At 40.7% G+C, this 65,334-nt stretch overlaps 1 protein-coding gene across 1 annotated transcript; it reads right to left on the bottom strand.

The window, feature by feature from the left end:
- Window positions 1-4,627: 4,627 nt before the first annotated feature.
- BCAR1 (BCAR1 scaffold protein, Cas family member) lies at window positions 4,628-49,016 on the bottom strand. Its single transcript, XM_053448575.1, has 7 exons — window positions 48,377-49,016; window positions 29,544-30,287; window positions 13,607-13,765; window positions 13,071-13,193; window positions 10,319-11,545; window positions 6,246-6,335; window positions 4,628-5,950 (listed from the first exon to the last, which is right to left on the bottom strand). Exons 1-7 carry the CDS (start codon window positions 48,386-48,388, stop codon window positions 5,441-5,443), a joined length of 2,865 nt encoding a protein of 954 aa, XP_053304550.1. The 5' UTR covers window positions 48,389-49,016; the 3' UTR covers window positions 4,628-5,440.
- Window positions 49,017-65,334: the final 16,318 nt, after the last annotated feature.

Below are 65,334 nucleotides of genomic sequence, written 5' to 3'. Positions count from 1 at the left end.
ACCAATAAATCTGGTTGCTGGGACTGTTGCAAGCGTACTGGGGCTGTTGACAGCTATAAAAAGAGTATATTTCGAGTTTCCTTGTCTGCCCTTTTGAGGATTTCCGAAAAATGCCTCCATGTGCATATTATTTACCAACACCCCCCAAATGAATTCAGTTGGGGTCTGAGGACATTCTGTTAATGCTTTATTTCTAGTAATGTACAAAGGAGCAGGAAGTGTACACCGGGTTTGGCAAAATAAAAAGAAAAGTATCAATAATACCGGAAATTCACTTATTTACAAACACAACATTTTTTTTTAATCACATTCGGAACGCCCGTCCACTCCTGGCCCATAAGACCCACTGCCTACAAAGCAGGACAGTGAGCAGGTAAGCGGGACAGTGGCACAGTGCCCAAAAAAGGGACTGTTCCTTGTAAATGAAGACACTCGATGCTTGGTAAGGATGTGAAGCATGGCCAGAGTAACCGTAACAGACCACACCGAGAAGCCTCTAGCAGTAAATCCAAGGAATCATCCTTTGTGACATTTTTACAACAGGTTAAAAACATTAAAGAAGATTCTACTGCTGAGATTCCGTCAATTAAATTTATACGGAATCCAATCATTTATTTTACACATTTAATACTCTACTTAATAACTGATGAAAGTGCAGCATAAAAAGAAACCTAAAAATTTCTATACGAGAAGATATTGCCTTATTATTTTGTGCCGATGATGTAAATATTTTATTAGCTTGTAATTCACATTTCATTTTATTACAGATACTGTCGTTTTAGTGAATTTGATCAGCTCTATTATTCTTTCCAGCAGTGAAGAAGTCACAATGCAGCCATATTTGGTATCTTTGTGGAAGTCCCAGAGTATAGAAGGTGGAGAACCGACATCATTATACACTTATTTCAGCAAAAATTGCTTTTTTGGGTTAGAGGAAGGCTAAGAAAAGGGTTTAGGCAGTTAACATGTGAAAATGTAATAATTTAACGTTAGCTTTGGTAATGCTGATTGTCTTTGGAATCAGGAGATTTTCTCTTGAGACAATACTGTATATGTCTTATTGATCTCCAGGATCAAAGGATATGGATACTTAAACGGCTGATGCATTTTCTTTAACCACTTAATTGTATATCAATATTTACAGTAGTAATTACTCCATCTTACTCTCAGGACACGTGCCTAGTGGGAATAGAGACTTACAAGTTGCAGAAATCCACTACATCATGGATCTCTTACCTTGCTGCTGATACTACCTTCCATAATCTCTAATACTACTATTGCAATGTATTTTTAGCTCTGATTAAAGGTGTTGTTCCACTTCTGTAGCATGTTCAGCAGATTAGGAGGTAGATCACCAGATACCTTCTAATTCGTGGAGCTTGCTCATGTATTAGCAGCCATCCAGAAGAAGTCTATTTTAAGTCTTTTTATGGCTTCGGGGAGAAAAAAAACAACCAAAATTAATTAAGTGGGTAACTAACTCAATTAACATCAGACACCGTAGGTATTAAATATTCGCTTGCTTTGTCTCAGGCTGTTTAGCAAATATTTATTGTACGGATTAATTGGCCTCCTCGCATCTCTGTTAATTAAAATAAACAAAGCGCTATTTTGTTTTTTTCCCCAAAGAGCCATCTAATGTACTCGGCAATAAATGATGCCGTAAAGAGGCCTGTGTAACACTGTCACTCTGTCAACGAAGAACATGGCGTCCAACAGTGACAGTGTTTTAGAGGTGGGGTCAAACATGGATGCCATTTAGTGGATGTGGTTAGAGGTGTGGTCAAATATGGATGCCATGTTAATGGGTGTGGTTGGAGGTGTGGTCAAATATGGATGCCATTTAGTGGGTGTGGTTAGATGTGTGGTCAAATATGGATGTGATTTTAGTGGGTGTGGTTAGAGGTGTGGCTTTGGGGTAGGAGCAAGACTTTTTTATGTGACTTTATGAACTATGGATAAGAATAAATGTAATTTAGGCATTTAGAAAAATACTGTCATTTACCTACACAAATTACTCTATCTCTGCTGCTTAAATATGTATTATTGTGACATTTAGGAGTCCCAATCATGAGTAGGTTTGCATTTTATCTAAGCCAATTTTAGTATCTTGGCATATCCTGAGCATATCCAAGGCATACCAGCTTCTCTGCCAGGTTGTCACGTTAACTTGTAGCAATTTTATTTGGGGGGTCCACAAAAGCCCAGCGTTTCACGCATATAAGGAACAGGGTCTCTTCACCGCTTCTTTGGCTCCACCAAGGAGAACATCACAACCAGCTGGACCGAAGCAGCATTTTCTTTTTTATTACTGCTCACAGATTAGCTCTACTCGAATACACATATTTGACATCCCAAAAATAACATTATAATAATATTATTTCTTTTTTAAACATACCTTAAACAGTGGAGTCATTTTTCAGACCAAGGTCATATGAGCTTTCAGCTTTGTGATCACACCCTGGACCCCAAAAACACACGTTATGATTTTTTAACCCACGTAGCATGTGGCCGAGGATAGGCAGCTGGTGGTCGCACATTACATTACTAGTACGGCAGATCTGGTGTGCATGAAAGGTGTTGGTAGTGGCATTTGCCCGGTGTGCCAGGCCTGTAAACGCCACATCACCTCCTTAAAGCTGGAAAGTATCACACAGCTCCGTGATCCCGGGATCAGTATTTCATGGTCTATTAACAAATCACAAAGACATTTACTTTCTAATCAATTTAACTTTTATTTATTGCTAGTTGGAGCATAAGCCATGGAATTTGCACCTTCTGGAAAGACAAAATATATATATATTTATATATCATTTTTTTGTGATGGGATAGATAATAAATATTGAGATGCCAATGATCATCTGTCCACGGTTTAGAATAAAAAAAAATAACAACAAAATGCGGAGACGCAAAGGACTAAAGTTGCAGGTCATTCTTCTACGTCAGATATGTATAGAGCACGATGAGACATTGTCAGCTATCCAATACTACAGAGTAATAAGCAAGTCATTAAAAGAACGCTTGTTGTGTCCCTAAATCAGTTGTGTATCATTCACATAATTTCATGAATCATAGAAAATATAATTCTCAGCCTTCATCAAGTTGAGACTCAGATTACAAGGTGAAATTTAGCAACCGAGCATCATCAGAGTATCTGCAAATGCATGGACGTAAAGCGAAATCCTAAGGGCAGTATGTATTTGTGTGTAAAACACGTGCGATGTAGACCCAAAACAGAAACCGATATGATATGTTTTTTGTACATTCCTAAACCAGAGGGCATGCCTCTAATCCTTATTATTTAGCATGGGATCAGAGGAGATCCTGGCCTTAGAGAGCACAGACCTTCACAGTCTTCTTATTGTCTTCTTATACTCCGAGTCAATTCTAAGTAATGCTTTTCAGATCATATGAGGTTTTGATCGAATAATGTAGACTTGAATAAAATTCCATAAATAATTTGGAGATTATTATGATGGAAAATCATGTTAGCCCAAGAGAAATGGTATCTTTAGTTGAAGTTGATTCCTTTATTGGGCCAACATTGATTCCAAGTGAAGAAGACAAAGCGATGGCAGCGAAAGCTTATATCACTTTACATCTTTGCTCCATGTTGATCCAGTAAAAGGGATCAATTTCAACTAAAGACTTGATTTTGGCAGGAGTAAGATTAAAAGGGCAAAATCTTTATCACAGGCAATTATTTTTCACACATTGTTAACCGGTTTATCTTGTCCAGCTTCAGAGAAAATAGGAGTTCCTTGCCGTGTCGGCTAAAAATAGAAAAAAATAATAATAAAAAAACAAAAACAGCCCCGTAGTGTCTTAAATGTTTGTTCTATTAATATTTATCTCTGATGAGAAAATCAGAAAGCTCCAATTACAAAAAAATCAGAAAACCTATGTGGGTATACAATGAAAGATGCCTGGATCTTAAAGTGGGTCTCGTGGCTGATTTTCATTTGTTTCATTGGTAAATGTATACATTTTCATATGCAATAAAAGGACGACATCAGTATAATCCAACTAATTAAATTCGTTCCCGGAACATCTGTACATGGGATCAGCTCTTATTTACAGACTTTTGAAAAGTTCAAAATGGCCGCCACCAATTTGTCAAACAGTAAAGGCAGTAAATAATTTTTAAACATGAGAAAATCATATAAGGTCATAACAAATATAAACAATTAATGTCCTACACGAGGGAAAATGTACTTCCCTGTACGACAACGGCATCTCATTTATTTGGTTTTGTTTTGTATTTAAGTCGGCCTTTTTTTTTACTTAAAATGTTCATTAAAGTTCTGTTGGACACAGTTATATCTATGCACACAGCACCAGTAGAATAAAAATAAAATTAAGTATTTTACTGAAATGATGTTATATAAAGTTATATCATGACGATATTTATTGAGATGCCATATTGGAGCTTTGCTTAGCGCTACCATTAGAAATAATATTAAATTCAACGTTCAAGGTTGAAGAGTAGGAATTGTAATTTGGCAAGAATGATGACCCCCTTCATAAAAATATGGATTAAGGCGCTTGCTCCCCAAACAGTCTTGAATGGTTATTTTTATAATGATTTATCGTTTCATATAGAGCCATCGTATTCCGCAGCGCTGTACACATTTTCAAAAATAAGTTTATATATTTCTGTTTGAGCACATCTAGTTCATCGAAAATAATTAAGGCATAGTTTGTGAGGGGAAGTCTGGAGTTAAGTAGCCTCGTTAGGACATTTCAGTAGACTATCACAGAACAGCCTGCCTTGCCATGTATTTGCTTTGTGTACCGGCTTGCGCTGTTTTGTGTTTTACAAGAGAATGAAATACACTTTTTTTTTAAAGGAGTAAAAATTATACCACACTTTTCATAATCCAACCTTTAAATGTTCAGTAGGACAAAGATATCTTAGACAATGAACTCAAATGCCGTAGAAGTCTTCCACGTCTATACAAAATACTCAATATTGTTTTTTAAATACTCTCTCCGCTAACGCTACAGTTTTTATTTCAATGGAAAAGCCTTTATGGGATTTCGGTTTTCAACAATCACAAATAATGAAAGGCCAAAGGTAAAATAATAATAAAAAAAAATACACGTTTATCAATTTGGGTATATAGAGTGGACGTCTTCTAATCCCAGCTTCTCTCCAACAAAATATGTACAATTACAGCCTAAAGTCCGTGGGAGCTCGGTATTTTACCGCAAATGAAATGCAGAGAGTAGTGTATTTTTCTGATAAAATTCATTCACAGTTCGCAGACAGTTTATAGCTATTTTTTTTTGTGAATTGGTAGCTTTTTTCAGCAAATGTCTTTTATAATGAAAACCTAAAGAAGGTCCGCAGCTAGCTCATTGAGCTTGCGTCTAACTCCTCTCTCCCACTCTCAGTGTCAGACCTGACATGTCTCTGTACAGATGAGCAATAATGTCCTCACATGGCCGCAAGCTGTCCGAGTACCATTCGGAACTGTTGGGTACTGTTACTGAGGTCCTTGACCCTATCCACCATGTCCTTGGCGGCTGAGGGAGACGGGTATTGAAGTGCTGCTGTCTTGGTGGTGAGGACTATCTCCTTGAGCTTATCACACAATAAATTGCTATAGTGGGTGATCTTGTTACGAACGTCCTGAGCTTTGGCTTGGCGTGACAACGTGTCCCCTATGAAAACGAGCTTGTGGGCACTGAGGATGACAAACTTGCTGTGAGCAACAAAGATTTTGGGCGGCTGGTTGCTGCTGATTGAGCTATAGAAGGCATCGATGGCATTAGTAAGGGTAGTCACGTTAGCCTCACATTGCTCCTGGTAGAAAAGGAGAAGCTGGCGATCAGAATTGCTCAGAGAGCTACGAACTTGACTGTAGTGTTGAGGAGGTGTCCAGTTTGACAGGTCACTCTCAATAGGTCGAGCAACTTCCTCCTCGAGCCGTTCAAACTGCTTTAGCTGATTAAAGAGCAAAAAAACAAAGGTTTAAGTAAAAAAATTTAATTAATTATAGGAAGATCAATGCCTGAATATATACAGAAGAGTATGTTCTACCGTAGAAGAGATACAATATGTTGCCTCACGGATAAGTAGGTTCGACATATGTTAAAGAAATAATGTAATTCAAAGGAAGACACTAGAACCAGTGAGATCTACCGGAGTTCTATATGGAGAGCTAATTAGTAGACATTAATATGTTTCATTAGTGCTCCAGCAGATTCCATAGTTAGGTGCATCATGATAATATGTTTACCTGTTGCTGTTCTAAGTGACCTTTTCCTTGCCGTATAATATTTCCCTTTTCAAGAAGCTCCTTTTGGGTTTTTTCGAACTCTTCCTTTCCCTGCATAGAAAAAAAAATGAAGATTTCTACAATAACAGTTTTAATCAAAGGTCTACATCGTATCGTGCTTCTTACTCAGAATACAAGTGCTGCTGTGTAAGAAATGAAAACGCATGCTATTTATTGGACGGGGTTCTTTAACAAGCTCAAACATGCCATTGGTATGAGATTCTTCCAAAGATAAATCTGATCTCCTTAATGTTAAAATGGAATATGAGACTATATCGTAAAAAAAAGTTTGCGGACCCATTCCTGGAAATTTCCAACAGGAATTGTACGCTGAGTTTATACACGCACAGGATAGTCGTGGACCTTGAATATGGCCAATGTCCAAAGAAAGTGTGAGATGTAACCACAAGCAGTAAACCGACAGGAGACCAACAGGTAGCGGCTGACGATTCCCACAATGAGGTGCCTTTTATATGTATGGAGATACCCAAACTGCACTGGAAAACCAATGCCCTGGGTATTTGCGAGAGCCTTTTCGTCTTGAAGGTCAAACTAAGTTATCTAGTGAGTCGTAACACAGCCAATGGTAGAGATGATTGTTTAAACCACCACTAGATGGTGCACACCAACCACTTCAATTTAAACAAGATTGCTGGACTGTGTCGTTGGATTGTCAAGTAATAAAGACATTGGTGCTTTACATTACAACCCTCTTTACAAAGAATGGCGTTTTACTCCTGTAGGGAGAAGAAGACCACTGAGATGGTGGAGACCTAGTGGTCCCATTATGGAAGGAGCCATAACACATATTTTCTAGTGGGCCAATGTTTCATAGTACATGCATAATAAATGCAGGTTTCCCTCAAAGCAGATAGCTTTCACAAGGACAACATCAAAAAATAACTATTTGGAATCTTGAACCAAGGTGAACTATACTCTGCAAAAAATGATGTCAATGTTACTGATACATTATATACATTAGAGGAGAACAGTTCAAAGAAAACGTGCTGTTCTTCCCATCCCTTTTCTGCCCTATGGGCTTCTGACATGTATGTGTACTTTGGTAATGGGAATCTCTTTCTTCCTACAGTTCATTGTACCCCATAGATGCCTTGTACAACTGGATCCAATATCAAAGGCCAGGCCTTTCTAAAACTCACAGCGTCCCCTGAGTGACGCGTTTGTTCCAGAGCACAGCAGATCTGTTCAAGAAGGCAGCCTTCCCCGATCTTTAAAGAGGGCATCGGAATTTAAAGGAAGGAGCGGGATTAACAGCCGTCTCTTTGTCCAGCCCATGAGAAAAAGATTTACTCTGCTGTGGGATTAACTAGGTCAGAGAAATGCAGGCTAAAAAATGTAACACGTGGACACAGTTTGATGTTATTACTCCATTAAAAAGGCCAAAGTTGGCCAATAGTCATAGTGGTGCTATTAACCAGAGAGTCGAAAAGCAATAGAACAAAGCCTCGCTCTTAAATATGGGCAATATGGCTTCTATGATACTCCGTCTCTGAGAGAGAATGCCATCGCTTTGCGGCCTACTATGTGTTGTCTTACTGCTGGTTGTAGTCCAGAACTACCAAACAATAAGTGTGTTTCTTTGAGTATGGTTATTGCAACATATGATGAATCCACAACACCAGAACCGAAAGGCATTATATTTATATTAAGTTATTCTAGTGAAAAATTCACGTTTCTAGGGGCGTAACGATGTTCCTCCTACGTTGAAGTAGACATGTCCCTTTAAAAGCAATATGCTGAACCCCTCCTTGGCACATAAAGAGTAATGCTGCGCTCCAACAGTATTTTTACAAAAATCTGATCTAAGATGTCAGAAAGCGCTGCAAGCGCCTCCATTAATATGTAGATGGCATTCAGCGCTGTGATGTGATAGACTTCTATTGGCACAGTGGAAATAGCATTAAACAAAATGTTAGACATGCAAATAAACAGGATACATTGTTTTTCGCAGACGCAGCGTTTCAGGGAACAGGCTGTCAACATAGGGTTTGAAAGACTTAATTTTGAGAAATAAACATCGAAAAGAATTTTAGATGAATCCAACTTGGGGATTATACGGAAATAGATGACCAAACTACTATATAGTTCTTTTGTGTTGAAATAATTTAACACATGGATTAGGATTATGTATGGATTATTACTTTGGGGGGTAACCATTTCACTTGGGGAGGAATACTCATGCACATCTTGAGAACAGGAAGGTAAGACAACGTTCCTGATTATTTAGACGTAATATGGGTTCTTAATAGGTATACATTTCTAATTTGAATCTGTAACACCCTGCGCAGGCTGGAATTGTGAAGTGTAGGATTTGAGTGAAGCAAGAGATCCACTTTAAGAAAAGACCAGGCACAGAAGTATTTGTGGTGGAAGAAAATAAGTGTAGGAATGTGAAATGTAACCTAGAGAGACATCATAATGATTATAAAATCGCTGTTCCGTCTCTAAATCCAATTGGTTTGGATTTCATTAGATAAGTAAATTAGATATCATTAGATGGAATTCAGTCAATTCGTAGAAAATGAGCGATTCATATTAATATGTTGAATACACACAAAACTATTGATCTAAGGCTCAAATTCCCCAAATGACTGTCCAGCCCTTCTGTAGGACACAGTTCTTAACTTTGAAGATAATGTTCATTTGTAAATATCTGTTGAAGACCTGAAAAGTCTTCAAGAAGCCCATGCAAACTTGGCAGCTACTGTTGTCGTAACAAATCCCAAAATGTGCCAGCGTTTCTTGTATAACACTCCTGTCGAGCCATTGTAACATCATTCACAGAAATATTTTCCTAATAGGACTATTCCATAACACACCCAAGGGTGACGCAAGTAAGTGAAAGCCATAATAAAGAATTCTTATACATCACTCTCTCTCGTCATCGTTGGCTCATCCAAGCATGACCCAGCCAATCTTCAGCCATTATTGTGCCACTGCGAGGGCCAAACATGACTCAATTTAATGAGGTGGAAATTGAGGTTTCTGCTTTTTGATGCTTCATATGAACGTTACATGAGCGCCTATCTTGCCAGTGGTCAGAGTACTGTGAGGTGGCCGTGTGGAAGCTGCAGTGGAGCTTTGTTCTGCTACAACATGGACCTCCATTGATATCACTGCTTGGTGGCCCACCCAGGGAAGATCAGAGGATCTCTAGCCCATGATCTTCACTGCCTGCAAGCGTGGGGCAATGGGGCAGCTATCCGGGACAGCCCGAAAATCAGGACTGCCCTGCAAAAACTGAGACTGTTAGGCGGTATGTAATAATTGTACGTTAACTAAATAAAATAATTAGCCTCTAAACATACAAATAATTAAAACAAGTAAACCTGCATCATTTGGCCTATGTAAGGGTGCTACAGTCATGAACTGTGTTGCAATTTATCATCTATGTATTAAGTTGTTAAGCTTGACAACTTTTATTGTTAATGTTGATGTCCCAGTGTGAGAGGATTACATAATTACCGAAAAGCCTTTCTTCTTTTGCCATTAGGATGTAATATCTATTGCTAATGATTGTCCTTTGATCTGTACATAAGAGCCACAGGGCACATTATCTCATCCCCATAGACATATTACTCATACTGTATCTGTATGAAGAGCAATAAATTGTGCTTCTAGCTGTCCACGGAGTGCGTAATCTGTCTATTGTACAAAACCTTTTGAAGTTACTTGAAAAGCACCCATTGAATTGTTCTTGGGAGGAGTAATACGTAGCCAAAAAGCCAAATCGTTAACAAGCAAATACCAAGATTTTGCTTTGCTGCTTGTGCACATTGATAGATGTTCAGGCCAGGTTGCTGAAATGTGATAGATTAATTGTTTTGTTTAAAGGTGCTGTTCCACTAATTGCTCTCTGCAGTATGCTAAGCAAATAAACAATAGCAGATATAATTTTGATTGCTTTAAAAACAATATTACTAGCTTTTGCAGAACCATGGTATCGCTTTCACAGAACATTGGCTTTTGCCGTCATGGTCCCTGCATTAAAATAGTTAACCAGTTGCGCTTACCTGCAAGTGAACGTAGTCATAATCCTCCATCCAGCCACTCTCATTGTTCTCATACTGCCCTTCCGGAGAGTCTTCTGCTACGAACTTAGGGGGTGATGGCAGAGGCCTTGATTGTATACTAACTTTTTCTGTGTGTCCTGGTTGACCGGTTGACAGATTATTGTTATTATTAGCCAATTGATTGCCATTTTCCTGTCCAGACTGGGAATCACCCAAAGAGAGATGGTGCTTGGTCCTTTTAAAGAGCAAAGAAGCATTCCCATGTAGAAATGAAGCAAGCTGTTTGGTGTCATCTGGTATCCCTTTGGAATACATGACAAAACGGTCAAGGTCATCAGATGAGCCTTGTTTATTGGTTGCCAAGATGCTCAAGGCCCAGTTGCAGCTGTCCAATGCTTGGCTATGCTTGAGAAGATGCTGGTAAACCTCTTCCATCTTCTGTAATTGCTTGTTGAGTTTGGCGTGAAGGGTACGGTCAGACGCTTGGGCAGAGTTTACTACCGCTCCTCTGGCAAACTCTAACAAGTCTTTCACTGAATTTTTCACACCCTCGACCGCCAACTGGATGTTCTGAATATTGACCTCCATCTGTTCTGGGCTTCTCCAGGTGCTGCTGATAAAGGACATAAGGTATGAGATTGAGCTACTGACTCCATGCTGCAGCTTGACCAGCAACTCCATGGCTGTCTCTAAATCCAAATTCAGTTCTTTCCCTACTGGTTTTGATGGAATGACAGCAGATTCTTTCACAGGGATGGTATCAAGCGAAGATGTGGAAATGTTACTTCTGGTGCTTCCAGTGCTTGATGCAGAAAGTCTCTTAAAGCTGGTAGCTAAATCATCAACAGGCTTTACTTCCCTGTCTACCTGAGGAGGAACATCATATATGTAGTCTGCCTCATTATCCAGGGAAGACTTTCCTCCAAGAAACTCTCTTGGAACATCATAAACGTCATGCAGGTAGTTTTGTCCAGCAGGCTTTCTCAGGCTTGGTGGGACATCATAAATTTCTTGAGAAAAGGTTGTATCACTACCTTTAACTGCAGCTGGAGGAATATCATAGATGTCTTCCGGGATGTATGGCTCATGGTCATGGGCAACATGAGTTGGAAGTTGTGGAGGAGCCTGCATCTTCTGATGTGAGAAAGAAGGTGGGAAATCGTATGTATCTTCTTTGGTAGGGCCGTCTGGGACATCTTTACTAACTGAAGGTGGGATATCATAAATCTACAAGAACAAAACAAAAATGACAAACTATGTAACTATCAGTCTGAATTGTTTGTTGGTAGATACATACTAACCATGTTATGAATTTAAGAAGCACTGGAGTAACAATTGATTTTGTTGAAATGTATGTGCAAAGTGCCCAGTACTCCTTTGCTCCAAGCAACCATCATCCTAGTTTTGCTTAAGCTCACTTATATTATTCACATCTGATTAAGTTATGGGAAAATAATAAATACCAGCACTGTCAGAGATTAAATTCATATTTTTTTGTCAACTGGCATCTCACACTATCAAAGGTAAAACCATAAATTACCCAGCAGGATCTGACAACTGAGAGTCGGCTGCCAAATACGGGACAGAATGTAGGAAATTCACTATAAAACAGATGGCAACAAATAATTCATTTAAATAATATCTGGGGCAAGCATTATAAATGTCCTTCGGTACTGTGGTCCGATTGTTGACGTCATACTTATGGTGAGCTTTCCACCCCAGGGCTGCAATTGGAAAGTATACAGACACCTAATAAAGCTTTAGGAAAAAGTTATGTGAGTAGAACGTTTAGCCAAGCATTCTGATGTAATATGGATTGCTAAATAGACTCGTCAGGACTCTGTAGCTTCTTTGGATCACAGCAGAATAATGATTATGGCCATTATTATTTAAATAACTAGAAATACGTTGATGCATATTAAATCCAAGTAAAAAAACGCCCATTATGTTCACTAAATAAGTACTTAAACGTCAGTGTTATCCAATTCTACATCTATCAAAACATTCCTTTTAAGATTCAATCATGAAAAAGCATATATTTCATAAAGTCGGCGGTGACGGATGTGTTTCATTTTCACTGGGGTCTCTGTCTTTTGTAGTCTGAAGGTAACACTGAGCTAATTTAGGAGATGGAGCCGGCATGTCCACCCACCGGATAAAATATATGTATTTTTGCTTCTGCATATAATCCCGTGATTAAACTTGCCACACTATATGTCTGTGTGGGTCAAACACCCCGAAGCGATGAATAAATCACTCATTGAATAAATCACTGCATTTACTTAATGAAATCCATAAACTGATGAGCCGACTTGCTGTTTAATATAATAATGTAATTAATGTAGTGTTACCATCCTATAAATACAACTGTAGCCTTTGTTTTATTTTATTTAAAAAAAAAAAACCTTTCTAAACTCTCATATGATTCCTATAGCTTTGAAAAAGCTTAATAATCAACCTTTCATGATTGAAACCTAGCTATGCTCCTCCGTTAAACTGAGTAATGAAGGCTGGTTAGCGAAATTGGATTTTAAAGAGGGTTATAATGTTAACCCACAATGTATAAATGTATATTTATATAAGGGCATTTCTGGAGCCCTTCACCCCATAGACAGAGTTGATGATAAAGTGCTATCTATCAATATTACATGAGTTATGGTCCCAGATGGGCATTATACCCCTATACAGGAGTGTTAACAATGTTTAATGCCCATGAAGCTGTTGACCAAACATATTTGGTCAACCATCTTACCATAGAGTGAGACTGAAGCTGCTCTTGTAGGGTTTTTTCCACACTGGGTGGGATGTCGTAAATCTCTTGGGTTGGCTCTCTGCTGACAGGGCCTTTTACTGCCATTGGTGGGATGTCATATACCTGTGGAAAACCCCAAATTACATAATTACCATTGTTTATAAGAATAACATTTCCCGTTGACACTTACCCACAAGAGAACATGCAGTCCATCCTTATGAGCTGCAGCACAACAAATAATAGATAAAGAATCCAGGCTGTGCTGGAGACAAATCTTATTTAGTCCATGACCTTGGGTTTTCTCCCTCGTAGCCCTGCTCACCAAGCCCCGGCCTACATAGGCATTATATAAACAGTATCTTATATAGTTGTGGGAACATACTACTCCATGGTTCATACAACTGATGGTCGTGAAAATGTGTACCATCTTTCTACTAAAAATGCTGTGCCACCAGTTCTTCAGCTCCTCTGTATAAATAGCTGCAAACCAGAATTAACACAATAACCCAGTAAACAAGCGACTCCTTTGCACCAACCTCTGGGCTGTAACTGTTCACCAAACATCTGGTGGGCACATCGTAGATTTCTTGAGATAATGCTGGGAGAAGATGTCTGGGGATATCGTACTCGTCCTGCTGCTCTGTCTTGGGTGATTCATACATATAGACTTGGCCCACTCTGGTTGGGAGGACAACCTGGAGAAACAACGAGAAACGGTGAGAAAAAATGTATACCTAGATATACAGAGAGGTTAATATGTATAGTTATACAGTTACTAATCACCTTTGCTATTTGTGTCATATAGTAAGAGTTGGACTTATGATGTCCTATAGCATTGAAGTACTAAAAACACTTTGTCAAAACCCCCAATTTCCATAATTTAGATATACAAGCCTCTGATTGTAATGGGAAGGGAAGTACAGTGGTTTTTCAGTGTTACCTATGACAAACTTTTAGCAAAAACATCATAACTTTAAAAGGCGCCCTATGACCACTACCCTGGGGGTTTATAAATGTAAACATTCTTGCTGTGTGAAAAGGTAAGGTCTTTCAGAATGTGTTAGAACTTTATTGCCCCGGGTCAATGTTCTAGCCCAATACATACGTCCAGTAAACGTGTTTACAGTCTACAATGTTATCTAATAAACTCCAAAGATCATTTCGACAATGTTCTCTGTGTCTTGTTTCTTACATATACAAAATCTATGGTCTAACAAACTGGAGCTCGTAACTGTTGACACATGGATTGATGGAGCTCCAGCAAGACGCCACAAGGTGGTGACAAAACTACAATACAATGTCAGGCAGTCCTTGTCCGAATGCAAAGACAGCTGCCAGCACTGGTGATGTTGACCAACATCATCTGATCCCTCAACACACCTGAATACTGGGCAGACCAGTTAGATTAACCTATATTCAGAGGTTCTGGACCCATAAACATTTGACTATAAAACTGGTGGAAATGCTAAACTGGAAGGGTCTGAAGAGAGAGAATATAGTAAATTATTGAGGAGACCAGAAGAGGCGCATGTTTAATATATTTTAACCTCCTTCAATTCACCTTCATGTTATTAACTCAATTTATTTCCTTCGGCCTTCTTTGCTTCTGTTTTTGTCCTTCTGAAACCTCGTTCCTACCAGTGTCCACATCCCTCAAATTCTAAAACCCCACCGACCGGCTCAGTATTTTCTTTTTTTCCACTGCAGTTTTGACTTATTGTATACATTATACCGGCAAGTAAATGACCTTAATAAGGCATTGAGATTGCGTTTGCTTTCCAGAGACTCTAAACAAAGCTCTTTCGACCTCTCATTAGAAGGCATCATAAAATATTTATAGAGCAAGGACAGAAAGATTAGAAATCGCACAATACAAACCAGCTTCAGTTTTACAAAGAAGTTCGCGGGTCTGATGCCACTCAACCCTCCCGGTTGCCATCGCAAAAAGACGAAGGAATGCGACGAACCACTTTGTCAGGTAAACATTTGTATTACACAACTTGTCTTTATTGGGTTAACAGGACAAAGCAAAGTGCAATAGTAAAAATCCTACAATTCCCATCAGTCTTCCTCGGGTTACCATAGCAAAGACGTCTAATTATATGGATATCCATAGAAACAAGCTATATACAATGCATTCTTCCACACCAAGGGTTATGCAGGCCAAAGTAATTTGGAGACACGTCGGCTGCTCTAGGAATTCACGGCAATAGGTTGGGAAAAATATTACGAGTAAAAGGTCACCGGCGCAGAGGAGAAATCTATATGTTTAAAGGTAAACAGAAAAAAAACAAGCTTCACAACTCATTCTTTTTATATTAGGCACATTGGGTCTTTATTTTAATTATTTTTTATATATTATATATATTTTTTGTTCTAATTACTAGCACATTCAGTTATTATGGCCGGCTGAGCGACAAACATAAGAGTTTCCCGACCAAGCAGCTTCCAAGAGGCAGCTCAGATGTCCCCGAGGCCTGAGGTGGCTTTAGGAGGCCACCTGCTTGATATAATTTTTGCTCTCCATTAGACGTTCTAGACCGACGTGTAACGAGGAGCTTAATACCTATTGTGTAATCATTTTAATGGCTGTATACCTTATATTGGTAAAGAATTGTACCGTGTCAGCCATGGAAAGAAAGAGAGGAAATCTGGTAAAGACGATACCTTTTTTAAGCTTTCAAGATCTAGGTTTCATCTTCAGTTGGCCAACAAAGCTATCGCCGGTAGCAAATGTGATCCTTTAAAACGATAATTGTAAATCGCATAGTTGGCCATATATAAATAAAAAAATATATTTATATATACATCAAATAACATGGTTCCTACAGTGTGTGTGTTTATCCGATCATTGCTTGGCTACTGGCATTCAAAACACGGCACTAACACGGCCAGGTATCGTAGCATGTAGTGCATGGCTTGCCACAGAAAAGGAAACAACAGTCTTTGTTTTCAATGATTCCGCCGGTTTATAAGTGATATCACATGGAAAGGCTCAGACCTTTATTTTCGGGCAGTCCGTGTGTCACAGCTACATGTTTACCAAAAACAGAACAGATTTCCGACACAGCCTCTGCGCCGGCAGCGCCGGAGAGGGCCGTGCCCTAATTCACAACACATGGCATTGCACGCTTGTGTCTGACGGTCGCAGCTGGTAGGAAGGAGAAGCCTGGCACCGTTTGATCTGAGCATTCAATCTGTCGGTGGGGTGAACAGGTGGGGCCCCGGTACATGGTAACGCGGGACTTCGACACGTTTCCCCTGTTGCCACCTCCAAATTGCTCTTGATGCGCTGCTAATCGAGCGCCACATATGCCATTTTTGGCATTCCTGCTCAAATAGTCATTGTAACCACAACGGTTTAGTCACTGCGCCCCGAGGAATGAGGCACTCCAAAGAGTTCTGTAACTACACCATGCGGATACACCCTTTCAGTGTCTCAAGGAATTCATTTGCAGAACTGGTAGCCCTTGGCTCGGAAGATTTCCCCAAACTGACTCACCATGCGCAGTAGCGTAAGAACTGTGCCTCCTCCCTTGTTCTTGTACACACCGCTCAGCAGGAAGAACCATATATAGCGATATGATCCATACCAGGGTATTTTTTACACATTAACCCATTAATCAACCCACAGGGCTGCCTGGGTACTAAGTCAGTGGGGTGCCGAATAATGGCAGCCCCTACGCCTTTTGCTAGTAGGGTAGGTATTGTTACCTGGGGTGCCATTTAATCCAAGACCTGCCCTACCATTCCAGATGGCCAGATGTTATTAAGAGGATGGATATGAAGGAGGGAGTTCAAGACAGTGACCCTGGTGGGGTAAATACGGGGGTCACATCACAAGCTCTGCATCGTCTGAGGAGCACGCATGGTGCCTTCTGTACACTACAGATTTGCTGCATCTAAAGATCTTTGAAGCTCCAATGATTTACTTTAAATTAAACCTTTAATTAGAAACGAGCTTGTTATAACGTACCAGAATATTCCCAACGGATGGGCCGACCGTATGTTTACATGAAAATCTAAGCTCATTTGCATACTATTTTTTTTTTTTTTAGGGAAGCCTATTTTTTGAGCCATGTTTTACCCAAAGCAGCGAAGTCTGCTCTGCTAATTACCATTATAAATAACCAAGCCCTCTGTGGGTTTTTAGAAATGCATTTGTTTGAAATGAAGCGTAATGTACCATTTGGGGATCAGATACATTCCGCGTATATCGCCTACATATAAGGCGCTTGCGTGGATAGGGAACATCTGGAGCTGTGAACAATGACTCCCATCAGGCTAAGACCGCCAGAGTATAAACTTCCTAAATTAAAACAGAATGGTATCTCTCTTTCTTATCCTAATAAGCCAGACATTGAAAAAACGTAAGACTCAAAAGTCAATTTGGAGAAACAATATTATTATTATTAACAATAATAATAATAATAATAAATAAAATGTTTTTGTATTATTAAATTACATTATAGAGTTTGCAAGGACACAGGCAGAGGTTTCGGCTTAGAATTGCGTACTTCTGCCTTCAACCTTTATATGCAAATGACTTGTTCTCCAGCGCTCCCATATATAGCTCTCCTGTATAGCTCTCCTGTATAGCTCTCCTATAGCTCTCCTTACCTTATATTTCTGTCCCAACTGTTACGTGATGTACTACTTGCTATGTACTACTTGTTATGTTACAACATATGTAATGTATATATGTTTCAGACATTCTATATATGCCTTCTTCAGAAGCTGGGGTGTATTTCTTGGCGATGGTGCGCTCCTTGTGGCGAGGCTGCACAACTTCAGTCCTCGAGGGCCACAAACAGGCCACCAGATATTCATATCCCTGCTTGAGCACAGGCATCTCAATGAAAGCCTTACTGGACTGTATGGATATACCGAATTCCAGGCCTGTTTTTTTTTTTATTTCTGCGGCCCCGTCCTGTGATGCCCCCCCCCCCTTATAGCCAGCTCTGTATTGTAGACACGGACGTTTAAATCCAGTTTTTCAGGAGGCATTTAATAGTGGACTGGGAATTGTAAAATCGTCATGTCTTAGCAGTAAATCGCGTGGGGTTTTCCAGCTTTCGCGCATGGAATGTACAATCCCCTCCACATGGAGGGTCGCCCAGTTTCGTCCAAGAGAGCTTCGCATTTTCCAGATGCCTCAAACTATTCTGAAGATCTTGGCCCTAAGTAATTATCAGAGGGGCAATGATACTTGAACTTAAAGGCTTGAATTGACCCCTGAGGATAAATTCCTGCAAGAAACCACTTCAGTCTTTTTTACAGAAATGCCAGACCCTTTTTTTGCCTACACTGCACAGTTTTCTGCGTTATTTTCCTAACATCGTACGTTGGGCTCACATCACTTCTTTCGGGGACACCATGCTGTGACTATTGACATTTTTGATCGTTACGCTCTGGGAATAAGTCTCGATCCCCCCGCTGTTACCCAGAACGCATATGGAAGTGTCGTTTGTTTAGAGGGAAATGTATTATTCTATTTCAATTTCAGCAAATTATGCTTTTTTTGTTTTTTTTCTAGCAATCTAACACCAAACAGGAAAATGTATAAATCGCTCTCCCTCCACACACACACTGAAATGTAAAGGGTTAAGCCGAGCTTGTCTGTAAAAGCTTGCGGTTTGGGATAAGCCTGCACAAGCCGAGTCCTGACGTTTAATGCTGCGCTGGCAATTGACGTTCCAAAAATACAATCTCAGGGCAACAGCCCAGAGTACCTCCAGAGAGCAGCCGCCTGGAAAATTCCTGACGCACAATCCTGTGGCCAAGGCCCAAAAGTTCAGGCTTGCCCCCTCCGTCAGCTGGCTAGAGGGGTCTCTGAGCCTCTAAGCTATCAATTTCCCAGCGTACACGGGGAGATTCCCTGTTCTGCATGTGTGAATGGAGGGGCTCATGCACAAAAAGGATCTGGGTTGTTTTTATAGAGGTAAACAATCTAAAGAGTACAGTGTGAGACCCTCTTAGAACAGTAACGGTTGAGGAAGGATGTCTCATGTATGTGGAAAGTGTGTAAACAAGGAACAAAGAACAAGAAACATGCCAGTAGACACGACCAAGGTGACACATTAAGAAGACATGGGCATAAACATTGTATTGCACCCTGGCCCAGTGAGCTTACAGCTTAGAAGAGTTATTAGAGGCTGCTTTGGAACCACATTGAGATCAAAGTTCCATCGACATTGTAATGTTAACTAAACGCAGTTCTGCGGTTGGGTGTCTCCTAATTTGTACTGCGAGATGTTTACTCGCCTCCGAAGACCTGCGCTGGACAAACAATGGAGACAATGCGAGGCTGTAGCATGCGCTGTGTGCTGGGTACACACAGAGGGGCCTCCACTGGACAAAAGGATCGGAAATAGCTGTGACGCTCACATCTGTCTATGGAAAGGTCAGTGCGGGAGCACAAGTCCACCCCAGCCCCCAAAGCCCTGCCGCGCCATGCATTATTTTATTTCTAAGCAGCCAGCGGGGTACGGTGAACATATACGGAGCGCTCAAAGGAGAGACAGATCCATGCATTCATTTTTAGAACCAAAAATATATTTCATTTCTTTTTTTTTAGTTAAAAAAAATAACCCGGGTGATTAAATGAGGAGATGACACACAAAAAAGTCAAATGGACAGGTGTAGATATTATATATCAACAGGGAATTCTCACTTGACAAGCTCGGAGTTTCATTTTTCTGGGTTCTGCCCATTGTACAGCGCTGTGAAATATGAGGACGCTATATATTTAATATATTTAGATGGCTATGGAATATCATGGAGCTATATATATATATTTAGATGGCGATGGAATATGACCATGCTATATATTTAATATATTTAGATGGCGATGGAATATGATGGCGCTATATATATATATATATAGATGGCGATGGAATGCGATGGAATATGATGGCGCTATATATATATATATATATATATTTAGATGGCGATGGAATATGATGGCGCTATATATTTATTATATTTAGATGCGATGGAATATGATGGCGCTATATATATATATTTAGATGGCGATGGAATATGACCATGCTATATATTTAATATATTTAGATGGCGATGGAATATGATGTCGCTATATATTTAATATATTTAGATGGCGATGAAATATGATGGCGCTATATATATATATTTAGATGGCGATGGAATATGACCATGCTATATATTTAATATATTTAGATGGCGATGGAATATGATGGCGCTATATATATATATTTAGATGGCGATGGAACATGACGGCGCTATATATTTAATATATTTAGATGGCGATGGAATATGATGGCGCTATATATTTAATATATTTAGATGGCGATGGAATATGACGGCGCTATATATTTAATATATTTAGATGGCGATGGAATATGATGGCGCTATATATTTAATATATTTAGATGGCGATGGAACATGACGGCGCTATATATTTAATATATTTAGATGGCGATGGAATATGATGGCGCTATATATTTAATATATTTAGATGGCGATGGAATATGGCGGCGCTATATATTTAATATATTTAGATGGCGATGGAATATGATGGCGCTATATATTTAATATATTTAGATGGCGATGGAATATGACGGCGCTATATATTTAATATATTTAGATGGCGATGGAATATGATGGCGCTATATATTTAATATATTTAGATGGCGATGGAATATGACGGCGCTATATATTTAATATATTTAGATGGCGATGGAATATGATGGCGCTATACGAATCAATAAATAATAATAGTAATAAGCATGTCTATCTGCCTAGCTGCATATCCTTCAACGACCAAACGGCGAATGGCATTTTGGGTTTATCATATTCTGCTTTATCTTCTGTGTGTTCACGCTATCACGCAGAACACTTAAAGCCACGCAGCACCTTCCATTGACAGAAAGGTTCTCCGGGGAAAAAGCATTACATCATCTGCTATTTATATCTCTCATCCCATTCACAGGAGTAAGCGTGATGGCTGCGTTGGGGGAGGGGGTCGTATGTGCGTAAAAAAGCACGGCATGACAGGGGCACTAGGGATTGATAAACACGCTTTGAGATGAAGGGGTGGAATCGTCCCTCATCGCTGTGTGATGAAGCAGGCAGCCAGCTAATTACCATAGGCCAGATGTGAAACGGTGTGTTTTTCCCCCCCGAAACGCACAGGACCCAAGCTGTCTGCCGAGGAGCACTAATGCTGCCTGCTATTAACAGAAAGCACGAGGTCATCAACCTACATCAGTTGAGACCTGATCTTGAGTTACATCGTGGCAGACTCAGACTTACATCATATTGCGCTCAATATATTATGGCGTAATAAAAAAAAAAATGGAAGGGTTGCTGTCTTATGTTCCTTAGACTTAATCATCATCACCGCGCTGCTGTATTATAGACCCAGCTTTGCTATGTTTAGCAAAAGCTTGTACTGTAACGTCCAGTGGGTTTAATATAATTCATTAAACATTCCGTACATTTTCATTTCAATAAGAAAAATGGGTTAGAATTTCGATCGGAAACATAAACTTATTTGTATCGTTTTTTTTGTTATGTACAGTGAAAACCACGATTTATTCTTTCCACTTATATCGCCTTTTGATAGGACCTAAACCAATGTATGTATCAGCGCGGCTGTCATACGGGGGTCACAACCTCTAACTGGACCCAACATATTTTAAGCCCCCTTCTATACGTAACTGTTATTCCCTTATTTATCTTCCTTTCTATTCTATAAACGATTATTATCGTTTGTTATTATCTTTTATTTCTATAGCGCCAACAGTGTGCCTCTTGCGTCACATACATTTAAAGGGTCTGATAAAACTAAAATATGAAGACTAAGACGAAGTGAGACATTAGATAAAGAGGGCCGCGCTTGCGTGCAGAACGTGAGATCTGTACACTTCCCTTTGAAGAATTGGAGTTAAATGTCAAGGTAGTGCATGCTGGGAGCCGACGCGGCTCGCGGTGATGGAGGGTATCTTACCATATCATTGTACGGGGGGCCGCGGTAAACATGGCGCTGATAAAGTTGTGTTATGCACAGGACCATCTGTCTGCCTTTTGGAAATGATTTGTGATTTTTCATATTTTTCTCCAACGCTACCTGCAACTGTCTGCCGGGTAAAACATTGTATCGATAACGTGCCAGCCTAATGAGCCATTTAGCGTGCGTTTAGGAACTATGCCAGACTGCAGCGAGTGGTATTAAACCATTATTTAACCCGTTATTCACAACCATACAGAGTGGAGGTAGCATTTTTTTGTCTACCATCTGTGTTCTAGGAAATGTTGTTTTGATGAAAGTGGCCAGAAAGAAAATATTTCCTGCTGCAGGAAACACATAATAGTAACAAAAAAGACTGGATCTGTTTGTAAAGTCGTAAGATGTTGTTGCAGGTGGTTGGGGAGAAATTATGAAGTACAGATACTGAAAAGAGTATATCTACGGCAGGTCCTGGTGTAGAAGCCTGATACTTAGACGGGGACAGGGGGCTTTCTCTAAAAAGACATGGGGCGTCTGCACACACCTACGGAGGCAAGGACCCCTCCTTGTCTTTCGGTCAAAAGAGAAAGAGAACAGAATGACGGGGTCCCTGGGCCATCTTCAGGGCAGGAACCGGGCCAATGTTCCCTCCGTGGCATGTTCTGGAGAAGCTGGTGCAGAGCACATTTTAGCCACAAAGTGGGACCGCAGCTGGGCACTGCTGAATTGCAAGGTCTGATGCCGTAACGTGGCAAGGGCCACAATGGGATTTCCCTCTCGACTAAAGCAGAAGAGCAGCCATGTCCCTGTGTGCCGCAGGTCACGACGCAGGACGCAGACGCCGTGCCACCGCAGTCTGACCGGCTCAGCTTTGAAATAGCAATTAGAAGATAACTCATGCCACTCACACATGGTTTCCCCCCGATTTATCAGTCTGATTGTATTCTGCAGAAGAACCTTCCCTGCTGTGTTATTCGGTTATTCTTAGAGATTGATTAATCAAGCAGTTTTGTTTTTTGGGTATTTTCATAAATCAGCACAGTTTAGGAACAGCATGGTGCGAGGATGTGTGTACATTACAATCCAGTTAAGTATACGGGCTGAATATCACAATGCACTAAATGTTTTTAAACAATGGCCTGGTGTACTGCAGCAGCCTTCTTATGATTTGGGCACCAATGAAAGACTGAGTACTGTCTGTCTCCAAATGCATTGTTAACCAAAACATTTTGGTTCGTTCTCATTCTCCAAAATGTAACGTCACAGTACTATTTAACATAGTTATTAACATAAGACCTGGAATAGTCCAGGGTGAGATTTCTAAACATCTGTAAATGTTTAAGTGTAATATTGACTAAATTTAGCTGAGACGGAAGGGGTAAAGCCCCATCGCAGAACCCAACCTTCCTTAATCTCGCTGTCGGAAGCAAAGGATTGTGACGCGGGCGTTAGGAACAGCCAGAAGGGAAGAAGAGCTTACGTTCTTATTTTCATACAGGGGCTGAGATTCCTGATTTCCTACTAAAACACTGGCCGGGCGACTTCAGGTACGGGTATATACAGTATGTTATATATGTATTGGCAACATATGTCTTAGCACCTAGAATTAGATCAAACTTTAATGACTCTACATGTTTCTAATCTCGGTTATAAAGACATTAGCGCCTACAAGGTCCTACTCAAGTATTTTCCCCAAGATATTTTTTTTCAGTTCTGAATTCTTAAAGGTCCATCTTCGTAAACCGACTGGGGAGGACACAGGTGTACGTCTTGTGCGTCAAGGAGACAGAGTGTATCGTAATCTTATCACACACTACTTTTTTTTGGTTTTATTTTACGAGTACAACATGTTAAACCGGCATCCTCTAATTACCGGATACGAAGCCGTTGTTCCAGCTATTTGGCTGAAGGAGAACCCATTGTGTGAGAGTAACACACATCGGTGTTTTCAAAGATAAGAACGCCATACTGATTAATAGCCAAAAGAATGTAATTTCTCTTCGGCTGGTTTAATGAAGACGCCACTGAGATCCTACGGATTCTTTTCTAGTCATCTGATGAAGAAAACACTTTCCTCCCCGCCCGATGATACCCATTTAAGATAAGCATTTCTTATTTGTCTGCATATTTTGCCGGTAGTCGGAGGCTAAAGGAATTAGAGAAATGTCCAGCACCGTGTGGGCTATCCGTAAAGCAATGAGGATTGACATGTTTTGTAAGGATACAATCTGGTTATGAAATCCAGACGTACCTAGAAGCAAAGATTAAAGGAATTGTCTGGAGCTAATTAAATAAGCCCTGGCATTAAGATGGAACTCGCATCGAATCGTGAACATTTCTCTAGCGAGAGTCAAGTGTCGGCACATACAATATCTACAGAACCAATAAAGGGATGATTTTTAGTTACATATAAATACAGAATTATACGTCAGAAACATCTGTTTGAGCTACATGGCCTACATGATGGGTAGACATTTCAATTGCATATATATATAATTCATATTATTGTACACCCAGCATTTATTATTCAGTAAGACAAAGTAATGGCAGCACCTTCCTCTGACACCCCAGAGGCTAAAATACCAGTTGGTTCTGATAAAGTATTGTATGTTTTCAAGCACTAAATATTTTTTGATGGGGCTCTTGGTCTTAAGGTGTAAGCCGGTGGGTTCCAAATCACCAAGTAGACATATATATATATATATGGTATAGGGGGGCTAAAGAGCAGGCTTTATGAAGGTTTTATGTGGTTTTTAATAACTATATATCTAATTGTGTAAGAATAATCATATATTTTATTTTTTAAATGTCATATTTTGTACAGTTTCTATATACATTATTGTTGGAGTTGTGAAAAACCATGATACCTTCATAACCTGGGGGGGGGGGGACCCAGAGCTAAGAGGAGGAAAGAGGGACAAAGAGATGTAGATCACAAAAAGGGATTAAAAATAAAATACTTGTTGGTAAAGATCAGGTTTACATAGCTATGGATTAAGGGGACTCAGAGGGAGCCTTATTAGGAAAATATTTATGTAAAGAAAATAATAGAAAACGTAAAGAAAAAAAAAAACATATACACTGTTACAAAATCCCCCGCTGTTCTTACAGTAGTGTTTTTTGGCGGTGGGTGGCACTGACCCTGATATGTAGAACGCAAACATGGAATCTATCATTAAACCTCTTGGGAAAACATTAATCTCCGTAAATCATGTTGGCACGTCTCTTCTCGTTGATTGGTATAATCTGCTTCCTTTGGGCAGAGAAAGCTCTTGCATAAGTAAACTAATTTAATTCTACAAATATATGCAATTAAATGCTTTACTCCCTCCAAGGACTACTGTAAACATAGCAGCGGCATCTTTTAAATGGAAATAAAAATCCTTACATGTTTTTTTTTTATTCCATTTCCACCTAATTTACGCTTCTTAGACACTGTCTAAAATGTGTGAGAAATGTGTTTCGGAGGATCTGTTAATTAATATGAACTTTTCTCCTTGCTTCGTTTCAAGCCGCGTGCTTTCAGCTGGTTAGTATCGTGTGTATTCTACTTTGGAGATATGATTTCATTCAAGGTCTATAGATCAGATATCGATTATAGCGAGAAGGTTTTCCCAGTGCTTTCGTAAAGGAAAGGGAATGGAGAAGACATTTGTGGTAGCTAAAGAGTGAATTTAGCTTGTTGTGATTGAAGCCAGGGACTCTACGAAAGTCTATCTGGATAACCTTGTGATAACAAATGAGCTTTCACTGGATGAGGGACATTTTGTTAATGTAATGGCTTTGGGCTCAGCTCTTTGTCAGGCAAGGTCCTCTAACCCTGGACAGATATTTGTCTTCAAGACGGAAGCTACTCTGTGTATACAAGAAGAAGAAAAGTGAAGCTGCGGATATTGGTGGTTCCTGAAATCGCACTCTACTCCGGTTCCGGGAGCCAATATTTCAGTGCTAGGGTTGTTTTGTTTCGGGATGGACTAACTGTGCAGACAAGAGACACAAGGAGATTTGAAACAGGAGCTAAGGAGGTAGAGCGGGAGACAAAAGAGAGACAGTGATGGAATGGGGGATGGGAGGAAGAGAGGAGACAAGACAATAGGACCAGGGACAGGAGATAAAAGGGATATAAACCCCAGAGAGTATAAGAGTCACAGTGATTGTTTACGTACAATGCAAGTGTGTGGCAGTACTGGGAAAGGAGGGACGGAAAGAGTCTGTAGCCAGAGAGGCAGAAGGGAGATATTTAGGAACTGAACTCAGGAGAGGGAGCAGCCAAAAACAGATACTAATGAGGAAAAGATTGAACCTAGAGTATGGAACAAGAGCCATCATGCTGGAACTAGAAAGGAGAGGGACACAGGAGGTGAAGATGGAGCAGAGGGGGGTGCAGGAGCTAGAAATGGGGAAGATAAGGACACGGGAGATGAAGATGGGGCAGAGGGGGGTGCAGGAGCTAGTAATGGGGAAGATAAGGACACGGGAGATGAAGATGGGGCAGAGGGGGGTGCAGGAGCTAGAAATGGGGAAGATAAGGACACGGGAGATGAAGATGGAGCAGAGGGGGTGCAGGAGCTAGTAATGAGGAAGATAAGGACACGGGAGATGAAGATGGAGCAGAGGGGGGTGCAGGAGCTAGTAATGGGGAAGATAAGGACACAGGAGATGGAGATGGGATATAGAAGGATTCTGGAAATGGACATGGAGAGGAGAGGGACGCAGGAACTGGAAATGGAGCAGAGAGGGATGCTGGAACTAGAGATAGATAAGAGACAGACACAGGAGATTGGGAGGAGAGGAGGCAAGAGCTGGAGCAGAGGGGGTAGAAGAACTGGAGATATTTGAGGGAGGGGTGGAAAAGAGCAGGAGATGGATACAGGAGCTGAGAAAAAAGAGACACATGTGAAATGAACATGGAAAAAATGACGCGAGACACAGGAGTCAAAACAGACATACAGAATATGGGCTTAGGGGAAAACTCCAAAAATGAGAGTTGAAGGAGAGAGATGTGAAATAGCGTTCAGACTGAGTAATTAAGACACTTCAGGACATGTGCATTTCAATGTGTGTTTATGGCAAGCTATACATTTCATGCCCGGAGCGACATCTGTTACTCCTAACAGAGGCTTTTTTGAATGTGTATGACAAATTGTCAATACCAGGGCGATCTCACTGAGATGGACGCATTTAGATTGGAATATAAATGGATTTCATGGACATCATTCACCCTGAGGTCGTACAATACAACCCCTAGCTAACACTGTGTTTATCTAGCGTCTGAACGGCTTTGGCTCTTTGTCCAGTAGAACATACTCTGCTATCACATTCAGAAAGCAGCCGGCAGGATAACTCCTAAAAAAAGCGTAGAGTGAACACAAATAGATAGTGTGGCTGCGTGTTCTATACACAGTAGAGATATGTTTCCATATCGGCATTCCACGCACATGCATATAAAAATATTTCTCCCTCTAGGGAACCGTTTACTACTCAGTAACACATTTCACAGCTATTTGAACTATTTCACGGGTGCTGGACCTGCAGAAGAATAGAGTCACCCAATCCAGAACGGCAGAGCACAGACACAGCGGGTTTAAAAGGCTTGCCAGACCCGCAGTGGCCCATCTGCATGGCATGCATATGAAATGAGCCATAATTAAAGTTAATTTGTAATTAGCAGCCTGCCAGCTGCATGCTATCTCCTAAAATCACAATCAACCCTAGACGTATTCTCCTTGTTTAACTCCTTGTTTTTTGTATCACATTAAAAACAAAACATTGGGTAAATACCCCCTTTAATCCCCTTCTACTGACCCCTTGCCCTTTCAAAGATTAGATTAATGTAAATAAATACAAAATATGGTTTACGGAGTAACCTAAAATCCAAATACATCTAACTCTATTTTAATTATTGCGCATTACTGTATCATATGAATAACCCTTTTGTAACAGACAATATATATTTCTTTTTAAATACCATTTTTATTTTACGGTTGTCAATGTTGTGGGACTAAATCTGCATTTTAAGTCTTGACAGGATTGAACATGATATTGCCATAGACTACCAGCATGTAGTATTCGCAGGTGGTCCGGTTTGAAATGGCCTGATCAAAAAAATATATATACATATATATATCTATATCTATATATATATATATATATATATATAAAAATCTCTTTTAAGAGGTACGTTTAATGGTGTCTAAACTTGTATAGGTAGTTTACAAATGAATCGGGACAAGTTCAGGTATTATTTTTAGTGTAAACCATAAACATACCCTGGAACTCCGGGTAAAGCCCTGCTTCCCGGGGTCTCCGAGTCAATTTATTCTTTCTCCGGGCACCGGTGCAGCATTTGGCCATCAGATGTAAATTACATAAAGAACTCTTACTCTCTCACCAAAAGGGGTTGAATTGTTGTATTTTCTTTGTGGACAACAGTGGTTATAATTATATAATCTGGACATAACATGAAAACCATAGGAGAGACACCAAAACACTGCCAACACCAGTTTCCATGAAACCATTCCAAAACAGCTTATTTGTGTGCGTTTCTTCCTCTGTAATTATACAGTAAATTACTACCTTACAAAATGACCATCTGTTTTCTTTCTTATTTAACATCATTCTTTTTTTTCTTCTTCTTCTTTTAAAAAACTTAAAGGGCATTTATTAAATGATTTCCAACGCCCGCTGCTCCTTATAAAACCAACTCCTCCTCATCCATAGACTTTCGGAGCCAATCGGGTTCCAGAAAAGGGATAAGTAACTTAATGAGGAGGAATAATTACATAGCGTTACAATCTCTGTTTCTATTGATATAGAAGAAATCTGCGACAGTGTAATGATCAGATTGCAAGTTAGTCAGAGGCAGAAGTTTCAATGATTAAAAGATAACGTATATCATTCACTCACACCATGTGCATCTGTCAGATCGCTACCGCTTCGTCAGCCAGATAAAGTATTTATAACTTTAATTAAAGTAGGTGCCAAAAGCCTGGAGCCAAGACTGTGCTCTGCTTCGGTTACAGAACAGGAAATCTACCTCTAGAGCTGTCCGCTAGGACATGTACATAACACAAGGGCGTCTGGAAATTATATATTTATATATATGAATATTTCCCAAATTGACATCTAAAAGAATTCTAATGGATTCCTTTTATTCCAAGGCTTACCTGGAATATCTTTGTAAATCAATTGCCTCTGTTATAGATTGTTTAGTACCGAGCCGACGACAGTGAGCGGCAAACGGTTTATGAAGCCATGCTCGGACTTTTTCGTGTATCTATTGGGGGTGGTTGTGCAACCTTATGATAAAAAAATAGATTTCTGGGGTAAAATATTGTTGTGCTTCGATGCTCAGAACTGAAATGAGGCTGTCGAGAAACTACAGCTGGTACTGTACCACCAGTCGTGAAATACCACTTTTTAGGAATGCTTAAGCGTCAAAAAAGTCTCTTTTATATGTAATTAATAAAAAAAAAATGAATTACCTTTCCTGGGATTTTCTTGGCATCACTGCTCCTTATATCCATGGATGGAGGTACTTGGTAAATGTCTTGTGGCTGGGTCATTGAAGGTGGGACCTGATAGATGTCTTGTCCTGATCCAGCGGATGGTGGAACTTGATAAACATCCTGAGGCTGAGGAAGGTTTGTGGAAGCCACTGGGACTTGATATAGATCCTGTTGGGGGTTCATGGATGGGGGGACCTGATAAATATCTTGAGAACTTGTGAACTGGTGCTGGGAAGATGGGTTCTGGTATATGGTTGATTGTTTGGATGGGGTGGTTTGACCAGGGTGTTGTGGTGCCTGGGGGGTCTGATACAGAGTCTGTTGCCCTATTGGTGTTGCGGGCACCAAATAAACACTCTCTCCACTTTGACTCTGGTATGTAGAATGCATGGTTGTATATTGGCTTGATGTGGGCATCACATTGTAGACACCTTGGTGATGATAAGGCAGAGGGGTTTGAGGTGGCTGTTGCTGCTGCGGTGACTGCTGCTGCTTTTGTTGTCCTTGATCACTGCTACCCTGCTTCTTGTCATACATTCCCACGAGTATTTTCAGCCTGTTACCCGGCACAATCCCCTGCCTCCCATGGAGAGAGCAGAGCCACCAACCATCCAGACCCTGAGTGTTCCTCTCCAGCACAGTCATGATATCCCCCTTCCGGAAGGACAACTCGTCTGGAGACTCCGCCACATTATCATACAGAGCTTTTGCCAGCACGTTCTGCAAACACAAGATGAAGATACATGTAAGTGACTCATTAGATATATATTATAGTCAAAAATGACTCACTAGTCCACTTTTTGAATCATTTTGACAATACTGATCAGATAATACTATTGGAGAACATGTTCAGATTGTGTACAAAGATGCTACAAATTGTGCTTGCAGCATAATGATATCAATAAATAGAATTACACAAGGATAATTCACATCAATGTGATGTAATTGTGAGGTTGGCATAGAAACACAAACCTAAAGTTCACCCATTGAAGCACACAGGTCAAGTGCTTTCACACGGGAATGACGTCAATCAGTAGTATGACATTTCGTGTTGTAAGTATGCTAATATTTGTCTCTCCAGGACATATAAAGCTTGAATGATAACATTTTATGAGGCGGGTGTACTGATTATATGTGTCCGTGAGACGATTCAACTCTGCATAATGCATCACACTGGTCGTATGTATCACCATGTCTAAAGGTGAAGACACCTTTGCACGGTAACATAGTTGCATGAAGGATCGAAGCTTATCAATTTTATATTACCTATATTACATATATTTAACGATAGGTCCCCATGAGATCCAAGGACCAAGGGAAAGTTCTCCTTTAAAAGGATCTATGTTAAATTCATCATTCTCTGCACTAGATTTCAAAGTTTAGGAGCCCCTTGGATTTTGGTATTTGTCATCTAGGCAAAGCTCTATGTGGCCACCTGCCGTGAAGAATGGATTTTTCCACGTACAGGGATACCTGGAAAGAAAAACGTTCCATATAATCTGCTGAAAACCTTGCAGGGTTTCATAACCGAGTTAGAAAGCCTGCTCATTAGTCAGCCCGGGGAAGGAATTTAAAATATCTTACATTCAGGATTCAAGGGTCACAGTGCTCAAGTTCAAAGGCACTATTGCTAATCTCTGTGTTTGCGTGGGAAGGGGGGGAAATATTTCCATTGCTAACCAACACATTCCACCATAGAGCAGCACACAGGGCTCCGTCTGCTGGATTATTTCATGGAAGAAAAGGCAAATAGGGCAAAGGGAAAATCAAACACTCACAGATTCAACCCTGATCTTCCAAATTAACCGGTTTTAGTTAAAATTAAAGAGAAAATAAGGCATGGAATTTATTCATTCCTTATTTATCACATTTACATAGTAGCCATGGGCTATGTAATAGCTGAGCCCTTGTCTTTTATAGAAGCGGTGTAAGGTGTAGAGACAGGTGGTGGTGTTGTCACAGCACCGTTATGCCAAGCCTTGGAGAATGCCTGCCACCCTTTAAAGATTAGAACGGTAATAACAAAGCTATCAGTTTGTCTGTCAATTTTAGTTTCGTCATACCCTCGGAACGTATGTATCGTAGGAAGAGCTGCGGAAGTTGTAGGCACTATATAAATAAATAATAATAATCATAGACAAGATATATCATGCTTAGATTGGATTTACCCAGGTTATTGCACCCATCACAACTGTGTTAGTAGACCTTTAACTTTATTTGTTCTGCCAACACACCCAGCAGTTCAGTTACAAATTAACTTCTTCCAGATAAATTTCTGTCCCTTGTTTGCCCAGCAACTTTCTACATCGATATTATCAAAACAATATGTGTTTTTATTTCTAGAGAACCCTAAGAATGTGGCCGGATACCCCAAATCCAAGGAGGTTCCAGTAAAACGTAAACAACTTCCATGAATTGCTCAAGACGCAGAAAACTCGTGGTAACCGAGACCGGTTCCCTGTAAATATTTTTACATATGTAGACTCTTAGTAGCATACAGATAATATATACTGTATCTGCGTGCTATGTCCTCTGTGAGCCGTGTTTGAAGTGTTGAAGGGTTAAAGCGGAGGATGTGAACCACTCAGTCCCATTTAGGTTTGCCTATTGTTGTGCTCTATACTCTTCCTGTGTATGTTGGGGGAGGTCAGGCTGGATCACAGCTGGATCTGTGCACAACTCCGTCTCATCAACGTCGGCGCGAGCCGCAAATATGGACTCAGCTGCTAGTCCGTGTGCCCGAAGAATGAAACAATTGACGTCCACGGACGTTGACTTCCTTATGGTGTGGAGAGTCCGGAACTAGGAGCATGAATGAGCGACTTAGTGTATAAAGCGGCACTTCCTCCAGAAATAGATTATATTTAACATGAGAGGCACAAAGCGTCTTCAGCACAATAAAGGACCAGTTGTGTCCTGGCTTGAGTGCTGGGGGCAGTTTGTGTTCTGCTTACAAGCGTGCCGCTCTCTATAAAACGAATTAGCATGCGTAGCACTTAATCTCCATCTAACGTGTCATTTTCTAACGCATTATAGATCAATGTTAACTAAATACGTAGACATTTCCATGGTATTATAGAACTATATGCTGTTTTGCAGAAGACGTGGGCATTGGGGGCATCTTTTTTTTCCTTTGTATCTTTCATTTTTGCTGTCTTACAGCCACCCTCTGCTCATAAGCTGCAAACATGGCTTCCCTAAGGTTGCTTATTGTGACTGTCCACAAACCTGTAATTCTCCCGATAAACAGAAAGCTTTACACCACCTTCTTCCATCTCATTCCACATTAACCTCTCAATAGATTGTAAGCTCACGAGCGCAGGGCCCTCTTCACTTTGTGTACCAGTTTGAGTTAATGTCTGTTAATCTCAGCCAATTTGTATATTATCAATGTTAATGCTCTTGCTGGTTTTCTTATTGTAACAGTCACATGGAATCAGCTGGAGCCCTTTAAATAAATGTAATGTATATGTGAAGATCGGATTAGCCAAGTGGCATATTAGGTACACCCCTAGTATGCTGTAGTGAGCCATACCCACGCCAGGATATGTCCTACCCACTTCTGACCATGCCTTTTTGAACATGTCACCCAATTCTGTCCCGTCTTTACCCATTTTAATGCCCTGCGCCAGCGGCAGATCAGGTGCCGCAGTGTCTGGGCCAGAAACCCAGTAAGGTATTAGCCATCTTATTCAGTAATCGGAAAGCAATGGATTGGATGGGTTATACACAACGAGCTCTGAGTATGCCAGGCTTCATTCTGCTAGCTGATCTTAACATGTAGATTTCCCTGAAGCTTTAACCTGAAAAAAAGGTATTTATCACGCATATAAAGTAGATAAAATCAGGTCTCTTTGTCTGTTGTGTTAATGCAGATTCAGCCCAAAAGCCTGCAGCAAAAAGGAGGCATATTCTCAAAACAATTATGTGAAGTGTCCCTTCTGAACACACCAACCAACCAGCATCTAATATTATTATTTAAAGGTATTTTTGGATATATATATTTTTTTTAAAGAAAGCAGTCAAGTGAAAATCAATTACCTGGAAGGATAGACTATCAAACGTTACATCATAAGCTAGAAACAATTTATAACATCTGCCTTCTTCGGTTACAGAACAATAAATGATGCCAAATGGAGGTGAATGAAAATATGTGATAAAGGCTTTATTAAATAATGTGATTTTAGAGAAAAATGAACTTCATAAGCGTTCCAGGTTGAAGGCCCATAACTTCCATGGGACAACTTCAGGAGTTTCAGGTGGAAAAGCCCCTGTGCCGCCTTCCACATCTAGAAGCAGATGTGACACCAGCACAGGATGAGACTGCCGACTCTGGCCCTTGGTGACGGCTCTGAAAAACTGGTCACCCTGGTGTATTAATAACCCTTGTTTTTGAGAAAGGGGTTTTTGTAGAGGTGGAATGCCTTAGGAAATATTCCTTGGCTTTTTTTTTGTGGTAAATATCAAATGACTGTTGTAGCTTCGATCTTCCGGGCTAGGCTTACTCCCCCCTTAAAAACCCCAATAATGACACCACACCATAGAATATGGATAGAAAAGGCCACAGCCAATTTTATTTATTAGAGTCATTGTCACGCCAAAACCTGAAACAAAACATAGGTGCGTTAACAAGGACAATGACTCAAACACCAACATGTAAATATTTACAATAAACACTCAAGCTTGCCAAGTAATCCAGGTAGCATAACCCAATACCACTTAAGGAAGGGACATACCGAGATGCCCCCACCCTGACCTGAGGTTCCCAGCACTGACAGCCAAGAACCTACCACCAGATGTTACCAACCATTCACTTACCACCACATTAACCCCCTGGATACCTGGCAAGCTGCCGCCCCACAGACTGTGACAAACGACACCAACCCACAAACCAAAGAAAAAAGGGGAGGGAGGGTGGGACACGCAACCAGGTAAGCTAACCACAAAAATGGTTCCTGAGCCCGGGAAAGCAGGCACTTATATAATCTACCCCTAACTCCACCCCCGAAATTCCCGCCAAAAAAGCCTACCCCTCCTCCGCACAACAGTCAAGGCCCACTATAGCCCATGCTGGCCCCCCCGTGGGCATCATTCTCACACTCTGTCACATTTTCATAATTCTGATTTTCGAGGCTGATAAATTAAAATGTGTTCTAAAAGAACACCCCACCTTGTCACGATCAGCGTGAAGATACAACAAGCTCAATTTGCCGATGCAGTAAAATGTCAAAAGAGAAGTCCCTTCCCCCTACTCCCCAATGAATATATGGATATATATATATGTGGCTGCATCAAATATGATATATTGCTAGAGTAATCCTGTTTAGCTTACATTCACAACGCTCAGTGATTCTTAGAATAAATTGGGTTTCCATGAACGCCAAGCCCCATTACAATGTAGTAAGTGTAGGCATAGGAGTAGGACCAAAAATACCCAAAAATGAAAATAAATAAAATAGTGACATAAGAAAAATGAAACCTTCTAGAAGGATGATTCCTGCCAATATGTGGTGTATAAAATATTTTTTTCTCTGTGTTTTTGAATGTTTTGCATATTTTGATTCAAAGTGAGAAAATGATATGGAAGACGCTTTCTGGAAATAAATACATTCTGCTCCGAATTGACCCCTTAGGGGTCATCAAGGTTACTTGGAGCTTGTCGTACCCTGACTCATCCGCAGCGATATAGGAAAGTGTTGCTTTAAGCTAATGATTTTGGCAAAGCCATGTTTATTTGTGGTCAGCTGCAGCCTAGGGCATCACACTCCTTGTCCATCATTAGCTGCTTGTGATTCAGCCTGCCTGAAGGACGTCTCTGCTCGATTGTTGTGAAACTCTGGAATTCTTTTAAAGCGTGATGATGATCAGCTATGGAATGCGGGGCAAGGATCAGGTTTATTCTTGCTTTGCTTTACTTTAACGATGAATCAGTGACAGATTGAGCCACAGAGGACAGGGTCACCACGTAAATATTCTGCCTTCTCCATGCTGTCTCCTTTAACCTTTTTGGTGAGCAGAATGATCCAGCTAGGTCACGCTGGCATCTATTATTTTGGCAAATCCTTTTATAAATGGATATTCTGATAAGCATCTATAGAATATGTCCAAAACCAGTCCTTATGATCAGAACTCAATGCCTAGTGTAGCCCGCCTGGTGTCCAGGAGTAAATTATATGACCAGTAAGCTGGTACACATGGTTGGTTGCTCTACCACTTTTGAGTCTGTTTACTGTAGTATTAATGAAAGGGAAACCTAGTTGTGAATATCTTAAGTTTTGTCGTAAGGTTGCAGCTCATGAAAGTCTCCAGTCGTGTTCTCTGCAACTATTCATAAAACAGAACAAATTATGTCATCCATATTGGATCAGGGATCAAAAAGAATGTCTTCTTCAAAGTCTCCAGGATTAAGTGTAACCTTTTTAATTCACAGAACTACAGCATATGTATTAATGTATATCCAAAGGAGAAGCAAAGATATTGGGGTCAGAACCGCAAAACCAAATGATTGCGGCTCCATCCGTGCCCCAATTCTAAGTTAAGCAATGGGCACATGTGCAGATTCTTCTAATTCACCCCCATGTGCCCTGCTTTATTACACCTATTGATAAGAACACGTTTCACAGATATCTACACACTCCATGTGCGCAGAAAGCTTATTTCCGTCCTTAAATCTTCTATTTATAGCTAAATTGTTAACAAAACCTGCCACATCCTGCTCAGAACATTGTCGGAATAAACCCTTTCCTCTGTCCTTCCACTGATAATTTTTAGTATGACGTTGGATAAAGGGATTTGTGAACCTGGAGCTGAAAATTGTGATGGTGCTTTATAAAAAAAAAAGGCCGGCGGGTACTTTATAACAAACAGAAGGTACAAACCCAACAGGCACAAACACTTGGTCGACCCCCTAATTTTATCAAAGCCTTTCTCAACACTCAGGACAAGTGTCCTCTCGTGATTCCAAACCTCTTCGCTGCTGCAGCTTGAAGGAGCTACACACTTACGAGATACAGATTTGGTTGCGCCCCATGGCTCTATCTCAAGTCAATAACAGCCTCTAAAAGCATTTGTGTCTCTGCTGTTGTGTTTAACAACTCGTGCTGTCGGTGTCACAATGTCCCAGATGGGAAGCCAGGATGTGAGAAAGATGGGTACCAAACTTAAAAGTGTCATTTGTTTCCACGCATGTCTATATAGACCCTTACTGACTCTAAGGAGGAAAAGAAGCAGTGATAGTATTGCTCACAAGAAGGTATTTCTTTACCTAAAGGTCACCTATTAGTTACGGTAGGATGAGTATGTAAAAGCTGTGTGTTGTACACCAGTAGTCACACGCCGTAGGTTAAGCTTCGCTATTTTCACTTGTTTTTTAATTGATTTCCAGGTAATCCAGTAACTGTAGGATGGTGCTCGGCCTCACTCCATGAGACAACAGCAACCTCATCAAATAATGCCCGTGTAATGCTTACCCGCCAGTTCCACAGGCTCCTGGGCTATACTTCTTAAACTAAAATGGTTATTTTTCATACTGCATACAAGGAGGCCAAATGTACCGTTAAAGTCAAGTTTATATGTAAAGTCATGCCTGGTCCATATCGCCAGTAAGACTCTCCCTATTTTAGAAGAGTTGTAGTGAGATATCAGGGAGGAATTCTAAGGAGTGGCTTTAACAGTCGGTGATGGAACCTAAAGGAGTCAGACGCGGTTCTAAGAGCGTTTTTGTAAGCAGAATTCGAACTGGACGTTCAGACTTTGCATCACCCGAATTCTCCACGGCTGACGTGTTTCAAACAGTAGTTGTTTCGGAATTTGGAACCGAAGAATCCTGGATAAACACATGACTGCGAGGAGGCTGGAGCTGGACCATTGTGTCCCCACCTCCCTTTGTCTTCCAAACTCACTCCCCTGGAAGTTGTGTGTATATTCACACAGTAGCCGGCCTTGGAATTTCCAGCCAGAATCTTTCCAAATAAGGTTGTTATGTCTGTACTTCCTCAGTATAAGAATTACATCCCAACGCTCAGGCTGTGGAGGGGGGGGGCAGACCTACTATGAGAAAAAGAACTGGTGAACTTCAAACTGTTGTACATACCACTGAACCGAGACTTACATTCTCTAACGCCAACTTCCGTGCTAGTCAAACATTATCTTAATCCAACTTAAAACTAGAAGGAGTTGCCAACAGGTAAGAGCAGCTTGCGCAACTAGACCTGGCCTCACCCCGAGGCTGTTCTTTTTCCAGTCAGCTGTAAAATATCAGACCGCATAACGTTCCTAAGGCTTGTTTTATATAAAAGGACTCTTTTTTTTCCGTGTCATACATATGCTACATTCACCTCTGCTGGGTGGCAGTTTTTGTATACTGATCTAGTCTTCTGGACTCTAGATTCGGGGGGCTTGTGATAACTTGTGGTAATTGGATCCAATGGTTACTTTTTATTTTGAGAAATAACAATGAATTCTGAAATATATCACCAAGAGAATCTCATTTATTGTCATAATCTGGGGGTCTATTTATAGAGGCAGGTGTGTCTAGCCTCACCCTAAAGACCACCATCCCACCGTCCTTTTTCCATTTCACATGAAATCAAACAAAAACAGAGTCCGTTGCTAAGCTGTGTCGATTATCACCCTGTATTTCAACTCCCAACTTAAAATAGCCCCATCATCTAAAGACATTAATGAATTATTTGTGCTTAATGATGAGATCATATATATATCCCAGCAGCCAACAGACTTCTCCTTCCAACAACACATCGCATGTTATCGATGTTAAGGTTCTATAGCCATCTTAACAATACGTGACATCATTAAAGAGGTTCGGGGGTCTGAGGGACGCTGTCATCTTCATCTCTTCTGCACAATCATGCGTCACTTTGCCAATAAATGAAGCGGACGCTCCATTTGTAATATCTCCGCTCTCACGGGTGTCTCATATAATCCATGCAATTTCTCAGCCTTAACCAAAATACAGTAATTGCCTTCTGACTGCATAGATAATTACAGACTGCATTAGATGGGACAGAGTAAGTAACAGCAAATTATGGGCTAGGAGAAAAGACATCAAAAGTACTAAAACAAAGGCTCTCTATAGACTCGTACAGTAATGGCCATATACACATTATATATGAGCTGTACGTGTGACCAGGAGTGCATTGTTTTTAATGTACTACAATAGAGAAGTGCTATTCTATATTTAAGCAAAGACCATATTAAACCTGCATGAGGACAGGTGTGATATCACCAAGGGTGCCAGTGACTGCTGCCCCGATCCCGGCATTCATGGCCCGCCACCGGGGTGTGTCTTTCCACCAGAGTTTTCTCCCCTAGCACCAGTCTGGCATGATAACATACTTATGTTATCACACTAAAAGGGGTGGGGCTCAACGGCGCTATATCTACCCTAGGGCAAGAGGGGCAGCTGCCTCAGGCTCCGTAAGGTAAGGGGGCACATTCTTCATGGTCCATGTGAAATCCTCACCTAGCTGCCCTGTTATAATATGGGCTGGGAAGATTATATTTGATGTCATCAGACAGACCTGAATGACATTATATATTGGTTATTTACAAACAGCGGGTGTCATGGATAACTTAAGAGCTGTGCTGTATCTTGTTTTATTGGGGGGCAGACGTCTTACAAAATGAGGAACAGCACTGATATTGCTGAATAAGAATAATGAAGACAGAAGGGGGGGTAACAGTAAAAGCTGGTGAGTTGGTAGGTGGAGCAGTCTCCCAGAAGAGGCGGTAGAGGCTAAGGCAGCAAGGGAATATAAACACGCATGGGATAAGCATGAAGTTCTGAGTCTGTACATACATGAAGTATTGGTGGACGTGTCGTTAAGTTCTATGCTCCTATGGGTGCAGCTTTTCTATTATTGAATGCAGATAGGATGACCAGATGGCTCCATTAAACAGGGACCTGTCGGAAATGCACACCTCAGGGCTGTATTAAAGTCACTGCTGTCCTGTCAGATACATTTTATATATGGCCCCCAGTTAGAGGAGCCATCTGGTCCCCCTGCTCTATTGACGGTATTTTCCATAGGGCAATTCTGGGACAAAATGTTAAAAGTGCAGTAGTAATTCCACTGGTTTCCATGGCGATTGCTCCACATTTCACAAAACTGTGATCAAGATTTGCCTTTTAGGAATCCGGTCCCTGTTTGTATCCCCTTAATGTTCATAATAAAAATTATTTCTTTTCATAGTAAATTAAAATAGAAAAGTATTTTTATATTAAGGACATAAAGGTAACATTATAAGACTGTGATTCCTGTCTCTCCGCAGATTTCTGTCCCTGAGAATCGGCGCGTGAGATAAACATCATTTAAGGTGTTATGAAAACGTAATGGCTTCATCTGCTTGTTCTGTTGGAAACATAAACCCGACAGCTGAGCGGAGCTCTTCATGTATCCCGCTCCTGACTGCTTGCGACATGTGAGAGGGTGAAAGGGACAGCCTGACGCGGAGACAGCAGGTACCTCTACAGACTGCATTCTGCTGCAAAATCAATGATTTCCAGCCCGCTCTGCGTACAGCTAGATTAGTGCTACGGATCATGGGAGTTGTAGTTCGGCATTAGCTATTTATACACTTTTGTCTGTGGTCTCCTCTCTGTCTGTCTCTGTCTGCCCCATAACTTGTGAAGTACCTGCTACGTCTTCTCAACATGCACGTCACCCTTATTGTATCCTTCATATCCTTCGGCCTATAATCATATAACATAAAAGCTCTTAGAGGGCCCCAAGTCCCAGTATCCTGTCTGTACGTCCTGATACCTTCCGACGTACCCGTCTGGCTGCAAGCGAAGATGTTAGTCTCACACAGCTGGAAGACCATATTTATCCGATGGTTTTATTTATATAGCGCCAGCAATTTCCATAGCGCCTCTTACCGTCCATACATTCAAAGGGTCTGACAGAACTAGAACCGGCAGACTAAGAAGAACCGATCCACTGGATATAGAGGGCTCTGCTCAACGCTCACCACGGCTGCATGTGATTGAGTTAAACCAGTAACCATAACCAAGTAACAATGTTGCGTGGTTTAATAACATTAATGTGACATTTATATAATTAACGAGCATTAAACGCAGGGAGTGCAGATCAGAGGATGTGATATTTGTAAGCACAGATGCCTGTTTTATACTAGCCAGGGGGCATGTGCCGTTTCAACTGCCCCAACCATCTCTTTTTCCGCTGGGATTCATTTAAACAAGATACAGGCGCAATATGTCTATTATGCTGCGTTGGTAGAAGGGAAAATGCAATTTGTAAAATTGATGATTCAGCTGAAAATGAAAGCTGTTTTACAGTACGTTCAGTCATTTATTAGAAGTTAAGTCTCTCTTTTTTCTGTCTATAAGTAGAGGTTTTGGGCCAAAACACTACTTCCCAGACTTCTCAATCATTTATAAATTTGAAAACTAGAGAGATGATGATGATGATGATGATGATGATGATGATGATAGTCTTCCTAGGTGATACCAGTACGGTGCTTTGCTGGTTTAGGGAGTGTTTGCTGGACCTTGAGGTTTTCTACAATCTACAATTTAATCCAGATATCTCAAAATAATTGAAAAGAGGCAAAGAAAAGAGTTGGGTTTTTAGTATCTAGATGAGAATGAAAGTTCTTTATGGCAAATGTGCCTTGGGGTAACTTGGTGTACCTTGGAGCTTCACCGCGGCCATCTCCAGATATGGACCAGCAAGTTCCCGGCCAAATGAGGAAACATTAAGGCATCATTGTATAGCCACACGGGCCAGTTTGAAGTCGGCGGTATACTGGCATTTTTTCATTTTATTTAACCCGCTAAGGAAAATGAGTATCCAGTTGTTGACGTTCATGCCAACCCTTCTACCTGCCCTGGATCTACAGGATCCCAAACCAGGTTGTGAAAGCAGTCTAGTTGGTCCTTGAACATGTGATTTTATTTTATGTAACTTGATTTATTTTTTGAAACCTATCCGTGGAACATGTTTGTGCTTGGCTTGGGCTACAGAATAGAAAACGCAGAGCCAGACCACAGTCTTGAACAATAACGGTCCACAAAAGTAGCTACAGAGAAACTAATTAGGTCTCCCGTCTGTTAGCGCATGTACTGGAACAATCGGGCATTGTCTGCGGCAGAGGAGTCTGGAATAGTTTGCAGCTAAGACACAAATAGCTCTTGTGTATCTCTCATCTCCCCAACTGCTTCATATAAGATGTATGGGATCAGTGCCATGGGTCCTTATCCCAGACACTGTGTGCCACGTCACACGCCGGCTCACACGCTGCTTAACCCTTTCTCCATAATGTCATTTCACAACCATTCCATCAATGAATGTTCTTACGTTCTACAAACGGCTGATGTGCTCCAGACGGAGGGTGGTGAGATCTTTAAAGCGTCACCTTGTGGGCACATGCCACCATTTTCCAATAAACTGCGGGTTGTAGGTGAAACAAGGTGAGAGAAAACTTTTTTCATCTTACTTATCATTATGAAGTTCAGCCTTGGACGCCCATCACTGCTTGAACATATCTACAGACGGTTTGTCCTTCAAGGAGGACCAAGGTGGCCTCGCATAATGCGTCATTAATTCAGACAATCAGGTCTAATTGCAGTAGAAATGTATTAATTATGGACTTGGCCTTTGATAATGCTAAGTAGAGGTGATTAAATATTATTTATTTGTAATTATTTATTTATATGTTAATAATAAAAACAAACAAAAATAGATGTTTTCTAAACAAAGTACAAGATGTTGCCCAATCCTGCTCTGTATGCAGTAGGAGGAATACAGCTGAGTTAGCAGAGAACAGCAGGGGACCCTATCAGGTCAACAGCCGACCGTGGGGCCTTAAATACAGAAGAAGGAGCCCACATGCTGAACGTAACTAAAGCAGCATCCCTGACATGTTTGCAGGGCTACTGTGGCACTGAATTAGTATAGATTTGGTGCGAACTGCAAAGACCACCCCATATAGACGCAGTTATTTACACATACACACTACAGGGCAGGTCGGACCCTCCCAGCATCAAAGCATATTGCTAAAAAATTTACTTTGACAAGTGCAATTCCAGGACCACCACCCCATTCATTACAAACAAACGACACCGGTGTGACATACACGTTTGAAACTAATTGGGAAAGCAGCTTTTACATTTAAATGTAGACGCTGCATTCTCTAGCAGCTGATTGTCTGGGTGGGTGTACACCAATGCTTTGTTTTCCTGGAAGGTCATTATCATATATATATATATACATATATATATATATATATATATATATATATATATATATATATAGTTTAATGCTAAAATACCCTTTCTTGCATTTGGTAACCCCCTCCAAAAAATAAATAAATAACATTTTAAAAAAAAAATAAATATATATATATATATATATATACACATTTTTAAAAATATGAACATCCTTTTAAATGGGTTTATTGAAATTCTAAGATCCCTATTAGAAGCTGCACGGGAGATTTAAAGCCTGCATCGTCCCCCGTCGAAGCTGTTTTTATAATGACTGTCCATTGCGTGCAGGAAGCCTGTCTATCTATAGCTATGTCTGTCTGTTTATCTCTGTGTTTGAGCCCTCACTGTATTTCTGCCGTCCGAATCCCTAATTGATTTCCTTTATCATTCATTCCGATGCGCATGCACTAATTACCTGCTGCGTAAAGAATAATTTATATATAACCCCCGCTCCATCCCCTCCGGGGCGCAGGCCCCTAATATTTGTATCTGGTATCTAGGTTTCTTTTTGGCAGCAGTAAGGGGGGGGGGTCTGCCGGAGTGGGGGGGATTGATACATAAGGATGACTGCTTTGGGAGTCTTATATCAGGAAAAGGAAGCAGTTCTGAAAAGGTCACCTTAAATAAACCACCCCATTAACACTTTCTCAGCCAGGCAGGCCGGCGATGCCAGTAAAGCAGAAATGGCTACAAGTGGATAATCATAAAGCGCAATGAGGATGAATAATGTATTTTATTTACACAGAGAATTCATTAACATTTCCTGCTGTTTTGGGACTACGAGAAACTCTGGAGGACTGGCTTCTCCTAGTCAGGTTGACTCCTAAATTTGAATGTCTGGCTCCTTAAGGATTTCTCCACCCTAATCCTCCCTAGCTCCTAATGACTGTCAGATTGGCTACTAAATTTGATTGTCTGGCTCCTAAAAAAAATCCAAATACGTCACAACAGATGCCAACCGAGGCTTCCCGTTTATATAAATGGAAGGGACGGAGAGGGCAGCTGATTAAGCTGATGCCAAGGTATTTCTTGCCACTTCATCGAGCGACACCATTCACTGCTGCAAACTGTGTTGTGTCTGGCCCACGATGAGGAGTTTGGAGTCTTTTGACGATGATTAAGGCAGATTGAGCCAGACACCCTGGAACCGTTTGTTAAAGTTTCATTATAAACACATTTTTTAAAAATGACCTGAGTGTTCTTTTCCAATGGAACCAATGGACAATTAATTCACTAACACCATTCTCAAATGGACATGTTAATTGTTCTCAGCCGTTTCGGAACACTCCGTTACTGTAGCTGGTTAGAAACTGGTTGTGCCTGTGCAGTCGTCGTTATACACACTCCATATTTCCATATAGAGGTGGAATTCTGATTTAGGAGGAGACATTCAAGCATACAAACATGATATCTCATCATCCCGGCTACAAGGGATCTGTTTATCCTATGAATAAGGTTTCCCCGTTCATGAATGACCCAAAGGGCTGGGTTACTAGATTGCTGAAGGATGGGGGGATCTGAGAGACTGAAGACAGGTGAGGAGGACTAAGCAGAGACTCCGTTTTGTGACTCACACAGTCACAGAGAGCCATTCATTCTGAATGTCAGGGTCTAGTAGGAGAGACGGCATGAGAAAACATGCATTCTACCAAGACTTTGAGTGGGAATGACTGATTTCTCACGATTAAGATTATTCTCCAGTGAATAGGACTGTACCCTCTGTCCAGTGATAAATAACAGTCTTTCATTGATTGACCACCTTCTGTCGGAGATCTGTGCTTTACATGGAGAGTTCTGTGCAATGAGTCACGAGACAGACTGGTCTCATAAGAGACTACTCTTTCATGAATGTCTGAGTAATAGTCCTCTTTCTGCTCGGTGCCCTCTTATGACACAGGAGAGCGCATGTAGATCAGATCGCCACCACCAAGACATTAGTCTGTCTCTTGATGTCAGACGGTCCGGTGTAATGCTGGCCCCATCGGCTGTGCTGAGGTTCTCTTTTTTTGCGCATTGACTTTCCGTATTTAACACCGCCTTTCCCCCCCCCCAACCGGTTACATGTCCGTCTCCGAAGTCCAGACTTCCTAAGGTCACGCTGCTTCTGTCCCACCTTCCTTCCTAGCTTCAGTTCTGTGCTGTGTGCGGCACAAATGACATTTTGCCAAGAAGAGAAAACAGAATGCTAAGCGGGAATGCCTAAACGGCACCTGAGATTGTAGCTCGGTCAGGACTTGTTATCCAGTTTGCACTTGCATGAACATGCCTACAATTTACCCCAAGGATAGGAGAAACGCTTAGGAACACATAGTCCCTCTGTACACAGGAATATCGCAACAACATGCCATTTTTATCTCTAATTCTCCGAGCAATAGCCAAAAACCCACCCCATAAAGCACATTATTGTGCTTGAGTTCCCGGATGGCCATACAACTCGCCATATTCAACCTTGGGAGTTAGAATTAGCTTCGCTTCTCCTTTAAGAGAACTCATGACCACTTGGAAAACAGATATATCCAATATTACTATGCTATTTCCCAACCGTGTGACTAAAACGGGGAAGTTTTAGGGACATTCATTTCCGCAGACGGAGGAAATTCCAAGCGGCGGTTTATTTACAGACATCATAAACATTAATTCTGGGTTGTGATCTGCTAGGTACGTGCGCAACCGGCAAGCAATGGAGATGGCCGAGTATATGCTGTTCTGAGTATATGCCGTGTAAACGTGTGCTCCTTCCGTCCACCCACAGATCCTGTTTCTGCCGTGTTTGTTATCTGCCGGTTAATGATTAACGCCGTGCAGTTTCTATACAGCAATCAGCGCTGGGGGCCGCTCGCTTGGAGAGGTTAAACTATGCCGGCTGTTCTGTAACACTGAGATCCGAGCCAATTATTTACAGGGACTTGAGCCGCTGCCAAACGGAAATTTCATTTCTAGCCTCGGTCTAACTCTGCGACTTGGATTTGAAGTCCAGAAAGCACAAGGCTTTGTAGAATTACTTCCACGGCCAAGGAATTAAGTTTGCCGGAAGGGTTAGTTAGTCTCGTCCATTCGGGGATCATTCTTTCAACCAAAATGACCCCATGTATTTGTCAAAAGAGTTGAAGACTCTGTATCCCTCTGTCGGTATGTCCTGCCCAACTTTCTTATGGCTGACACTAAAGTTTGGGGTCGGTTCTTTCTTTTTTAAAATTGTATTCTTAATGGAAACCATTAATGGGAGAAGATCCAAATCCAGCGGTTTAAGATGCCCGATGACGTCATGTAGTCAATGCGAGGCTTTATGTCTGTTGGCCTTACAGACATAGCAGAGGTCTCCTTCTAATATGGAGTTTAGCCACATCGCTGGCTGAGCGTCATGGGAATTGTAGTTATAGACCGCTGTTGTGGTGGCCGACACTACACACTAACTGCAGCTCCCATCATATACAGTCAGAGATTACTGGCTGGACACCATTACATCACATTTATATAGAAGATGGCCCTGCTCTTGGGAGCTTACAATCTAGACTGGGGTAGTCGGGGGCTAATCTTAATCACCCCAGCTGTTGTTAACAAAAGTTCTCATGTTGGTTTTATCCAGCGCTAAGGAATATGATGGCGCTATATAAAACAATAAATAATAATAATTCCTTAAACGTCGCATCGGCCTGAATAGACTCAACCCAAAAATCATCAAATCCAGCTTTTTCTAGGATTTCCATCTACTCTTAGCAGACGTTCTAAGTAGCTTTAGGTCTGTTGATGAGGGCACAGCTGTGCCAGGATGGTGCCAGGTCATACACAATGTCACTTCTTATACTCATCACTGTTTATGGGGCGCGCAGCCTTCCAGTATCCCGCCTGTTCATTAATGTGTGTTTAAGTATAAGCCTTGTGTTCCTGCGTCTTGCCAAGAATCCTTCTAATTCTCCACGGCTACCTCATCCCATAAAGCTGTCATTATATGTTCTTTACTATCTTTACAGCCCCGTTAAAGTGGGGCTTTTTGTGCTTCTGTCCCTTTAAATGTTCATTACTTTTAACACTAAAATATCCTCGCTGCACCAATATAGTCCTTGCAGTCAAGCCAGGGAAGGTATATTTTTATAAACGTTAGTAAATATTTGTTATAACTGTTTTCACAATGTATCGTTTAGTAACTTGTAGTAAAACATCTTTGTTACGGGTCTACCAACATGTTACTGGCTAACGTATCGGTAGCTCCAGTAATGTAAGTACATCTCCAGCAGTTGTGTTACTTTTTCGTGCTGTAATAATGGGACTAAAGCATGGAGCGGAACGCTGCTTTCTAGTACGGCAAGTCAGAAGGCCAAAAAGGATATCATTTACAGGGTTGCAACTCAATACAAGGAAAAAGTGATGTATGATTTTCACGACCAAAGCACTTCTCTAAAATCCAAGCAAGTAGCTGCATGCGACTAAACTCATTTTAAAAAATAATAATTGTTAAACATGAATAAATTGTCATTTGAGTTGGGACACCTACCAGAGACATGTTTACAGCGCTACAGAATTTGATGGTGCTATATAAAATAATTATAATAATATTAATGTTTAGATTGATAAATTCAGTTTTATTATTGATCTTTAACAGCAGGATTAATGTGATATCTAAAAACCGCACTAATAAACAAGTCTCTATGATATATAAAACATATAATATGCTAATATGTAAGTCTGTATAATATATATTATATATATAATATATAATATACCAATATAACGTCTGTATTATATATATAATATATGTCTGTATAATACATATAATATATAAAATAGTGATATATAAATCTGTATTTATGATGTATACACACACGTATTGAAAGATACAGTTTGACAAGCTATACGTATGCAAGCGTAGCTGTATATATGGTTCTCTAACATAAATACACCAAGCTCAGAAGTCTCAGAGTCTCATTTCACCTATACAGTTACTCGGTATACTGTTCTCTTACTGGCTGTCATTATAGAGATCCTAGGCATTCCTTTCTGGCTGTCTCATCCACAAATGGCTCTCTATGGCTCACTTCCAGCTACCCTCCTATAGCTCTGTCTGAATGTGGAAATTGATTGTCCTGATCTCGTACTTTTAGCTTCTGGGTGTCACTTATAGTTGTGCTCTCTTTAGGGTCTTGTTGCTTCAGGAGGATCTCATACATAGTTTTAGTGGTCTTCTTTTTGCATCGTTCTTTAAATGTGACTGTCCTGAACACTGTTACGCTGTAGCACCCGCTAACTGACACTCTTTTCTGTCTCTGTTCGGTCGCTGTCTCCTGAAGCCACTTTTCCATAAGTTACAGTCTATATTCTAGAAAACGAGTTGCTCTGTATCTGGCTCCTTTCACATTTGCTGTCTCTTTTCCATTTCTTCACCTCTCTGTTCTCTCTCTCTCCCAGAACCCAAATGCTTTCTTGACTGTTGTGCCCACGTCTACCTGACTGTGTCTCTCACAACTCCTGCCATCTCTTACTTTACTTCATTTGCCTTCCGCTTCTATTAACTTTATCTACGTGCTCTCGAACTGAGATAAAAAGCCGCAATCTTGACACTCACCAAATAGTTCATTGTCTCTGTTTTGTGGGATCTGTTTGTAATCCAGTCGTTCAGTAGCGATCTGCTCGTAATCCAGTCGTTAGCCGGGGATCGGTATCTGATGTGGACCCCACAGACACGTCCGGTTGACTCCTACTTTATACCAGGCATCTCCTGTCCAGGTCTCCCCTTCTCCTGCACGTCTTACTCCTGAGGAATTGACGCTCTTGTATATCCTGGATGGCTGTGACAGTCTCCGGCTCCCGGTGTCTCTTTGTCTAGCAGTCACTTACTATATCTGAACACTAGAATTTGTCATGATCCCTTTTGGTGTCCTTCTACGTCTTGATGCTTCTTGTTAATATCTCAGTATCCTGATCTGTCTCTCTCTCTCAGACAATTGCCGGCGGTCTATGTACTGCTGGTTATCTCGCTATATTCCTGCCTTACTAAGCACACAATATTCCGCACTGCATGGTAGGCAGTTGCTCAGCAATCTAAGCAATCTGTAATTCTAGCTGTCTCTTTGGTGTTCCCTTAAGTGTATTTTTTCCAGGTTTGTCTCCCAGTAGAAGCGGTAGTATCCTAGCGTTCCTGAATTTGGTTCCAGGCGGTCTCCTGGTATTCCCGGCTGTCTCTCTGGCAGCCTCTGTCTCATACACAGACTGAGCGAGGGAGGAGAGGGGAGGAGATTCCGGGGGAGAGGTAACATTATCCCATCAATGCCTCAGCCCAGACCCTTTTTCCAGGACGCGCTCCCATTGGTTGTCTTTGCTTTCTAATGCAAATAAGGAAAGGGGGCAGGGGAGGAATTTTCTCCCTATGGTGAAGGAGGTGTGAGACTGCCACAGTCTGGAGCTCCAAGGCATAGGATTATGAGAAAATGTATGAATGAATGGAAGGAATACAGCAGAAATGTCATTTTTCTTGGCCTTTCACCTAATAGATAGAGGAGAATCTTGTGGACGGGAGCTCAGCTTTGGTTGTGGCTGGAGATCATGTTTTAAACGTTAAAAAAAACGTTGCCAGATCCGAATTACTTTATACTTTTATGTATCTCGTTAAGTTGTTCCAGTACTTGAGTCTTCAAGTTGGCCGACATCCTGCTGACTTTGGAGAAGACTGTTGGGGCGTCAACTGGTGAAAAAAAGACTTCTTGGCATGGAATAATGGCACCATATGGAGAACTCTTACTGGACCCTCTAGCCAGAGGCTAAGGGTACCTCATTAGAGCTGAATGCATACGCCACTCCGGGACGCTAAGCCAAGACTGGAAATATGTTAAAAGGAATACTTACGGATGTATTAAAGCCAACAATACAAAGCACAGGGCGCAGATCACTTACTGAGTAACATAGGCAGGTTTACTAAGACTAATACAGTACAGTCATATGATCATATTATATATATAATACAGTCAATATATATAATAAAAATATATATGTGTAGAGAAACATAACAGTAACGATCATATCGTATTAGTTACCTAACTCAACAACCTTTAGTTCTAAAGCTTTCTGATATATTCTATATGCAACGTGAAACTATATACTACTGGGAATTCAGACAAAACTAGCTGTAAACATACATCCAGTGTAAGCATCATTCTGAAAGTTTGCACAATGTTAAATCCATCAAGAGGGGATTTATAATGAATTTCTGCTTGATGGAACGGGTTGGTCCTCTAAATGAAATCACAAATCGCTCCAAATTTTTTTTTAATAGTAAATCCCCTAAATCAATACATTGCAGGAAACTTTTTGGTTAAAATAATAGTAACATGTGATATCCAAACTCCCATATAGCTCAGCTTCTGGACCTACAAAGTATAGTTGGCATGGCAGATCAGAGCTCCATTTGGGTCTCAGTGGGCTATTTGCAGCCGAATGGCAACTGTGCATCTTTTTAAATGATAGAAGCGTTGACTGGAGCGCTATATAACGGGCTGTGGTCCACGGCAGACCGTACCCTGATATGCCTTTTGGTTAATCCCCACTGTGATAATCTACACCGGCCGGAAGAACAGAACTTCTCTGTCTATGGGAGAAAGTGAGATAGCAGGCATTGCCAATTCTTCAAAGATACTTTGTAAACACTTAACAATAAGTGTGGTTATCTGGAGCTGCAACGTACCGCTTGATCAACAAGAGCTTGTTGAAACAGAGCTCCTTCCCAGTCCCTATACTGCGTCTGCTCACTGTATGGTCTGATACTCTAGATAGCGAAGGCTACGAATCCTTACAAGTTAACGCCAAACAGTTTATTCCTGGTATTGTTTTGTGGGCCTTGTTTGGCCAGGATTTGCATATACAAAGGTGTAATAAGTAAAACAACACAATACATTACAGGGTCAATACAATGGAGAATGACGTGGATAACAAAGCTCATTGGCATAGCTTTGTTATCTCCACACATCTACTGATCTTGGAGGAGAAGAGGAGGATTTAGTGGTATAGACCAAGTTCTACGAGTAATAGCCATTATAAGATTAATTTAAAGCTGGTATGGATTCAGTTTTGGTTTTGAAACCGTTTTAATACTTGGTGGATAAAGTTGCACAAAAGATCCTTTTTTGGCAGAGCTTTTATGAGTATTTATCATTTTATAGTCACATTGGAGGGAATATGTGTTGAAACTGGTTTAGAAGTTTTCCTGGGAATAGGTTTTATTAGGTTTGGTTTGAGTCAAGCAACTTTTTTTTTAAGTTTTATTATAGAGATATTGGATCACCAGGATGTGGATAGTGAAAAATGGCTATTTCGATTGTTCTTGAGCTACAACTCCCATAGATCTCTGCTCAGACGTTTGCCGGTTCTGCTCACAATGCTTTAAGGAACATGTAATCCTCAAGCCTTATTTGGTGACTGATTTTGTCTTACGTCCGGGGATAGCGCAGCTTGGCAGCGTCTGAAGCTGGTAATTGAATAATCTGGCATTAACAGATTGAGTAACGTCCGAGATGAGAACTTTTCAGGCTCTAGGAATAAACTGGACTCGGTGGAAACAGCAATGTTTGGGATATCGGATTAATAACTTGCTGTAAGGCTTTCGCTCTTTCACGTTGCATATTTCAGACACGTAAAAGCAAATAAGGGCCCTTAGGACCTGCATACCTAGATTTACAAGAGAAGATGAACTGTAGAACCAGCCATCGGTCCTGTAAAAAGTAAATACTTTATGGCTGCTAAACCTTCGGCCGCCGCTAAAGAACAGTGACATGTTCATTTGCTCTTAAATACAGGATCTCAAACTTCTATCTTGGGTTCAACGCATTTGAGCATTTTTTTTCCATAAACATATATATTCCCACTCCCAAAATACGCACTTAGAAAGGGGAATCAAGTTACTGGTTCTCTATAGGAAGCACTCAACAAAGCAAAGCCCTGGACCTTTGGTTGCTTTGGCACCTCTGATTCTTGGCAGAAGGTTCTGTGCCAGTGGCAAGATGGGGCAATGCTGGGTTAATTTCTAAACCCAGCCTCAAGGGTTGTTAACAACTCTTAGCCTTCAGCTGTCTGATAGTGATCAGTGATCAGAGCTGTAGCATGTCCAAAAGGAGTTAAGAGCGCGCCGGGGTGAGTCATCCAGTTTCCCATTCAGGTTGCCGGCTGACAGCTATTTCTATGGTGTCCTGGAGAAGGCATAGACTAAAACTGTATCCCGGCACAATGGGTTTTAGACCCCAAACCTGGAGACTCCCAGATCCCCTGATACTTGGGAGCCTTCAGTACAGACTCCAGCTTCTAGCCGCGATGGGAGTCGGATACTTGCCTTTACCATTGTTAGCCTCATATTTTACATCTTTCAACACAATACAGTTTGTGGTCAGCCATGTGGCATTAAACCGACCTGAATCTCTGCTGCTGATAGCTTGAAACAGTTCAATGACATTATCAATTCCCTTTATCATTTCACTTATTTCTTTGCCGTTTAGCCCGGCTCCAGTAGTTTTGTGAGCGCGTCTCTGCCAGTGCCTTGGTGTCAGCCTGCTTTCCTCTGAATCTCCCTTTAGGTATGTCAGGAATGTGCTGCACTTTTTCATATCCCTAGGTCATGGATTATTTTCTTTCTCTTCTTTCTAAACAACATTTCCTCCCAGTAAACACTCCCTCTTGTATGTGAAGTGTTCACGCTCGTTATTAACCCCTTTAATCCCAGACAGCTACATTTACAGTTCCTGATTGAATTGCTAGCACACGGGGCTACTGCCATTCATCAGCTCAGCTGCAGGATGTGTATAAGTCACCCCCATCCTGATACCCTTAACTGTGTCTAAAGGGATACTCCCGTATTTCTATTAAGGACACAATTAGACAAGGTTTCCTTTAGTGCTACATATATATAAGACCGTGTTATGCACAATGCTAGCTAATTGTTCTCTAATACCTCCAGTGCCAATCTTATCTGTTATTAGGGACCCCCTTTGGTAAAATGTTTCTTCCAAATCCCATTGAAATTAAACACTTGATAAAGTAAACACTGACCCCATCGTTATTACTGAAAGGACTAAACATACGCCAGGCAAAATAAGTCTTGCAAAGGACGATGGAATGTTCCAGAAATACAGAAGCCAAGAAAAACCATTTGGTCCACACGAGTTTGCAATATTGTGTGGCCACCTAAATGTGTGTTGATCGCAAGCGTTCGTTAAAGAGGTAGAATGGAGCGCGTAAGCGATCCAGCCCTAAATGATGTCCCCCTAGTGGCCACATGTAGAGTTGCTACCCGGCATGATACCTTTTTTTTTAAATAAGCATCCATAATTAAAAGTGACATCTGATGCGTTTTACATACGAAAACATGAAATATTTTAAGTCCTGTCAGTCAAAAAATTCTGAGAGTAAAGTGCATTTTATACAAACGTGATGCTCATTTTTTACATTTGTATTATTATAATTTTTTTTTTATTGTATAGAACAAGTCAAAATATTTATGGCACCAGGACCCAGCTTTAAAAAGCACCACCTCTACCTGGGGGCAGATGCATGTGACAACTATTGTCTGCAGTGTTTTTTTTTTTTAATGCTTGCAATCCCAGAAATGTCTGCAAGGTACAGACACATATTTGGAATTACTGCTCTAAGCGGAATGTCTTTTGTGTTCAGTCTTTGGTCTCGTCACCAGCTAATGATTGGACTACCTGATTACAAGGGCATTGGACTACCAGATTCCAAAGCCATATCTTCAAAGTGGCCTTTTTTTTTTTAGAGCTCATAGTACTTGTGCAGTCCCATTGTACAGCGCTACGGAATATGACGGCGCTATGCCAAACAATAAATAATAATATGAAGTTTGCTTTCCTCTTTCATAGGCTGCTTTCAGTTGGTCCGCAATGTTAACCAGTAAATGTCTGTAAGCCTCAAAAAAAAACCCTCTTGCTACATCTTATTGGGAAGCGTTCTTTTATTCAGCCTTACAAAGCGTCTAATCTCTCTGTTGGCCATTTGTAACGTTGGCGGATATCGCATAGAGCGGTATTCTCTCTTTGCTTGAGCTTAATAAAGCCACAGGGTTTTAGTTTCTACAATCAATATTTTGTGTCACAAGACACAGATCCGTAAACCCCGCCGTTGTGTGCACCTTTTGAAAATACGTGACTAATGGGATTTTCAGCGCATTGCAAGTGAAGTCATTGAGAGGGCAACGACGCTGAATATAATGCGGAACACCGTTATCTTACCTACAGTGACTGCCGCTTTTCCATTCTGGTATTATAGAAAACTGATAATACAAGAAGCGAGGTTACATTATCCCATTGATCTGTACGCCAGATTCGGCACTCCGATGGCTGATTATAACGGATCCAGACATCAGACTTAAAGGGGCCGTTTACGGACCATGACAGACTAAAAAAGAATGTATATTGAAGTAATGTGTCGGTACTATTATATGTATTCTTTAGACTTTCTTTAAAAGAGCGCTTAGGTAGAAACGTCCCTTTTAATCTGACTTATTATTTATTGTTTGATATAGCGCCATCATATTCCATAACACTGTACAACGGACTTCTCTCCTGAACCCATTGTTACACTAAGGGCACTGCCATACCTAGAAAGTATGCCTATGATTGTATGGATGCTCTCATTTTAGGACTGATATCCACATATATCTCTTGCCGATGCTCCTGAAAGGTTATAAAGACAAATTAATAAAACATATCGGTTTACCCCGCTTTTGGAGAGATTTAGATGTAAACTTGCGAGCAGGGCTCTCTCCATCTAATGTATCGCTTTGTCTTAGTCTGTCAGTTCCCGTCTTGTCAGACCCCTTGGAATATATGTATTGTATTAAGGGCTGCGTAAACTGTTGGCGCTATATAAATAAAAGATAATAATAATAAAACAATAAATAATAATAAAGCAATAATAAACAATAATAATAATGTTTCTTTTCATCTCAAAGTGATTTGGAATATCATTCAAACCAAGTCTGGGCTCAGAATGAGCGTATTTGGGGCTGGTATAATAGTCTCATAGACCTCACGTATTTGCACTTCTTATTCTAAGACATATCTATTTTGGCATCAGTGTACTTTATTTTGCTTATTATTCCGTGAAATATAAATAGGCCAGTCGTGACACGGATGGCATTTGATTTCAAGGGAAGCCTTAAATGTCTTAAAACTTGTTTCAGACAAAGATGTCACTATTCATCAGATTGTAAGTTATTTACAGTTGTTTACATTGCGAATTGCTCATGATGTCCTGATTTTATCTATTTTCCAGAGGAACAAAAGAATCACTATTCTATTCAGAAGCATCTAAAGTGCGTATTGTGTACCTAAATCCAGTCTGGACCTGTCATATGTCTCTAAGAAATTAGACTATGTTGGGTGAAAAAAATAATTACATATATATATATATATATATACATATATACTGTATATATAATAGAGTCTTTAAAAGAGGGTGCAAGTAGTTAATGACCAATGACATGAAGGAGTTAAGCAATGTAAAGCGTTGCATTTGTTTGCTTTGGAGTGAGCCTGTCTACCGCACAAGATATAAAGGTCTCATTATCATAACACAAATGATTACTCGGGAAATGTCAGCTATATATCGGCTAATAATCATCCAAGCTTAACTTCCCTGGAAGCAAAATGCTAATGCATTGTATACTGCCCCCCCCCCCCCCCCCCGTATACCTCCCCACCAGTATAGCGAGTTCAGGAGCATGCTAAATTTTGGTATTCTTATTACCTTCGAGAAACCAAATTCCATAGATTGCCCCCAACCTGGCCACAGGGGCGATTTCTGATCTTCCCAACTGGTCCATTTACACTACGGAGGCTGTGACTGCATTGAAAGCGGCTGCGTACTTTTAAGACATGGTGCAACGGGATGTGACTGCATAGCTCAGCATCCTTTAGTGAAGAAGACGGCTGGTTTATGTCTAGGGCAGTGCCAAAGCTACATGCAATGCTGAATGTGGGTCGAAAGCGGCCTATATTTGGGCCGGTACGTTATAATGATCTATAGGGTGCCGATATGTGATGAAAACCAAGGATACAAAGTATCTCATTCTGCTTACTACTAAGAGTTAACTCTTTTGGGATCAGGACCCATAGGACACTAGCCATATTAAAAAACGGATGTTATTTCACTAACTTTTTTTTAAATACAATTTTAATTTTCTATTTAGCACAGACTGTTGTTTAAAGTTATTGGTCAAAAATTAAATGAACATATATAGTAGGGGTTTATATTATGTGTTAGTACTAATTCTGAGCCTCCGAATTTGAATAAGAAAATCTATTACCATCTGTTACTACTGAAGCCGGCATACAATACTTAATAATATATGTAAAATGCATGAAACTAAAACACATACATTTGTCTTGCAGTTAATCGGAATTCTGTATTGTGTTTAAGAACATCTGCAAAGAAGAGGCTCCTGTCCACTTAGTGGCCCTCAAGCCACAGGACATCACACAGAAGCCTATGAGCTATAGACGTACCACGTTCAGATTATTGCACAGTGCGTCATTGTTTAGCATTCTGCAGAGCATTGCACTGCCGATCGCTATATATATACCTTTCCGTTTAGCATATCACGTGCAGGGCATTGCAGCGTCTTTTAACGCCTCCGGTCCTGCAGCACATCGGTACGTAATTATAGCCGCGCCGCTCTTGGTATTTTTTGTTAATGTCTAGGAAGCTTGATAGGAGAGGTCTGCTTCTCTTTCTCTTTGGCAGTAATGTAATTCAAACATCACTATTCCAGAATCAATTCAATAAATATAAGAAAAAAAACGTTCTTTAAAATCCTGTTCCGCAGAGTTAATCGGATAACGGATATACTGAAAAGTGGGCAGAGGAAACCTCCATGCAGAGCTAGCCGAGTGAACATTAATAAAGATGTAAATAAAATATATTTCCAAAATCGATTTAATTATATCTGCTTCAGGAAAAATATACTCTGTTCCAGCAAGAGCGAAATGGACATTAACGTCTGGCCGCAGCGATTACAAAACAATTACCTTTCTATCTGATTAAGTCCATGGCCTCCAAGCTGTCGAAGTGTCTTCTGCCACCCAAGTGATTCACCTCTCATGTCTTCTTCATTCTCAGGCAGCCGGCAGCTGGGTTGCGTGACATTATTCCGATGTTTGACCATGAACAGGTCTTCACTAGTTCTTAACGGGCCCTTCTGCTGGTTTGTTAGCCTGATCATGGCCAACAGAGATGGTTTTAACACAATGCCTACCACCTAGATGTTCTTCTCACCGGCTCTGGTTAGGTTCTAACATACTTCCTTCCAATGCCTTCTTCTCAAAAACTTCTAAATTCACATTTTCTATTATACGGCAGCATTGTGTCTTCTCGAAACGTCAATGGATGGTTACTCGCACCTGAAACGCACCTAGACTACAGTCCGTAGTTGTGAAGGCTTGCCTGGTAGTTGGGGTATTCTCTTCTTGTAGGGTGTTTCCAGTAAGTGGAAAATAATGACCATGTGATGTACGTAAAGACGATAATATACTGTTTAGAATAAAACATTTCACTGGATATGTATCACACATTATATTGGGTCTTTATGCTTGGAACATTGTACTGTATGAGATAGAGGAGGAACACAATTTTATTCCTAACTTATTTATTGCTTTGGAATTTTTACCTGGCTTTATGACGTGTTTTGACTTGGGAGAAGATGAAAAGATATTTCAAAAAATGTAATTATATGTCATAAAAATTGTATGAAGCTTGGCTTATGCTACATAATGTTTGGAAGATTATAAATGTAATGCTATAAGGTCTATGAGATTTAGCCATGCTGTAGAAAAGCCATTGAGGGGTTCATCAGTAAAACACCAATGGTGTAGGCTATACCATCTTACTAGGTGGCTATAAATACATTGTTCAGACAAACATCCATACACAGATGTGTGATGTATTAGTGGTTACATAAATAAAATTATTATTATTAATATTACAAGCTTGTGGAAAGATCTGGGAAGGTTTCTGTAAACGTGCCAAGGGAAAGGCGGATTTGATTAACGAGATGAAACCTCTCAGCAAATGTGACATGTACAGGCCGTGACTGCCTAGTAATACCTGCCAAACTCTACAATCCTATCATTACTCCGGAGTAATCAGATGTAGCGTGTGTATTTTTTTTAAACATACAGAATATATGCATTCACTGACATGGAACATCAGTGTTCTACATGTACTTTACCATCATGTTTTCTTCTACCTTTCTACTCGGTGGACTTCCAGCTGCTCTTGGCTTGTATCTCCTATCATTCCAAGGCATTCAGTGGATCCCTGAGAATGATGGGAAGTGTAGTGCAAGAGCAGACAGAGAGGAATGTTTTTTCTCCCTCATAGCAGTGAGCATCATGATCAATACACGATGAGGTCCTCCAGAGAACAGCAGGTCAATGATGATGATAATTCACAGCAACATAAGTAAAATAAGCAATTTCAATTGTTTAGTTGTGTCAAGTGGAAGAAGAATGGAACATCTCCTTAGAGCTCTGCTGCCGGGTGTAATAAGGCACTCTCACCTTCACTGGATGACTGTTTCATCCTTGTTGATCACCATGCAGGTTGAGTAGAAAAAAAATTGTCCACAGCAGGTCTTTCTTAGGATGTCCGGCAGATCAACGATACTAGAAAGTAGGTAAAACCAATGAAACGGAATAGGCTTTTGTTTTGATTTTTAAATTCTATTTGACCTCCTAACTCTAACCTCGACTAGATATATGAAATCTTGGATGCGGGTCGGAGCCTTTGATTAATTTTAAGTGCTTAAGGGATCTCCTGTACGTTGCTCAGTATCTATTGTTTGTGTGAATAAAAATCCCTTTGATTTACAATCTTTCTGAACAACTTGTTGCAGTAAAACATTGGAAATAAACTGGAAAACTCCCGAGCTGTGGAAATAAAGCCATGTTATTTACAGCTAGAGATTGCGGGCTTAACTCTACAGCTCCCACAGGAGGTATCCAGCACTTTTATACATAAATCACTACTTTAAGAAAGTTTTTTTCCCAGCAACCTTGTGTCACCTAACATCTCGCCAACAACTTCGAGTTAATAAGAGGGTTTTAGGGGCCATACAGGGATAAAGACGAAACCACGTTCCTGGGAGATCGAAATGTCTGCGGAATTCTGTTTGACGGGCACAACAATCAGGGCAAGACACATTGCTTCGGAAAATTGGTTTGAGGATTGGGCGGAATTAAACGAGGGGGGCTTTGGTGGACCCTAAACTGGTAATAAATCAAAAAAATAAATGTATACAATCCCCAATTAGGCCGATTTCACATTAACCAGTCTTGTTTCCACTGTTGTGCTCGGACATGTGCTTGCTAGTGTTGCTGTGTACGTATATGTGCGTATAATACATATGTATGCTAATCAGTAAATATAAACCTCTTTTAGTGTGACATCTTTTCGTATCTAAAGGTAAATATGACCGGGTGACTGGAGCAGATGAAGAACTGCTTGTATTATAAGCCATATTTCTCCCCGCAATGCATACAAGTCTTGATATATATATATTGTAGGCAGGGAAGGGCTTAGTACATCAGTGACCTTTTGTGAAGTGCTGGATAATCCGCTCCGCGAGCGCAATAATGTGCGTCTAGGGAGAAATTATAGCATGAAGCATTATGTAGGTATTATTAGTGCAAAGGAGAGGGATGGGTTTCACGCGCAATGAAAAGCATATTATTACTTTTGAGAATGTTCCCTCTCTTAAAGGAAATTATCCAGAAAAATCAGTCCGATATCATTGACATAGAGAAAAGCTTTTCTTATAGTGCAGGAGGGGTTCTTTATGCATTTGCAGGGCTCCAGGGTTGATATAGTGAAGATATTTAGGAATAAGTATAAACAGGATAGGCTGAATGGCTTCTATAAACAGCAGAAGGAATATTAAATATTTTATGGTGATATTAATGGAACGTGACTTCCATGGATGACTTGTTTGATGTATGTTTAAATTATAATTTAATGTATAAGCTTGCGAGGGTCTTCTTTATCTAATGTATCTGTTCGTTAATTCTAGTTTTGCGTACGTTGTTGGTGCTGTATAAATGAAAGAATAATCATAATACAATGGGCTAGGCGTGTGGTAAGCACGTGTCGATCAAAATCTATTTTGCCCTGTAGCTGAGGTTTTCAAGCCTTCGCTGTGTGATCTTTTACTGTTACTGGAGGGACAGCTATCCTCACTGTTCCGTGAAGCAGCCATCAATTGGGGCGCTTTTGGCTTATTCACACGGAGGGGGTCAGACCCCTGCCCTCAGTATTCCCAGAGTCATCGCTGGAGCTGACTGGAGGAGAGCAGATCACGCGCAGGGAGATGTGCTCAGCCAGAGGCACGTCGTGCATGGAAAATAGCCGGGAAGGGGGCATGGGGCAAAAGCACATGGCAGGATTCCGTAGGATCCACCTATGCATTTTAAAGGGGGACATCGTAAGAAAACAGAAAGGTATTTCACAGGTGGTTGGAGCGTCTAAGACACGCTGGACCAAGACGGGAGGACCCTGCTCTTGTGAGTTTGCTACAGACTTAAGAGTAGGGATAGTAAGACGTCATTTAACGCACGGGTTGTTCTTTAGTTAACGCTTCTGGATAAGATAGAGCGCCCCCATCAGGCAGCTGAATACCTCTGCACTACACGATGCTCTTCCAGGGGAAGTTCATTGTGGTTTTTGTCTCTGTTTTACAGGGTTCGGTGCTTTGGATGTTGTTCAGACCATCACTCCTCCTCTCATCAGCAGGTTGCTGGTGCTAAGTCTGCAATTAACACTGGAGCTTCAGTAGAAATAAATAGATTTGTTTGATCTTCCTGACCGCAGAGAAGAACAAAGACATTTATCAATGAAATAAATGAGTCAGTGAATTGCTGGCTTTATCTGTACCAGACAGCTTGTGTGTAGATCAAACAACACACTTGAATTGCTACTGATTATCCTTCCAAGCTAAGATGGCAGAATTCCTGTGGTTTACCCATTTTAGTTTTGCCTTTTTTTTTGTGTTCCAGAAATTCTCCTTTATTGTTCGCAATTCTTCCTTTATTACTGTGGGTTTGTGTTTTAAACAAACGGGAGAGGTCCGCAGCCAGCAGATGGCAAATTTCTGTTTAGTGGCAATGCTGAAATATTAAGTCATCGGTTGGGAAGAAAAAGCTTATCATTCGAATTTCTTTTACAACATGCTAACTATTTTCTAGTATTCAAAGCCTGTAGTGTATATCTGGTATATGATGTTTTCGATACCTCCCAGAGTTGCTGATATGCCAACCATGATGCAGTAGTGGGGCTTCCGTTAGAGGGAATGGGGCTTTGGTTGCAAGCAGTAGAGGTCACTTTTTTATGCGAACTATATATATTATATATATAACACACGTTAACATTTTCTGACCTCGCGTCTATAGGAATGTGAGAATGGCCAGGCTGGCCATAGGGGACGCTGGGTAAAATGCCCCATAGGCTACTGGGTGACACTCACCTGATCTGCCATGGGAGGCTGCATGTGGCCCCCGACTGGAAATATCCCGCCGCATGCAATGTGACCATAATAAAAATTCTTCATCACTAATCCGACCATTGATGTGAGCAGTGATGATATCTTCTTGGTTTCCTTGGTGGTCCTCTCCGTAGAAATATATCCCTCCTCATTAATGCAGAGAGATTCCAATGGAAGGAAGGAGAAGCATGCATCTCAGCTTTGCTTTGATTATTGATAAAATGCTCAATGGTTTTGACCCCAAAATGTTTTTTTTACCCATTTGTATATTTACATGTGCAACTGTTCTAAGAGAGTTTATAAACATGATTGCGCCCAGAACCGGCACATTTTGTGTTTTGTAACCGGTGCGTTTTAGGAAATAACATTTATTAATCACATTTAGATTGTTAGCAGTCACTAACTAAAAAAAAATAAATTCTGTAAAGGTAAATATTTTGTTTTATTTTGGCTTAAACTGTAACCAAATTGTATAATTTCCCTGATTTTGATTTATATGAAAACGCTAGGAGCTCTGGCTGTTCGCCGTGGCGGCCCCTGCTTTATTTTTAATTTATCTTTAATATTGTAACAGTACAGCGGCCGGCCATCTTCCTGACATTCCAAGCCCTCTTAATCTTACAAAAAAATTGCAATCAGCCTAAACTGGCAGACTTTCAGAACCGTTACTATAGAAACCAAAGCCAGGATTTGACTAATTCTGTGTAATGAATATATGTCACCGGTGGCATTACAGAGCGCAGTGGCATACCCGATAACTCTCTAGATTTCACCCGGTGCTTACTAGTGCTACCAGTCAGTGTGTTTTAAGTTTGGATAGGGGAGCGACATCTGGCTATGCCCCCTCCTTGTACTGATCCCACCCTCTTAGCCCTTATTTGTTCTTTAGTGGGCTAGCTCCACCTTCCTAATGCCGACACACCCCTGGCTTCCTCCTATAAGGAGAGGAAGAGCCTTGGGGAGCCACCCTTGGAAGTTCCTCGGTATGCCAATGGAGCATACGGGGTCGCAGACAAGTCTCGCAGTTCCCTGTAAATAACTCAGATCAGGGATAATCTTGGGGTGCTTTACTGGACCCCCCCTCATTAAAAGGCCTTGTATTTGCCAATTCTCTTCCTAAAAAGTTCCCTGTAGGTCCAACAAAGGTTGAGACCGCTTCTCAAACATTACATCTGGATTACTTTTACACATAACATTGTCTCAGATGTTTGTAGTGCATTATCAGTGCTGCATGTCACGGGTTCACTATGCAACTTGGTGAACAAGCTTAATCGTTCCTATTGCAACATAATTACTAATAATTTATGATGCCATTATTACAAAGTCAATAATTAGAGATGGTAAATGAGGTCAAGCCTTTTTTTTTTGAGACACTTGATACAATTACATTCCTGAAATGCTTGTTTTCGTCATTTCAAATGCCTCGGTGGCCAAACTTGCAATGAAGAGCCTCTGGCAAAGTCTGGTTATTAACAATCTGGAGCCTTCGTTGAGGTATATTGCATTCGGCAACCAGTTCCAGTTGATCTCATGACATGTCCCTCTCTCTTCTTTCTACTTAGAATGATAAACTAGTACTCAATTTAATGGATATGAAGTCAAGATTTGCCCAAGGAATACCTCTACCTAAAGTCATCATTCCAGAGTTCCTTCCATGGTATTCTTCCATCCCAACCTCTAGGTAGACCTCTTGGGTTTAATTGAGACTCTGGATTATAGAAGGATATATTAGAAACGTTAATCTCTTCAAATTTGTGATCAACCAGGAGTCCGGACTGATGCCGGAGCTTACAGCTCTTTCCTTTTCCTTCCTTTTGTAAAGGAACTTTATGGTATTAAACTACGTTTATTTTACTATTATTTCTGTGAATTGGGATTATTTCTTCATGTTAGGCTACAGAGCCTACAGCTGGTTCTTAGAACATCTAAAAGGGGAATAACAAACCTATTCATATTTCCCTGTATAATATGTAATGGGATATAATAATTACTTTTTGGTCTGTTTTAGGACAAATTGCAGCTAACTTTAGGTGTCTTACGAATGAAGTATATAATTTCACACCGGTATTATGATCTCCGGGTCACAGGAATGAACACAATGCTCATTTTTTCACACAGAGATACTATTTCCATCATTTATATTGATGCAAGAACTCCATTCTTTATGGCCAGAACACACAAATCAGATGAGGTTCTGATGCTCCAACAGCCTCAAATAATCTCCGTCTTTTAATCTCTGCGTTTCTTGGTTGCGCGTCTTGTAAAAAATTTGTGCCATCTTCACCGTTTCCAATCAACGGCTGCTCTAAAAACAGAGGCACCAAATTGAAACATGCTTTACACGCAGATGGTGGTGTACATACCATCGTTGTCTGTCACTCGCACCTCCCGCAAGAATGACCTGAGGGGACTTGTCAAAAAATGTATTTTTAGATTAGATCCCAGACAAAATGTTATCATGTCGGTTAAAGATGAGGAGACCAGAGGGGAACACGACATTTTCTCTTTCATTATTAATCATATTGTATGATACACCCGCACAGTACACAATTCCGTTTAGCTGGGGTTAATACGCAGCAGCTGACGATCGATCTGTATCCGAGACTGGATCGTGCTTATCCATGCCTTATAGTAGAGTATATCTACTCAGCCACCATCTACCATTGATTTCTCATTTGGGATGAATGTAATGGATCAGTGAAATTTCTGCGAGCTCCCTCTGTAACACGGCTCCTGGCATGATACCGCAGCTTTGATAACGTTGGAATGGTCATTTTCTCTGGCAGTTTTATACCGAAGCAATTACCTGCTTGTGAATTCCCAGTGGCTTAAACGTAGCTATAATATTAATGCAGCATTCACAGTAGGACACGCACCCCTCCTCTTGTGTGGGATAATGAGAAGCAATACCATGGCTGTCATGTAACGTGAAGTCTCTGCTAATACAGAAGACCACCGAGGCTAAAACCCTTTTATTGGGCAGATCTAGATAGCCCTATAGGTAAACTGCAGGCAGAAGTCACAGACAAGTGACATAGGATGGATGGTTAGACACAGCAGGGTACGGTACACTAAATGGGAGCAGACAAACGAAGGAATCACAGTTCACGAGAGTAGTCTCACAGCAAACAGAACCACAACAGGGTGACTAGGAACTGCAGTTCCGAATTAGTGGCACCCACGGCGAACCACCACACAAATGTAGCGGAGTCATGTAACGAGGGGGAGCTGCAGTTGAGGTAAGGTGGGGAAGGGAGGGAGCATGCATGTATGACTGTATGTACGGGGACAATCATGGCAGAGACAAGCTGTTTGGGGACAAACATGGCACAGAGAAGCTGCTTGGGCTGGCCTTGCTCCGTGGTTATACACATTTTAGGATATACTCAGTCCAACATGGTCCAACAAGTATCACTCGCATTATCAGCTTGAGTATTTACAAACCCATAGCCAGGTTCATACATGTCTATCTTGGTGGTACCTTGTGAGATATGGACTTTACCTAGTTCAATGGTAAGTTCTAATGATCTTGGAGCAATCCAGACTTAGACTAGAGTTCTTTGAGGTGTGTCATGTAAATATAGTCCCCTTATACTCTATTTCTGAGTTTCATTTATTTTCTTAACTAAGCAAGCATTGACTAAAGTATTACAATATTTGATATTAGTACCTGCATTTATGTTGGTTTTCTAAAGAGATTGATAATAATACATACTATGACGGTAAACTTTCAGCAGAGGAGAGGAATCATATCTGGGTAAGGATTCAAGAACACTACAACTGTTTTGTAATATATTATCGGATATTGAAGGAATTTACTAAAGCCAAACCAATAACATATTAGTGAAACCCTCATAAAGCTTTGAGGTCCAAGGAAGCCAAACATAGGCTTTTTTACATGGGGAAGCATTTGGGTTCTGTATGATAATAGAATGATCAAATAGCCTTTCGATTAGTTGCTATGGTGATTACTTGCACAAGAATCGATTGTTATA

Source organism: Spea bombifrons, chromosome 10 (genome assembly GCF_027358695.1).
Source record: "Spea bombifrons isolate aSpeBom1 chromosome 10, aSpeBom1.2.pri, whole genome shotgun sequence".
In the NCBI taxonomy this organism is placed as follows: Eukaryota; Metazoa; Chordata; class Amphibia; order Anura; family Pelobatidae; genus Spea; species Spea bombifrons.
This window is presented reverse-complemented; position numbering and strand designations above follow the sequence as displayed.

Coding starts and splice junctions, on each gene's coding strand:
- BCAR1 (XM_053448575.1), bottom strand. Junction 11,546..13,070: donor AGCTTCAGTCTCACTCTATG/GTAAGATGGTTG, acceptor TTGTTCTTGTAG/ATTTATGATATCCCACCTTC. Junction 6,336..10,318: donor ATGACTACGTTCACTTGCAG/GTAAGCGCAACT, acceptor TTTTCTATGCAG/GGAAAGGAAGAGTTCGAAAA.